Source organism: Aedes albopictus, chromosome 3 (genome assembly GCF_035046485.1).
Source record: "Aedes albopictus strain Foshan chromosome 3, AalbF5, whole genome shotgun sequence".
Taxonomy (NCBI): Eukaryota; Metazoa; Arthropoda; class Insecta; order Diptera; family Culicidae; genus Aedes; species Aedes albopictus.
In genome coordinates, this window is record NC_085138.1 from 74162713 (window position 1) to 74234801 (window position 72089).

Consider the following 72089-nt stretch of genomic DNA (forward strand, 5'->3'; position numbering starts at 1 on the left):
GGGTTTCAGAGATTTGGGAATTAAACAAGAGCTTCAGAAAGATCTTAATGGTTTTCAGGGAATTTCCAAGGAAATTTCTGGGGAATTTCAGAAGGATTTCAAAGGTTTCCAGATTGGTTTCAGAGGGCTTTCAAAGGGCTTCAAAGGAGTTTATAATGTTTCAGGGGGATTTAAAAGTGGTTTAAAAAATGTGTTTTACAGGCTTTAGACTGTATAATCATGAACTTTGTTTATAGTGTTTCAAATGATCACTAATTAATCTTGTAGACTCGGTGGCTTATATTGTGGATTTAACACCAAATTGATGTTGGAAGTACCTTCATTGACTTCCGCTGCCTTTCCCATGCGTTAAACATACCGTCGGAAGTAGTGCGCTGTATAGTAAATCTGATGCTCTATTCAGCGCACTACTTCCGACGTTATGTTTAACGCATAGGAAGAGCAGCGAAAGTCAATGAAGTTACTTCCGACACCAATTTAGTGCTAAATCCACAATACTCAAAATAGTCTTGTGGTGCTCTAAAACATCTCTGCTCTAGATACGCAAATAACTCCCCTCAGCTCCAACCCACAACCCCTTAACTCTTTGGAGCCGGCTTATTTGTCACTTCTGTCGCAACCTCCCTGGTCTCGAACACATTTGTTATGCTCGGTTTCATCGTCGTGTCTACCCGAGTAGAGGAAAAGAGCTCGATAATAGCATATTTTGATATGGAGATCAAAAAGTGATATTGGTTTGATTGATATAAGAGATAAAAGATCTAAAAATAATATCACAAATTTACTCCTGGAACATCATCATCGTATCATATTTAGATTTTGTAAGATCTAACCAATAGCAGCGAGCTATTCGTTTGATCTTGAAATATCAAATTTTGATATTGTTCAGATGTTCCAGGAACATTTTTTAGATATTATTTTCAGATCTTTTATCTCTTATATCAATCAAACCAATATCACGTTTTGATCGTCAGTATTTCACCTCTACCCGGGTATATTGTACCCTCCAGCTCTAAAGGGTTACCCCAGTAAGCCCTCCTTAAATCTTACCTTGAGTCCCCTGGCTGCTAGGAAAACTTCAAAACCTTCATTTAGGTAATGTGTCAAGGCTGCATAAATGGAGTTTGTGGGTTCCAGGGTCTCAAGAAGGATTTTACATGGGTGTCTGCACAGCAAATAATTTTGTAATATCCAGGCGCGTAATTTCTGGTGGTGTATTCATTTTCGAACGTAATTTCACTCGGTTACATCGTTTTCCAACAATTATCACACTCACCATGCACACCCTGGTTGGCACCGGAAAGTACCAACAAACCCATTCCAGCGGATACCTAAAAGCAGTATCATATTTATCATCCAACTTCTATCTTGGTGAAATAGCCGAGAGGTAAGGGATATGCCTCACAATCATCGGATCAGTGTACGAATCCAAACCAATATTTTACTTATATATGATTCATCTATAGACCCGGTTCTAGCGATTGCTAGACCCACTGTCAAGTTGCGGCGGCTAATTAGCTGCGTATAAGGGATGTAATATGTACATCACTTTTACGACGTGACTGATGTGCACCGATAATGATGTGATATCACAAGAATTTTTTTGCTGTGTGGGGAATATTAGGCGGTTTCTGAGGGGTTCACATAGTGTTTGGGTATTTCACGACACTTGCAAGGTTCAGGCGGAATCAAGAGGTTTCTGGGGCGTTCCAGGTGGTATCAAGAGCTTCTCAAGGGTCCCAGGATGCTTCATGGGAGATTCAGGGAGCCTCATGAGGCTTCAAGTGGATCCAGAACATCTTCAGGTGGTTTTAGGGGAGGGTACTAAAGAGAGCTTCAGGTAGTCTAGGGGGCTTCTGGAGGGTATCAGAGACGATTCAGGGCTTCTCTTTAGCATATGATGAAGCCTCGGTAAGATTCATCGAAATTTCAGAGGCGTTTTTGCGGATCTTATAAGGATTCAGGGGATTTTAGGAGGGTACAATCAGGTTTTTTTACGCGGGGGATACGTACCGCGTAAAAAAACCCAGCTCAAATTTCAAAAAAACCAGGTAAATAAAGTCTCACCATTTCTCGACGAATCATGCAAAAATAAGACGATGATTTTTTTTATATATGGAGTTTTCATTTACGCGGCCGCGTAAATCAAAACCACGTTAAAAGAGACCTGACTGTATAAGAATGTTTTAGGGGGTCGCAGGAGAATTTAGAGAGTCCCAAAGGCATTTCAGGGGAGGGATTATATGGGTTTCATGTGTGTTCCAGAGGCTATTTTGGGTTTTAATGGGGTTTTTGGAGTATTAAGGTTCGTCCCTGGAGCTTCCTGAATACCCCTTAAACCTCTAAGAATGTTTATCAAACCCTCTAATAAATCTGAAACTCCTAGGAGGATTGATGAGGTCTCCGCGTCAGCAACATCATGTAGCAGGCAAGAGGGAACAAGGTGTTCTGCAGCGAAGCGAGCATATTCATAGTGCAAAGCATGAGGTTCAGAAAACACAGCAACAGTTGCCGATAAAACCTACTAAAACTTTTTTTAGGGTGAAACTCCAGAAAACCCTATGGCCGTATCACTCTATGGCATAATAGTTATTTATGATTTTTTTCAGCACGAGTCGTACTTTTATCCAACGAGGCTTGCCGAGTTGGATAAATACGAAGAGTGCTGAAAAAATCTAGTTTTGCGACGAGGTCCATACAAAATTTTATGCAATGTTTTTTTCATAATGCAACCCTTTTGAGTTGTATAATGTTCATAATGCAACTCAAAGGAGTTGCATTATGAACATTATACAACTATTTTTTCATTATGCAACTCATTTCAATTGCATAATGAGCCAGTTCGGAAAAATTGGTCATTATGATACCAAAATGAGTTATATAAAATGTAAATTATGATACTGAATTGCATAAAAATATATTCCAGTGTTATATGTATCTGTTTTGATATCGGTTTTGACCGATCAGTTCAGTAGAACCTACGTTCGAGTAAATATAGGTAATTGTGCCGAACGTCATTCGATCAAAAATCATGGATTCCTCCTTTGCGCTCCCGTTATCTCCTTAAATCCTTGATATATATTGGTTCCAATGTTAAGGGTTAACCCTTCTAAAATCCACCTGAAACCCGGAGAAACTTTTCTGTTATTTATAGTTAGTAATTTCATTAAAGTAACATCTTAAACCGGCGGAAGCTTCTAATAAAAGTCCCCGAACCCCTATAAAATACTTTGATACGATTAGAAATCCCTCATCCCCGAAAAATCATCAAATATTGGGGGGGCAAAACCATAACCATTACCCCCCCTAGGTTGGCGCCTATGACAGTCTGTGACAAAAGTTAGAATTGCTAACAATACGGTTGTTTCATACAGAATGCTCGATATTGGAACCTTATATTTCAGTTAACAGTGATCCGATTTAGCTGAATTTTTGTTCACAATCTATAAATAACGTGAATTTTAGTTTGACGGAATTTCAATCCATTCCGATGTTTCAGAGGGTGGTACGAAGACAAAAGTAAGTAACCTAAGGAATTTTCGATTTTGTTAGGTTACTTACTTTTGTCTTTGAACCACTCTCTGAAACTTTTTGACCACAATTCGGAACGCAATGAAATTCCGTCAAACTAAAGTTTACGTAATTTGTAGATCGTGGTAAAAAATCAGCTGAATTGCACAACTCTACGCTGAGATACAAGGTTCCAAACTAGATCATTTTGTATGGAAAAACAGTATTCGATTACTGTCACCGATATGTATATATTATGTCAAATGATGTCATCGTATTATTATATCATTTCTGTTCAACATATTTTAACGAGTGTGGGTCATAACATAAAACATTATGCTCTTGCTGATTATCAAGTAAATCAACAGAACAAGTGATCTTTCACGTCCTTCACAGTTCTTATCGCTTGAGCTCTTCATACGATGCCAACCTGAGGCAAACCGCATACATATTCGGTGGAAATCTTACTCAGTGATTTCCATAGCTTTTACTGTGTCTACAGTACAACCATAATCCTACAGAAATGCTGACCGCGCGACTCTTCACACAGATACACACAGCAAAGAGCGCACACAAGATTAGTCATTGTATGCAGCTGCAACCGATTGAAAAGTATTTATGACTCCCGCTAAGGAGGTTCCCACTCCGTACGCCTACCATGCAGAGACCTATTAGCAGCTGTAATGCTGTGAACTCGTCGTTAACCGAAAGATAGGGAGAAAGAAATTGAGTCACTATACCTACACTCACTCTTTTAGCCTCCTACCCTGCCTATGGCCATTCATAACTCAATCTATACAGCCAGCGCCCGGGCGCATTTTGTGTTACTGACTGTTGTTGTGTATTGTGAAACCTTCCGTAAAAGTGGAAACGGCAATTGCCCAAACATAAACAAACAAAGCGAGTCTCATTAGCTGTTGCTCGGTGCATTTAGTGCGCCATATGAACGCTATGCGATTCCGTACACTTAGAACACTGGAAGTTTCCGCAAAGCGGGGGAAAAACCGGCCGCCGAAGAAGTTCTAAAAAGGAGAAAAACGAGCGAGTGAGGAAAAACAATGAGCAATGCATGCCTGCTCAAATCAATTCTTCGTTTATTTCGATGCGCTTGGAGCAATCGATGATCTTTGTAACAGCTAGAGAGATCGTTCATAGGAGTAAGTTCGCTGAATGACATATCTTACAGTTGGAACTAGGGTCTAGGACAAATTTGATAGTGATTACCAAATGTATGCACAGTGGTTATTCGATTACATTACTAGTCATTTTTATCAGTACATAAAAATATCCCATTTCAATTCTCACGTTTCATGCGAAATCTGCACATCAATCCGCTGCATTGACTGGCATCTATTCTTTCAACGTTCCTAGATGAAAGTTGGTGTGTTTGTCTGAAGACAATTCTTGCGTTTGAAAACCTACCTACAAACGTAACAAACGTACAAATGTTTATAATAACACTTATTTCCATTTGTCACGTGCGGCACTTATTTTTCACGCAGCAAACAACAAGCTGAAAACAAACAACTTATCAAATTAAATCTTCGGTACCTAACTGGACTGTTTGCGCATTTGCAATTTACTGCGAACCTCTATCGTCCTAGTCAGTAAAGGTTAATTGACAACATGTGATTCCCCTAGCACTTGTTGACTGCTTTCCACTCAGGCACCATTGTCCAATAGCATACAATATTGGCATACAAGCGTTGATGATCTGTAAATTGTATGTTAAGCTGGATGAAAAAAAAAACAAACTAAGGTAAAACAGTTATTTATGCAACGAGTTATATGATATGATATTTTTTTTTTTTTTTTTTATCTAGTTCATTTATTTGGGGCTCAATCGCGTATAACGCTTTACGGAGCCGAGGATCTTTCTTTGTACTTAATAGTATACATTATACAGAGTAATAACTTTTTAATGATATCTGTTAGTAATGGGTGGAAGCCAGGGTACTCGTGGCAGCTCGAGGTTAGAAGGTCACATTTTGTGGGATGGACAGGGTAAGGATTAGGCCAAAGGTTTCACTGCTGCTCATCCGGGGGTGAATCGCATCTTGCTAGCGAATTCGGTGCCTTGTGGTGTTGGTACCAACTTGTTGTGGGACTTGGTCTTCCGGATGGCCAGGAGTAGCTTGGTAACACAAAGAGGACAAAACAGAGAAAAAAAAAACTGGAGAAGAAAACACAAGCGAATTAAACTTTTATACCAGCAGAGCGAAGAAAGTCGAAAATACATTCCATATATGTGACATCGCGGGTCCCCAACACATCTCTCACAAGAACAAAGGGTTGTCTACCTCGGGCCTCAAGGGTATCCAATAGTAGCGCTCTGGAGGCGTCATTATCCGGGCATTGCCAAACTACGTGGTCGATGTCATCATAACCGGAACCGCACTTAGTACAAACATTGCTCAACGCGAGGTTAATCCTGTGTAAATGCGCGTCTAGCGAGTAATGGTTGGACATAAGTCTTGACATCACGCGAATGAAATTGCGACTTACATCCAGACCATACCACCACACTCGCAAAGAAACATTAGGAATAATGGAATGTAACCACCGTCCCAGCTGGCCATCTCGCCAATCATTTTGCCAACTTTGAAGAGAACTCTGGCGAACAAAATGGAAAAATTCATCATGTGAAATTCTTCTATCATAGATCTCACCTTCCTGTGCGCCCACCTTTGCGAGAGAGTCCGCCTTCTCATTGCCATAAATTGAGCAATGTGAGGGGACCCATACAAAGGTAATCTTGTATGATCTTTCGACTAGTGCACCCATCTGCTCCCTTATTTTTGTAAGAAAGTAAGATGAATGTTTTATAGGTTTCATCGACCGGAGTGCCTCAATCGAACTAAGGCTATCCGAGAAGATGAAGAAATGGTCTACGGGCATGTTTGAAATCATCCCCAAAGCGAAATTGATTGCTGCCAGCTCAGCAACATAAACCGAACAAGGTTCCTGTAGTTTGCGGAAGGCGGTGAAATTTTCATTGAAGACACCGAAACCAGTGGATCCATTTATGCGAGACCCATCAGTGAAGAATCTCTTACAGGAATTGACATTTTGGTACTTTTCGTTAAAAATGCGAGGAATAGATATACATCGAAGTTGATCTGGTATTCCATGAAGAGCTTGCTTCATGGACAGATCGTATTTAACAGAGGTACTGTCATTAGTGAAGTGTACACGAGGAGGATTATAACTTGGTAGGCTTATGTCAGATGACATGTAGAACAGATAAATTCTCATGAATTTTGATTGAGTGTTCAGACTGAGCATTTCTTCGAAGTTTTCAATGACAAGTGTGTTGCTCACTCCACACTTGATAAGTAACCTTAGCGAGAGCTCCCAGAATCGGTTCTGGAGAGGTTTCACCCCTGCCAGGACCTCAAGGCTCGCATTATGCGTTGAGTGCATACAGCCGAGAGCAATACGCAAACAACGGTATTGAATTCGTTCCAACTTTATTAGGTGGCAGTTTGCTGCTGAGTGGAAGCAGAAAGAGCCATACTCGAGAACAGAGAGAATAGTCGTTTTGTAGAGTTTTATGAGGTCTTCCGGGTGAGCGCCCCACCATGTTCCGGTAATTGTGCGTAGAAAATTGATCCTTTGTTGACATTTTTGCACCAAATACTTGATTTGGGTACCCCAAGTGCCTTTTGAATCAAACCAGACCCCAAGGTATTTCGAAGTCAAAGACTGGTCGATTTCTATTCCCAAAAGATTGAGTTTCAGTTGGGCTGGGTTCCGCTTTCTAGAAAACACAACCAATTGAGTTTTTTGCGGAGCAAACTCGATCCCTAAATCTCTTGCCCAGATTGACAGATTATTTAGAGAATTTTGCAATGGTCTTTGCAACATTTCTGCATGTGGGCCTTTTAGAGAAACCACAGCATCATCTGCAAGTTGTCTTAGCGTGCATTGTCCTTCCAAGCAACTATCAATGTCTTTCACGTAAAAATTATAAAGCAAGGGACTTAAACATGAGCCTTGGGGTAGGCCCATGTAACTAATTCTGGAAGTTGTCAGTTGTCCGAGATTGAAACTCATATGTTTTTCTGACAACAAATTATACAAGAAATTATTTAAAATTCCTGGAAGTCCACTATTGTGCAGTTTTTCTGACAATATTCCTATGGAAACTGAATCAAAGGCGCCCTTAATATCCAAGAAAACTGAAGCCAGTTGCTCCTTTTCCGCAAAGGCCAGTTGAATATCTGTTGAAAGCAACGCTAGACAATCGTTTGTTCCTTTGCCCTTGCGAAACCCGAACTGTGTATTTGAAAGCAAGTTATTCGATTCGACCCAATGATCGAGCCGTGATAGGATCATTTTTTCCAACAATTTCCTTAAACATGATAACATAGCAATTGGGCGGTATGAATTATGATCAGACGCTGGTTTACCAGGCTTTTGAATAGCTATTACTTTGACCTGTCTCCATTCATGCGGAACGATGTTGTTCTCCATGAAAGAGTTGAACAGGTCCAGTAATCGCCTTTTCGCGATATCTGGGAGATTCTTTAGAAGATTGAACTTGATCATATCGCGTCCCGGAGCGGAATTGTTTGATGAAAGAAGAGCCATAGAAAGTTCCAGCATACTGAAGGGTCTGTCCAGAGAACCGTCTCTTGGGGATGTTTCCCAAGAAATCGGTTGTGCTGGGACTGAGTCTGGGCAGACCTTTTTCGCGAAGCTGAATATCCAACGGTTGGAGTATTCGTCACTCTCATTAGAAGAAGAGCGGTTTCGCATGTTGCGAGCCACTCTCCAAAGCGTTGTCATTGAAGTTTCTCTTGAGAGACCCTCAATGAAGTGTCGCCAATAACTACGCTTCTTCGCTTTCAGCAGGTTTCTCAGCTGTCTTTCGAGCTTTGCGTACTCTTGATAAAGATCAGAGGTACCGTGCCTGCGAAAAGTTTTGAAAGCATCAGATTTTTTAAGATACAACTGGGTGCAATCATCATCCCAGCCTAGTGTGGCTGGTCTTCTTTTGAAGGTTGCACTTGGAACACGTCGTTTTTGTGATTCTAATGCACTCTTATATATCAGTTCAGACAGGAATCGATACTCATCCAAAGGGGGGAGGGGATTGAATGATTCGATGCCAAAAGATACCGCTTCTGCATACTTTTGCCAATCGATATTCCTTGTGAGGTCAAAAGGAACCTGAATTGGATGGTCCGACCTTTCACTATTGTGCTTTATGGTGGTTATAATGGGTAAGTGATCACTACCATGAGGATCCTCGATTACCTTCCACAAGCAATCGAATGATAGTGAGCTTGATCCCAGTGATAGGTCGAGACGACTTTCTTTGCCGTCAGATGCAGTACGTGTCACTTCACCTGTATTTAAAATGTTCAAATTGAAATCGTCGCACAAATCATAGAAAACGGCCGCTCTATTATCGTCATATGGTTCGCCCCACCCTGTACCATGCGCGTTCATATCACCCAGAATTAAAACTGGATGTGATAGTGCAGAAACCGCATTCCAAAGATGACGGCGGTTAATTGAAATTCTTGGAGGAATGTAAACGGAAGCTACGCAAAGTTCTTTACCCTTTACGTTTATTTGGCAAGCGACGATTTCTACGCCAGGATGAGTCGCGATTGGAATTCTATAAAATGAGTAAGTCTTTTTGATCCCCAAAAGAACACCCCCATAATGGTCATCTCTATCCTGGCGTATAATGTTAAAATCGTGGAAGTTGAGTTCATCTTCAGAAGAAAGCCATGTTTCACAAAGGGCAAATATATCACAATCAGAGTTGTGAATCAAAAACTTAAACAGGTCTAATTTAGGTTTTAGACTATGACAGTTCCACTGTAGCACAGTGATCATATCTTGTACCTCACTTGATGAATTATCCATCGAAAGATATGATCGCAGCAAGGAGGGGCCATGATTGTGTCAGATTCCGAAGATATTCTTCTACTGTAGGTATAAACATATCAATAATGCCTCTAAATGTTTCTGGAAGGCTGAGGGCATCATATAAGCGATCCACGAGAACCCTAAAAGTAAACAGTCCTCGCTTGGGTCTAGTAGGCTTGTTTGAACTGCGAGGAACTTTGGTAGCTTTTTTCTTGCTACCTTGTCGATTATTTCTCTTTGAAGTGTATTTAACAGGCGGAGACGGGGGTGACAGGTTCTTGCTACAACATGGATCTGAAGCTGAAGGAACCTGATTCTTCGGAGTTTTTAAGTTTACCCCGTCTCCTTTAACATTAGGCAAACTTTTGAGGGAAGACTTTAAAAAGACCTTTCGGCGCAATCCTGGGGAAGATGATGACTTCCTTTTTCCAGGTGCGTGTACCTCCGAAAGAGATCTACCCTCATCAGTTTCGCCATCGTCCTGATCATCGGAAGACAACTCCTGATAGGGATTTTCAACTGGGACAGCTGATTCAGACACGGAATCTGGTGTTTTAAAAGATTTCACCATCTCCGCATATGTCTGTTTGGAGCGCTTTATGATAGAGCGACTCTCATTTCGAATGCGTCTTTTGTAAGCCGGGCAAACTTGCAAGTCGTGTGGATCTCCGCCACAGTAGCTACATTTTTCCGCTTCCTGTGTGCAAGAGTCCTCCAAATGAGCTTGGTTGCATTTGCCACAACGGGGCTTGTTGTCGCAAAAGCTATCACTGTGACCAAACTGCTTGCATTTGGTACAATTAAAAACCTTCGGCCTAAAAAGATGCACTGGGTAAAAACCACCATCAATTACAACAAATTCCGGGAGGACGGAACCTGGAAAAGTCACTCGAAAAAACGCTGAAGGCGAGTACACCTTTTTATTTCCTTCCATGGAAACCTTAGATAAGCGTTTACAGTCTAGGATAGCCACATCAGGAATTGACCTATTTTTGAATCGACCAAAGCCGGTCTTGATGTCCTCACATGTCAGCATTTCGTCGAGGATCTTCCCCTCCACCTCCACTTCTCGTGCTGGCACATAGACCGCGTATTCAACAGTAAACGCTTCGTGTTGAGCAATTTCATTTGCTGCTTTGTAGCTAGGTGCGGTAACACGCAGCTTGGATGCTTTCACTTGGTGAATTACGGTCCCAGGATACTTACGCGTCAGCTCTCGAGAAATCGAAAGCATATTCAATGGTTTGCATTTGCGCCGGAAATAGACAACCCAAGGTCCAGGCGAAGATGGCTGATAAAACCGCGTACGAGCAATGATATCATTGGGAGGCGTTTCGCCTCCAATCGAATCGTCCATGTGGAAACAAATTTATGGAAAATAACTCAGAAGTGCAAAAGAGGAAGAGAAAAACCTTAAAGTATTTACAGTGCACTTTCTTCCTTAGGACGACAACTGTTTGGTTTGTAAACCAAACAATGTTAATAATATATAGAAAAAAAAAAAAATAAAGCAAAAAAAAAAAAAACTTGTACTAATAATATACGAATTCAATTCTTATGTTTATTTTAGCGCACCCTGTAGGATGCAAAAAAATGGTATTGAAAAATAAAGAAAAAATAGCTAATAAAAAAAAATACAAAAAAAAATGTTCTGTTATTTACAGTTTGTACACCCTTACCCGTATACAGTAGTTTGGGAACCACTGTTATGGATGTCAAAAAAAAGCACGTGGTCGAATGTGGACTGGGGATACAATAGACAAAAGCGATCAAAACAAATTGGGCGGACAAAAGAGTGTATCGAAAGAGTGATACTTATCTGACCGAAGCAGGTAGATATTTATCACAGGCAGGTCGATGGTAAAGCTGTCCGTCGCGTCTGCCTTCGCACCCGTCGCCGCCGTCCTCTTCGATGACGGAGGGGCTGATGATGGCGATAAAGATGACTTTCTTGGATGCGATGCTTCTTCTTTGATGTACGATGATGCAAGCACCTCGCTTCCCGGGTTGCGCTGGATACCACCTTGCGACACTACACTTCGCACAAGCAGGAAAACGTACGATATAAAAAACCTTCCGCACTTGCGGGGGAAAAAACTCCACTTATACGAGGTCTATCGCGTGGTGAGATACGGAGCACACGTCCGACTCGTCCAAATGCACAACTGGGAATGATGATATGATATTTTCAGCACCACTTACTTACTTTCAGTACTAAGCACCCACACAGATAAAAATAATGCGATTTACACGTCATGTAAACTTCATTTTAGTCATGTAAATTTAGTGTTATGATGGTTTACATGATATGTCGTGTAAATTTGTGTTACATGTCATGTAAACACTAAGAGTCATGCAGAATTACATGACATATAATGGAAGTTTATATGATATTTTATGATTTTTACATGATCTGTCATGCAAACTTCCGTGATATACCACGCTCCATTTATGTGCATCATATGTCACAGAATTTTACATTCCTTTTTCGATCTGTGCATGGTCGAATTGAAAGAGCAACCTGTGGCCAGGTCAAATTTCGGTTGACTTCCTTCATTTCCTTGTTGAGGTTGGGCCGCCATGAGTCTCTGGGTCTGCCTCTGCTGCGATGTCCTTGGTTCCAATCTAACGCTGGCTTGCAGATTTCGTTTCCGTCCCTGCGTAGAGTGTGGCCGACCCACCTCCACTCTCGCTCCCGAATTTCTGTCGCTATCGGGTTTTGATGACATCGACGATGGAGCTCCACGTTGGAGATACCGCAGGCATCTATTGGCGAAGACCTGCAGCCGTCGAGTGTTCTCCACTGATACACACCAGGTTTTACTGGCGTACAACAGCACAGATTTCATGTTCGAGTTGAAAATTCGGATTTCGGTACCTCGACTAATCTGATTGTTTTTCCATACTCTTGAAATTTCTTCGGGGATTCCTCCTGGACTTCTTTCAAAGGTTCCTCCTGGAATATCTTCGAAGATTCTTCCTAGAATTCTATCGGAAAATTCGTCTGGAATTCTTTCAGGGATTCTTCTTAGAATTCCTTTGGGGATTTTTCCTAGATTTTGTTTTGAAATTTCCTCCTAGACTTCCACCGAGAATTGTTCCTGAAATTCTTTCGGGTATTTCTCCTGATATTCTGTCGTGGATTTCTCCTGAAATTTCTTCGGAGTTTCCGACGGATTATCAGTCGTGGATTAATCCTGGTATTCCTTCGCGGCTTCATCCTGGAATTCCTTTGTTAATTCCTCTTAGAATAATTTTGGGGATTCCTCACGGAATCCCTCCGGGGATTTTTCCTGCACTTCCTTTGGGGATTTTTCCTGAAATACTTTCGGGGATTCTTTCTGGAATTCTTTCGGAGATTCTTCCTAGAACTCATTCTGGAATTTCTCCTGGAATCTTTTATCGAGGTCCACCAGGACTTCCTTCAAGGATTCCTCCTGATTTCTCCTGATATACTGCTGTGGATTTCTCCTGAATCTTCTAGAATTCCTACGTAAATGCCTTCTTGATTTCCTCCAGGGATTCCTCCTGGAATTTCTTCGGAGATTCCTCCTAGAGTTCCTTCGGAGATGTCATCTGAACTACCTATGGGGTTTACTCTTGGAATTCCTTCGGGGTTTCCGTCGATTATTCCACTTGGAAATCCTTTTGAGATTCCTCCCAGAATTTATTCAGGGGTTCCCCCTGGGATTCCTACAGGGGTATCTCCAGTAATTTCCTCGAGGATTTCTCTTGAGATTCCTTCAGGAAATTCACCTGGAATTCCGTCGGGTATTCTTTCTGGACTTCCTTCAGGGATTTCTTCGGAGATTTATCCTTGAATTTATTCGGAGATTTCTTTTGGTATCCCTTCGGGGATTCCTCCTAGAGTTCCTTTGGGGATTTCTCCTGGAATTATTTCGGGGATGGCTCCAGGAGTTTTTTCGGAAATTCCTGCTGAACTTCATTCAAGGATTCCTCCTGATATTCCATCAGGGATTCCGCCTGAAATTTCTACGGGAACTCCTCCTACAACTACTTCGGAGATTCCTCCAGGATTTCCTTAGAAGTTTCCTCTTGGAATTCCTGTTGTGATTCTTCTCTGAATTTCTTCGGAGATTCCTCCAGAAATTTCTAATGGAATTCCTCCGGGGATTCCACCTAGAATTTCTTCGCGGTTTCGCACTGGAATTCCATGAAGAATTTCTTCTGGAATTCCTTCAGTGATTCCTCCAAGAATTCCATCACGAATTTCTCCTGGAACTCTTTCAGAGAAACCCTCTGGGTATTTGTCGTTGATCTCTTCTAGAGATCCTTTGGGGATTCTTTTTCGAATTCCCTTGGATATTTCCACTAAAATTCTTTTGAGGGGTCCTGCTGGAATTTCTTTGTAGATAATTGCTGGAATTCATTTGGGATTTACGCAGGATTTTTTTTTTCGAAATTTGCTCTTGAAGTTCCTGCGGGGATTCCTTCTGAAATGCCTTTGAGGGTTCCCCCTAAAATTCTTTCGAAGATTTCTTTTCCATCCAGGGGTTCCTAATGGAATTTCTTCGAGGATTCCTCTAGGTGTTTTTTATGGTTCCTCCTAGAAATCTTTTGAGGATTCCTTCACGAATAACTTTGAAATTTTTTTCTGGAATTTCTTTGGGGGTTCCTTCTGGATTTCCTTCATGGCTTCTTCCCGAAGTTCTTTCGGGTATTCCTCTTGATATTCCGTTGTGGGTTCCTCCGGGATTTCCTTCGGGGTATCCTCTTAGAGTTCCTTCGGGGATTTGTCTTGGAATTCCTTCGCGGATTCCTGCTGGACTTCCTTCAAAGTTTCCTCCTGAAATTTCTTCTGGTATTCCTCCTGATATTCCGTCGGGGATACCTCCTAAAATTTACACTGTAACTCCGCCTGGATTAACTTTGAAGTTTCGTCTTGGAATTCCTGTGGTGGTTGAAATTCCTCCAGGATTCCTTCTGGAGTTCCTTCAGGGTTTCCTTCTTGAATTTATTCAGTAATATCTCCAAGAGCTACTCCGGAAATTCCTTCTAGTTCCTTCGAGGAATCCTTCTTGAATATCTTCGGAGATTTCTTCTGACTTCCTATGGGGATTCCTCTTGGAATTCCTTCGGAGTTTCCTTTTAAAAAACCTTTGAGGATTCCGCTCGGAATTCCATCGATGATTTCTCCCGGAATTCTTTCGGTGGACCCTCCTGGGTTTTCTGCAGAAATTTCTCCTGTAATTTCTTTGGAGATTCCTTCTAGACTTCCTTCGGTAATTCCTTCTGGAATTCCTGCAGTGATTCTTCCTAGAATTCTCTCAGGGATACCTCCTGGAATTCCTCCAGAAATACCGCTATGGTCTTTTTCGTTGATTCCTCTTAGAAATCCTTTGGGGATTCTTTTTCGAGTTCTCTTGGAAACTCCCACTAGAATTCTTTCGAGGATTCCTGCTGGAAATTCTTTCGGGATTTCTCCTGGATGTTTTTCGTTGATTACTCCTAGAAATCCTTACTTAAAGGATTCCTTCTCGAATTCCTTTAGAAATTCCCGCTGGAATTCCTTCGGGGATTCCTGCTGTAAATCCCTTAGGACTTCTTCTTGAATTAATTAAGGGAATCCTCCTGGATTTCATTTAGAAGTTTCTGCAAGGATCTCTCTAAGACAGATTCTTGAACCACCAGAGATTTCTGCAGAAGTTCCACCAGGGTTTCATACAGCAGTTCCCGCAGAGATAAGTCCAGAATTTTCTTCATGGATTTCTCCAGGAGTTTCTTTTAAGGTTTCTCCTGGAATCCCTTCTGAGATTCCTCCCTGAAATCATTCGGGGATTGCTTAGTGTAAATAGTGCGATCATATTTTTAAATTTGATAGCTTATGAATGCTCAAAGAAAACGAAAAAAAAACTGTAGCAAAATCGATATTGTATTGACATCATTTGCAATGGAATAATGCAACATGAACTACACTAAGGATACAAGTAATGTCAGAATAGGTCTAATCCCTGATCGCAGTGACGTATCTGAACAGGACTGAAAAAAAGGTATTCATTCAATCGTATGTCATCGTTTATGTCATCAATGGTCATGAAATAGCTCAACCTATTAATTGTAGAGCGTAATGATAACTTGTTTGCCATGCCAATGTAAAATTTTGATCAAATTTTGGTCACGCCTATTCTCGCCACCGCCGCCGCCGCCGAAAGCTGCCACTGGCTTGACGCCGATTATACCGCCGCCGCGGGTCAAAAATGGGCCTCACGCCGCCGCCGAGCAAAATATAGTAGGCATACAAGTCTAGGTGGTCAGAATCATGAGATAAACCATGTCAAAGTATATCGTTTTAAATGCACACTGGCGCCACATAGCGGCGAAATTACGCACTGGATTTACCACCATTTGATAGCCATAGATCTTCTGATCAACATTGCTGAAGACACGAACATTCTAGGTGAACAAAATCATGAAATAAACCATCAGATATCAGAAGGGCGGCTCCAGAGGCACGTTATCCTCCGTTTGGGACATTTGTGCCATCGCCAAAATAATAGCCTATTTCATCATCTACCTGAGGGAAGAGGAAGGAAATAAGGATGAGGATGGGGATAGAGACAGGTAGGGAAATAGGAAATGTACCCTGAAAGAGGATACTAACGCATAAGCGGACCACAATGGGTTCAAACAGCGCCCTGAAAAGGGCACTGTAATAACGCATAAAGCCAAAGAGAGCCTATAGCTGTTACCACAGCGGGTTAAGAGCAACAGAATAGCCTGAATTTTCAGGTCTCTGAAGTCAGTTTCACTTAATAAGTGTTTACCGAATACTCGGAAACGCAGTTGCACAAAAACTGGACAATTACATATGAGGGGCCTAGAATCAAAGGGGTGTAAGTGACCATTTTGTCGATTTTGAGCAGAGCATATCATAAAATTCTTCAGATTTCAAGCTTTCAGGAACTTTTTTAAGATTATTTCTACGATGATTGGAAGAATTACAATCATACATTTTGTATGGGATGAAAAATTGGTCAAAAACTTTAAACCTCATTTACTCGAAAGTGGGGTTTTGTCACTTACACCCCTTTGCTTCTAACCCCCTCATATCAAATGATACGAAGTTCCATAATTGGATTCACAGCTATCACATGCAAATGAATCAGCTTGCTGAATATTCGCCATGTGATAGCTGAGTCGGCAGTGGCCTGTCAATGGTTTGACCAGAATGCTGCAATTCTGCTTTGATAGATTTGTAAGATACTTCGCCACCCTTGGAGATGGCTCAGTACAATACAATTTGGTTTGACGACATGACTCCAAACTATTCCAGTATTGTCTGTGTTGAGTGGCAGCCCAGGTGTGAATCTGAAGCTTTACCCAACACTTCGATATCGGAATAGCTGACTCAGGACCAATGAAGTCATGTGATGCTCCAGTGCGAGCTAACTCATCAGCCAATTCATTTCCAGCGATGGAAGAATGGCCAGGTACCCATATAAGGTGAACAGCGTTTACTGCATTCAGCTCCTCGATTTGAGTTCGACAAGTGATAACTCAGGCTTATTCTGCGCAGCGTGTGAGGTGAGACGAATGGTTTCGTCTCACGTGACGTGAGACGACTAATGTAAATCGAATGGGGCGAGTCGACTTTTGTCACCTTATTCGACTCGTCTCACCTTACATGCCGCGCAGAATAAGCCTGACTATCTTCGACCTGGAGTTGGTCGAAGCAAGTGCTTTAATAGCAGCCTGGCTATCTGAACAGAAGTATATTACTTTGCCCATTACGTGCTGCTGAAGTGCTGATTGCACTCCGCACATAAGAGCAAAAATTTCGGCCTGAAAAACGGTGCAGTGTCTACCAAGTGAGCAAGACAGATACAGCCTTAGCTCACGAGAATAAACACTAGCACCTGCTCGACCTTCGAGAAGGGCGCCATCAGAGTAACAAACGATGCCGTCTGAAATACTTATTTCCAGATATCCAGATGTCCACTCTTCCCGAGAAGGGAATTTCGTGGAAAATGTTCTATATGGAAAATTACAAGCAATTGTAATATCACTTGGAGCAAGGACAACTTTGTCCCAATTCACCAAAAGTGGAAAAAACGAGGTGTGTGTTGAACTGCGGTTCACAGGAGTTTCCTCTAGTAAACCGAGTGCCCATAGACGGTAAGTGCAAGAACGTGCTTCTTGTTTTAGGTGAATGTGTAGAGGAGAAAGGTCAAAGAGAACTTCGAGCGCTTCCGTAGGAGTTGAAGAGAACGCTCCAGACATCGCCAATAAGCACATCCTTTGGAGATGACCTAACTTTGATTGGAACGTTCTCATTTCTCCCTTTTGCCACCATACAAGAAATCCATAGGCCAATATTGGCCGAGCAACAGTTGTGTAAATCCATTTGATATACTTGGGTTTTAGACCCCAAGTTGAACCGAATGTTCGCCGGCATATCCCGAAGGCCGTACAAGCTTTCTTGATTCTGAACTCAACATGAGGTGTCCAGGAAAGCTTGGAATCAAGAATGACTCCAACGTAATTTACCTGTTCAGTCAAATTGATTACAGAATGAAAAAGAGACGTAAAGGTCGAATACCATTACGGTTTCGCTGTTCCGTGAAAAGAACAATAGATGTTTTACTCGGATATACCGAAAGGCCATATTGGCGATCCAACCCTAACTATCTGAAAAGCGTTTTGGATCAGGTCGTAAAGGGTGCTGATGCACATACCGACTAACAATGTTAGGTAGTCGTCGGCAAAACCATAAGTAGGAAAACCGCTATTATTGAGTTGCCTCAATAGCGTATCTACTACGAGATCCCACAAAAGTGGGCATAAGACTCCCCCTTGGGGGCATCCACAAACACTGAATTTCCTATTCGCCGCTTGACGCAATGTCAAGAAGAGATGTCGGTTTTGAGCATTTGGTGAACCCAATTGGAAATCACTGGAGATATAACATGACCCCGTGCGGCTTCCAATATGGCATCGAAAGGCACGTTGTCAAAGGCACCCTCTATATCTATAAAAACCCCCAAGCAGGATTGCTTTTGAGCGAATGTCTTCTCGATATCGTAAACAACTTTGTGTAAAAGAGTCACAGTGGACTTTCCAGGTTGGTAAGCATGTTGGTTCACATGAAGAGGCACATTGGCTAGATGAACACCACAGATGTGATGATCGATAATAGTTTCTAAGCATTTCAGAAGAAAAGAGATCAAACTGATAGGTCTGAAACGCTTTTCTTCTTCATACGACGCACGACCCACTTTCGTAATAAACTTAATAAACGTAATAAACACTTCACAGTAATATCAGTAACGATTAAGTCTATGGTAATATCCCGCCAGGATTTGAGAATATACCCTGTAGCAAAACTGCAAACAAGTAGTTGTTTCAAAACATGTTTTAAATGATCAAATCCCTTCTGAAGCAAAATAGGATAAATCCCATCTGCCCCAGGAGATTTGAAAGGAGCAAAGCTATTTAGTGCCCATTCAATCGATTCTAAAGTAATGATACTCCGAGCTGAAGCTAAAGAATCATAACTACAAGAAAAGACATAAGGTTCATCCGAAGATGTAATATCTACACATCCGGGGAAGTGTGTACTGAATAAACATTCCAAAACTTCCTCATCAGAGGAAGTGAAATCACCATTTGGCAAACGAAGATTGTTTACTTAAAAATCCTTAGATTTTGCAAGGATTTTGTTCAACCGATTGGCTTCACTCAGACTGGAAACATGTGTACACAGGTTTTTCCAGCCGGATCGTTCAGCAGACCGAAGAGCTTTCTGGTAGGCCATGCGAGCCGACCTGAAAGCCTTCGATCCAGCAGAACCTCGTCTATTCCAACTCTTTCTACATTGTTTCCTTAGCTTCGGCAGATCAAAGTTCCACCAAGGAATTCCTCTTGTGGTCTTCACGGACCGCAGAGGGCAAGCTTCTTCAAAAGCTTCCATGATGAAGGCCGTTGTAGTATCAACGGCATCATCTGAATCACTTGGAGTGTCAATGGATGGTGAGTATCCATGAAATTTGACTGCAACCAAATCGGTAAAGAGATCCCAGTTGGTTGCTCGGGGTTTCCTGAAACGCAATGTTTGCGAAGTAACATTTACATGTTTAAAAAAGATGTAGCAGACTGGATGCGCACAGTTTCAATCCAGGTTAAAAAAATTAACATGGCTTGTTTAAACCTATGGATGTCCAAAACATGTACATATTCAATGCGATGAGTATGGATTTTGTAATATTCTTAGCTTAAATTACAATCATAACAAATCAGTCACATGACTAGCATATTAGTAACAATGCAACTTGATCGATTGGTTTCTGAGGAAGTAAATCAACGTTTTCTCCAGCGTTGTTGACCTCAACCTGTCCAAAATAAAAGCTTCACCCTACCAATCAAGATCATCCATATCGGCGGGGATCTATTGAAACAAACACCATTTTAATAGCGCCGAGGTCGACGCGAAACGGAATTCCAAATTGATTAATTAAATCAATACACACGGGCGATAAATATTTCAACAAGCCATCCGCCTCCAACACGCCAGCTAACAACCAAAACGGTGGCGGTGGAGAGAAAAGCGCCAACAAACAACAAAACCAGCAACAGAACAGACACACCAGCAGCATATACGGTCAGGGCCAGGCAAAATGCAAAAGTTCGAAAAGAGAACCTACTTTTGGTCGGTTACTCGATTACTCTCAGTATGCTCTCACCGAATCGTGGTAAAAAAGAATCTCTTACAATTGTAGGATATCTCTCACCATACCACTGACTGTGACTGTGAGTGAACGTACCGCGCTCAGTCGAGCCGATTTTCTTCGCGAAGAAAAATTGAAATTAGTTTTTTTTTATCATATCTTAAAACACCGATTGCGCTTTGTTCTTTTTGATTCCCCTTCGAATTCGGATCGGTCGGATTCCCCTTCTGTGTTCGAATAGCTAACGACCAGTTTCCAATGTTTTCTTTCGTTCTTTCTGGCCCCTTTAGGTTTAAATTTGAAACTGTCTTACCCGGCGTCACCACTATTACAGAAATGTCTTGCCCTGTTTTCTGGACAGATGTTTTTGGGCAGAAATGTTGTTTCCTCGTTTGTAAGGAAAACAGCGATGTTGAACATTTATGTTACGTTTTCTCTTTCTGGCAGCATTTTGGCAAGATATTTCTGTATTGTGGAGACGTGGAATTAATAGCACCGGATCCTTTTGGTTTGTCGAGTTTAGGTGGTGTCGAGTTCAGAAAGGAAGCAGACCAACAAAGTGCGAACGTCTTCATCCATAATCATGCATTGGAGTGGAACATTGATGAGTTCAATGTACCAGGCAATGGTAGTTTAGGCTCTATTTGCATGTGTCCTTATTATTAAATAATAATACATACAATGAAAATGGTTTAAGTTGAGTCTTGTTAAGTTAAGCCCGTACATGCTAAAGATGCGAATAATGCAGCTCTTTCATCAATATCTTATTTTTCATGACGAATTCAAATTCAACTACTTATGCATATCATAAACACTAGAGTAATGGGCACAGGTGTTTTTCATAGTTTTGCAAACCATAAACATTGCCGTATCATTTCATAGAAACATTCTCAAAGCAAATGTTGATATGAAAAACCATGCGTCTACTACATGGAGACGCATGGTCTTCAATACACAAGACACCTTAGTCCATATCCGCCCAGCGTCCTACAAATAGTACAGTCCTTCTGATATGAATATCTCCAGAATTGGCCAAAATTTTAGAATTCTTTCTTCAGAGGAGATGATGGAATTTAGTATAGAAAAACGTGCTTTTTTGCATTTTTCTCATAAATTGAAATTTTTCGTCTAAAACGTTGAAGTATAGCCTAGGATGTGCCGAAAAACTGTCGAAGACCGCAAAGTGATCCGACACTTGTGAAAAAAGTTATACCGTACAGATTGCCTGGTGATGCTTAACATTTAACATGTAACGGAATAACATCAATAATAAAATCTCAATTTTTGGCCTGAGTTACCAAGCGAATTACTTTTATCACAAGCGTCGGATTACTTTTCGGTTCTTGGAAAAGTTTTTCGGCATATCCTAGGCTATACTTTAACGTCATTAGTTGCAGGGTATTAGACAAAATAATTCAACTTATGAGTAAAATGCAAAAAAAATACGTTTTCTCTTTCTAAATTCCATACAAATTTCAAACGCAATGAGGAATACGGGGACGCAACCAATCGCTCTAAAATTTTGCACAGTTGTTTTGGACGCTAATATAGATTGAAAAAGCTTTGTTCCGGGCTGATACGATCAAATTTAAGGTTTCTTTATACAGCGTTGATCCACTCTAATATGTCGACACTGATTTTTCATTTGGGCCTAACTGACATTTTCGAGTTCTCTTTATCGATCCTCTCTATGTGTTATCACAGAATGTGTATGGAATTTTCCAAAAAATTTTTGGTTGAAATGCGAAGAAGACGACTACATGTTGCTATAGAAACAAAAAGAATAATGGTTTTGTTTGTTTTGATCAAGTTATTAGCGAAAGAGAGAGTCGACGAAGAGAAATCGATCAAGTCAGTTAGGCCCTTATTAAAAATCATTGTCGATGTATGTATGTTCCGGCATAACTCTGGAATGCGTCTAGAAATTTCAATCAAATTTGGCAAACACATTCCTTAGGATGTGGAGGTGGTTGTAGGGGCATTGGAATTCAAGATGGCGGCCAAAACTCCAGAATGTAAGCTATTTAACGGCAATGCTGCTCCGGATACTATGCAATATGGGTTATCTATCCGACGTCATTTTGAAATCCAAGATCGCGGACGATTTCCAAAATGGCGGCCACGGAATGGTAGTTTGAGCTACAATACCATGCAATATGGATTTGTATCGATCAAATCAAACCGATATTTGACGCCATTTTAAAATCCAAGATGGCGGACCACATCCGAAATGGCGACCACGGAATGATAGTTTGAGCTATAATACCATGCAATATGGGTATCTATCGATCGGGCTTGATTGGAGAAGTCAAAAACTGATATTCGACGCCGTTTTGAATCCAAGATGGCGGCCACAGAATGATAGTTTGAACTATAGGGCACTGCATTGTTATGATTTTATATGAGGTTTTGACGTTTCTTGGCCTTGTTGTTTACAAAACTACTGTAAGAGTGAAAGAGAGTGAGAGAATTTCATACAGTGCCCTATAATATTATGCAATATGGGTAGTATCTATCGAGGGCTTCATGAGTAAAAAGGTAGAGGGGCAGGGTCGATGGTAGGGTAGCAATTGGAGCAGACGGTCGGGTAGAGGGGGTGATGGTGGGTGAAGGATAGGGTAGAGGGGGTGGAGTAGAAGGTTAGCGTAGATGGTAGAGAACATGAGAGGATGGTGAGTAGAGTTAAGAGTAGGGGAAGAGTTAGGGTAGAGAGTAGGGTAGACGGTGCGATTAAGCACAATATACAGAGTATAGTGAAGGGCAAGGATGTCAGATGATTTTTATGAAAATCTGTATTCCATACAAAATTTGGATGAAAAATCTGTATCCCATACAAAAATAAAATACATGGCCCTTCTAGCTCAAAAATCTGTTTGTCATATAAAACAAAATCTTAATGGATACTCAAAGTTCTGTATAATACAGATAAATCCTAGAAAATGAAATCTGTATATATGGCATCCCTGGCGAAGGGTTAGAGTAGAGGGTACGGTTGAAGGTAGGGTAAAGGATAAGCCAGTGGTTATGCTAGAGGGTAGGGCAGATAGCACAGTTGAGGGTATTGATAGACAGAAGGTTGGGATAGAGGGCAGAGTAAAGAGTAAGGTAGACGGTAGAGAGTAGGGTGAAGAAGTTAGAAGATATTAGATGAGATGAGATTTTCTCGAGACACTTTCGGGAATTCTTTCCGGGATTTCTTTAGGCATTCCTCTCGAGAATCTTCCCAGGATTCCTTCAGATATTTGCTTCCGGAGTTGCTGTAGGGATTGCTCCTAGGTTCTCTTGAGGGATTTTTGCAGGAGTTGCTTTGAAAAAAAACCTGAAAGGATTATTTTAGTTATTATTTTCTGGATTCCTTCAGGGATTCGTGGTGGAATTCCTTCAAAGATTCCTTTCGGGATTCCTGCTGTGATTCCTTAAGGGATCCCTTCCGAAAAAAAATGAAAAAATATAAATTTTTGCCGAGGTTTTTTTCCGGCAATCCTAGTTTTTTTTTTCAAAAACACTTCCCGAATTGTTTTCAGGCATTTATATAATAATTCCATCCACGACATCTTCTATGGCTCTTGCAGGAGTTCCCGCTCAGCTTCCAGCTGATATTCCTATCATGATTCCTCTAAGGATTCCATCAGGTATTCTTTACGGGATTCCTTCAGGGATTTTTGCCGGAATTGCTTTAGACAATCCTGAAAGGATTCTTTTAGAAATTCTAGCCAATATTTTTTCATGGGTTTCTTCTGGAATTACTTCACAGATTCATCCTAGCATGCTTTCAAAGAGTTCTGTAGAAATATACAGAGAATCATTTAGCAAATATAATAGTACTTAAAAATCTTTGGCTGTATTGTATCTACTATACGGATCAGAATATAACGATAGCGTAGGATGTTTTGAAGAATGTTTTTGGAACTACATCATAGACTTCCATTTTTTTCGTCAAATCATGATTATTTTATTGGAACTTGACCTTTGATAACAAATTAATTTAAAGATTTAAATTGTGAGACACCTTGGGCGTTAACGGGTTAAACTTGGATATACTAAAAGCTCAAACCTACCATCTTCTTGATGTCACGCCACCCGTGTCGAAAAATATCAACCGCGGGGGAGGCAAACGTACCGCTTCAATGATTTAATAGTGAATAAATGAAAATATTGACCATCCAAATTTAAAGTTGGCTTCTTTGGGACTGTCGTTTCATATATAAGACAATTTAGCAGTCCCTGTTCTCGATCAGCCTAGACAGGTGTGTAGTGTTGGTGGTGGTTGTCTCTCAATCGGCTAAGAATTACACTAGGGACTGGCTGTTCCAGTGTTAAGAGTCCATTAAACACGTATCCCCAGTTCGAAAGTGTCGTTTACAGAGCCTGGAGTGTACCAGGAAAAACTCTCCAGTACGCAGCGCTTCCTGAATTACGACGGGGCAACGCTACAGTTTACATGGATCTGACTGATAAGCAGACTTACTCTGCAGTTGACTTTGCGGCCTTGAAAGCTAACATATATCAGAAAAGACCTCAAGCAGACCTGAGATGAGACTTCGTAGGTCTACGATACGTCCAAGCAGGACCATGATAAAGTCATGGGTACTGCAGAAGCGGCAGAGTCTGTGAAGTTGCAGGTACCGAAGCCTTCCCAGACGGAGGCCTTTGCATTCGCGAGTAGCCCTAAGAGTACGCCGGGTACGATTGTATATGACAAGCAATCGTAGAAGCGTGTGAGGCAGCCGTCAGGCAAGAACCTGACCGGCCCTCTCCAAATTCAATAAATCAGGAGGTTGTGACCACTGATACCTCCTCAGCCACCACAGCTCAGGGCGGGGCAAGGCACCATTTAGACCTAGTGGACAGGAAAAAGAAGACGAAGAAAAATTCTGAGGAATAGGAGCGTAGGAACAGCAGGCATAATAAAAGACGCGAGAAAGGCAACGCGCTCGCCATCAAGACTGAACAGTTCAAGTACTCGAAAGTCTTGAAGGCAATGTCGAGCGACGCCAAGCTCGCGAATCCGAGAGCCGACGTACGCAGTACATATTAGACGTACTTGTACAGGCGAAATGATCCTCGAGCTCAAGCGCGACAAGTAGCGCAAGGACGCCACCTACAAGTGTCTGACAGAAGAAGTCCTAGGGCAAGGATGTCGAGGTGAGCGCTTTCAAAGCGGATGCTACTCTGAAGGTGAAAAATCTAGATGAGATCCAGTGATCTCATCTCTAGTACGTGAAAGAGCTTTTCACGAACCTGCGGCCACAGTGCACTGCACAGGTGGTCACCGCATCCGTTCGGTTACGACAAGGTCGACGTAGGCCCCATGTCGGCTTCTGTGCACTGGCTGATAAGGCCTTACTTGCGGGAAGGTCAAATCGCCGAGCACGCGGTATCAGTTCCTGTACTTGCTGTGCAGTTAGAAGCAGGCATGGTGGCCCTGCCAGCCTTTCGAAAACAAATGGAGTGGTGAGGACCACTCGGGAAACTGGCTAAGCGTCAGCATGTTACCGAGCGAGTCATCGTTGTTCGTTACTGCAGGCTACGCAGTTAACCTTGAGGGTACGATGTACACTAACTCCTCTCTGCCTTCTTGGTTGTTCCGGAGAGACGAAGGGTTTGACGACCACGGCAATGTAGTTTAGTGAGTGGAAGAAAGAGTAGTCCTGGCTTTCACTCCTTTTGTAGCTAACGGTCATTAACACAACCTGGGAGGTCCGAGTATCTGTTGAGCAAATTATCCTCACATATGGTTTAGAAGAAAAAAACTGGGTCTCAAGGGCGTTTCAGGGGGTCTTTGGAGGTTTTAGATGGTATATGGAGGTCTTTTTTTTTTTTTCCTTCTAAACCATAGGGGGATAATCTGCTCAACAGACACCCTAACAGAAGGTTAGGGTAGTGTAGGTCTGACAGGCCGTCTTCTACAACAAAAGTAAAATCCAGGACTACTCTCTCCTCGTACCCACTAAACCATTCCTATGGTCGCCAAACCCTACGTCTCTCCGGAACCACCAAGAAGGTATTGCTTCAGAGAGGGGCTAGTGCACATCGCACCCACAAGGTTAGCTGCGTAGCCTGCAGCAACGAACATCGATATGGAGGTCTCAGGATCAGGAGCGTTCCAGAGAGATTCAGATAATACTGGACGTCTCAATGGGTCCCAGGGGGTTCCTGGGGAGTATCAGAAGGTCGCAGGGGCGTTTTAAGGATTTCAGGGGCATTTCAAATGGGCATGGGGTTTCAGGCTTACCGGGGAGGTTTCAGGGATGTTTAATTGTTTCTCAGGGGGTCTCAGGGGGATCCAGGAGGTCTTGGAGGCGTTACCGGGGGCATTAGTGGGGTTCTAGGAAGCCACAGCAGATTCCAAGGTGCTTCATGGGGTCTCCGGGGGAATCCATATGTCTCAGAGATGTTTCAGGGGGGCCTCAAGGGTGCTTTAATGGTCTCAGGAGGTTTCGGTTAGTATACGGTGGTCTCAGAAACGTTCCAGGGGGGTTCAGAAGGTACTTGGAGAGACGTCTCAATGAGTCTTAGGGTGTTCCTGGGGAGTATCAGAAGGCTTTAGCACATAACATAAGTGGGCCCATATAGCCGAGGCGGTAAACGCACGGGTATTCAGCAAGACCATACTGAGGGTGACGAGTTCGATTCCCGGTCGGTCCAGGATCTTTTCTAAAGGAAATTTCCTTGACTTCCTTGGGCATAGAGTATCTTCGTGCCTGCCACACGATATACGCATGCAAAATGGTCATTGGCAGAGGAAGCTCTCAGTTAATAACTGTGGAAGTGCTCATAGAACACTAAGCTGAGAAGCAGGCTTTGTCCCAATGAGGACGTTACGCCAAGAAGAGAGAGAGAGAGAGATAAGTGGAACTCTGGCTCAAAAAGTTGATGCCTTTCCGATTTCATACGCTGGTATACAGGGCACCGAAATGTCAAATGAGTTAAAACATTATTACCATACCATTTTTCAGCATCCCAAGTAACACACATGTTATATAAAAGTTACAACAGCGCAAGTTTTGGTTGTATAAAAGTTTATTTTACGTTATTTCAACACAATGTTAGAATTACGTAAAACTAGCTGTACCCGGCAAACTTTGTCTTGCCTACTGCGTTTTTTGATGTTTCAAGTCCCTAGTCAAGTCCAAGTCCCCGTTCAAAATGCACGAAACCCCGATTTTCAAAAAAACTCTCATTTTTTCTATGTTTTTTGCTTCATAAACCTTCCTTGGGTGAAAACTAACAGAACAAAACTCAGACAACCCGAATCGGACCATCCGTTTGCAAGTTATGCGCGGTCCCACGTATGCCACTGCATTTTTATATATATAGATAAACTTCTATACAACCAAAACTTGCGCTGTCGTAACTCTATTATAACATGTGTGTTGCTTGGGATGTATACCAAATTTCAATGCTGTGAAGTAAAACAAAGACCTCAAAGATCTAGACTGGAAGCCCGTGGAGATCTTAATTAGGACATAAATTGTAATGAAACTCTGTAAACTCAAGTTGAAAATACGTTTTCTAGCCTTAAATATAAAAGGGAGATCGATATGTGAAACGAGGATGTGTGATTTCGAAGATTTCAATTAAGTTTATGACAAAATGAATAAGTGGATTTCCAGTAGCTAATTTTGCTCATGTCTCAGGTGCCAATCTTCGTTCCTGCACGCAAATAAAACCGTTCCGATATTCTGGAACAAAATATCACAAGGAGCGGAACCTACATCTTATTCAATTTCGTGATGTAGTTCTAGTTAACGTGATGAGAAAATCCAGTTTTCGAGATGAATTGTCATACATCTAGGAACACATTTTGCGGTCGTTCGATTGGTCTGTCCATTTCGTAACGCTTTGCAAAAATGTGAACTGCATTCCCGATATTGCGATCCACAACAATCACATTCGTGATTTTGTTCCGCTATCTGGAACTCCGTTCATGCGTGCTGTCATGATTGGTAACGCATGCAAAAAAAAAACATCCGCCCGGCTGCTACTGTCCATATAAATGTTCCGAAAGATAATGTTATAGTTTAATCAAAGTATCCTCGATTTAAAAAAGTTCAGTGCAATTGCAGTTGTGTGTTAGTTACTGTATGTGAGTTGCCTAATTGTATTTTGGTGGATTGTCTTTTTTTCTGTATTTAACTTATGCAAGTGTCTGCCGCAAGTGCCTGTGTATAAAACCAACAGTGATAATTGTTGTCGAATGGTTCCGCTCATTGAAGAAGTACGATATTTCTTTTAATATGTTATTAAAATGTGTATTCACATATTGTGCGGCTGTTTATTTTGAATGTGATAGGTAAGTATGTTGTAAAAGTCAAAATAAATGTTGACAACATTTAATTACGACACGACGAAAATGCCTTAAAATTCATCGCCGACCAAATGCCGACCGTAAAGTAGATTCTCATGTCCGTGAACAAAATCGCGTTTATGAGACCGTAGCCGTGAACAAAGTGCTAGCCTATGTAAACACTGTTGCCACTCTCATGAACTGCTGAATGATTTCTGGAACGAAAATCACGTTTCTGTGATTTTCCGTAGTGCCAGTGCTCGATTTTGCAGGCGTTACGTTTAGTTTGCAGAACATTGTTCCTTGTTGTTCGTGCATCCATGATTTTTATTCATGGTGTAGAATCGTATGCCATGTTCCAGCTCGTTCCAGATTTCGTGACTGGAAGTTGACGTATTCTGGAACGGTTTTATTTGCGTGTGTATTCTTTGCCAAAACTGGAATACTGGTTGGGACAGATGATTTTTGTTTACTAATAAAAGACAGTTCGACGCCTCTTTTAAAAGATATTACAGTTTTGCATGCTGGAAAAGGATACAACTTTTGCCTTCACTCTGATTATGTAGTTCCACTTATGTGATGTGGTCTCAGGGACGTTTCGAGGATTTTAGGGGCGTTTCAGGGGTTACTAAGATGTCGCAGGAGCAATCCAGGCGTACCGGGGAGGTCTAAGGGGTGTTTAACGATATCTCAGGGAGTCTCAGGGGCTCCAAGAGGTCTTAGAGGCGTTACAGGTGAGGTTCTAGGGAGTCATAAGGGGCTCCATGGGGCCTTATGGGATCTCCAAGGGGATCCAACGGTGTCAAGGGTGTTTTAAGGGGTCTCAAGAGATCTCAGATGGTATATGGAGGTCTCAGAAGCGTTCCAGGGAGGTTCAGAAGGTACTCGGAAGGAGGCCTCAATGTATCCCAGGGGGTCCCTGAAGGGTATCAGAAGGTTTTAGAGGCTTAGAAGCGTTTCAGTTGATTTCAAGGGTTTCCAGTAGATCTTAAGGATACGTTTCATGAGAGCCCTAGGGGTTTTCATGGGTCTCAGGAACGTTTCAGAGGATCTCAGGAGATCCAGGGGGTCTAAGAGGCGCTTTAAGCGGTCTCAGGGGTATTTCAGGGGTCTCATGGACGTTTCAGAAAGTCTCAGGAGCATTTCAGGGGGTCTCAGAGGCGTTCCAGGAATTCTCAGGGAGTTTTGGGCAGCCCAGGGGCTTTGAGTGAGTATCTGAATATCCCAATAGCGAAGGCATTTCAGGGGCATCTCAGGAGTGTCAAAGGTGCTTAAGGAGGTATCAGAGGCGCTTTAGGGACTCAAGGACATTTCAGAGGTTCTTAGGGGCGTTTAAGGGCGGTCTCAGGAGGCTATTGCAATAGGAATCAGAGGGTCTTCGGGAGTTTCTAGGGCGTTTCAGAGATATTTCATGAAGTTTTAGGGAGTATGTGGAATATTTGAGGGATCTCATGAGTTTTCAGAGGCATTTAGCTCTTTGGATCCGGAGGGGTCATAAGTGACCCCAACCTAGAAACGGCTGCATAAATGCACCCATTCGATAAAGCAGAATACTGTCATCGGCAAAGTTGTAACAAATTTAGTTGTGTTATGGAAAAATGATAATATATGTATTTGGTATTTCATTGATAACCTTGAACATCCTGAACACCATGGAATTTGGAAAAACGAAATAATTAACATACCAGTTGTTCTAAAAGCTGAATTTGGATGTGGGTTACGTTCATATGTTTTATATTCTGGGATATTCCAGGTGTTCCAAACTGTCATAATGAAATCCTTCAAATCTTCCAGAATTATTTTTTGTATTTTCGTCACAAATAATGGCATTGCATTACCTACTCGTGAAGCTCTTGACATCTACAATGTCATTTATAAACGCTATAGGGATATTCCAGGTCAGCCAAACTACCTTGGAGTTAAGAACTTCAGGTCTACACTCGTAACAGTAGGCATATATGTTATACTGAGTAACGTTGTATAATCAACCGCAGTTACTATTATAAGCCATTGGGACATTTAGGGTCGTCCAAAATGTTCTATAATGAAATCTTTCAAATCTACAAGAATAACTTTATGTGTTTTCACCATTAATAATAGTATTGCATAATCTGCTGGGATCCACGAAGCTCTTGAAATCTCAAATGTCATTTAGAGACACTGCAGGGATATTCCAGGTCAGCCAAACTACCTTGGAGTTCAGGACTTCAGGTCTACACTCGTAACAACAGCCATATCTGCTATACTGAGTAACGTTGCATATTTATTCGTGGTTACTGGACCAATCTGAAGCCTACTTTTTTTATTTTAAACCTTTCGGACAATTAGGTTCGTCGAAACTGTTCTATGATGAAGTCCTTCATATCTGCAAGAAAAACTTTATGTGTTTTCACCATAAATAATACCATAGCTCTTCTGGAGGATCGACTGAGGATTTTAATCCACGGTTTGAAAGGCTACGCAGTCTTTTAATATGGGAAAACGAGGTTTATTATTTGCCCGACGTAGATAATACCATAGCATAGTCTGCTGAGATACGTTAAGCTCTTGAAATCTCAAATGGAAATATTCCAGGTCAACCAAAATATCTTCGAGTTCAGAACTTCAGGTCTACACTCGTAACATCAGCTATATCTGACATACTGAATCATAATCAATCGCGGTAACTAGACCAACCTAAAGCCTCCTATATATTTGGGACATTGAGGGTCGTCCAAACTATCCTGATGTTCAGCTCTTGATAGTAACAGTAGTTATTCTCACAATAGACTTAAAACTGTAATCTGTAATCCACCTGGCATACCATGAGTCATTTTAAGATAGTTTTGAGATATTCCAGATCAACGACACTACTCCGGAGACCATAGCTTCAGGTCTACACTCGTGATAATAGGTTTTGCCACTACGTTAAGTAGTGTTAGTGTTACATAATCCACTGTATTTACCAAAGTAGTTAGTGGAACAATAAGCGTTGTTATATATTTTGGGATAGTGTGGGCTTTTCTACAGAGCTTTGTTGATGAAAACAACCACTGTAACTTATTATTATTATTATTATTATTATTATTATTATTATTATTATTATTATTATTATTATTATTATTATCATTATTATTATTATTATTATTATTATTATTATTATTATTATTATTATTATTATTATTATTATTATTATTATTATTATTATTATTATTATTATTATTATTATTATTATTATTATTATTATTATTATTATTATTATTATTATTATTATTATTATTATTATTATTATTATTATTATTATTATTATTATTATTATTATTATTATTATTATTATTATTATTATTATTATTATTATTATTATTATTATTATTATTATTATTATTCTTTATTATCGAGATTTTCAGCCCTCGGCTGGTTCATCTCGTTAAACACTGTAACTGTCAGAAAACTTACTCATCCATATCCATAGATTACAAATCGTAGCTTTGTATAATGAAATAAGTTACCTTTACACCCGTAGACTTTAGGATCTAAACTCAAGAACAGTTTCGATGACCTAGGATATCCAGAAACAAAAAATCCATAATAACGCTAGGAGATATTCCGGCTTCAAAGGTGTTAAGGGGTCTCAGAGGCGTTCATGAACGTTTCATGAAGCCTTCAGGAGATTTTAAAACAATGCAAGAGACTTCAGGGGTTTCAGGGTGTATCCAGATAGTTTAAGAGAGCTTATTTCCCCTATAGCGTTACGTAATCTGTGTACGATGCCTAGCGAATACCGAAAAATAGATGACTGACCCACGTCGATGCATATCTATTGGATTCCGAATGGTCTGATAAGGAACAACAGCGACAACATCAAATGTTCTTCATTCTACCGAAGAAGAAGAGAAGCAGAACCGTAGCGATCAGTAAGTAAATAAGATAGTGATTAACAGACTCTGTACAAGTGTAGGTACATATACACAGCACAGCAGTCAAAAAGAAATTGCACTCCGCTGCCATAGTGCCCTAGTAGTTGACAAAATAGAATATATAAATAAAGAATAAAAGATTGGACAGATAAAAAAAATGCTATGTTATTGTAGATAAAAGCAAAATCTGCCTTGGCAATAGACATAATCATCTTTGTAACATTATCCACGATTTGTACCAGTATTCAACTCTGCTTTGCTATACAAGGACCAGCTTCAATGCCCAACCTCTTCCGTTTCGGACAAACTCCCTTCATATTGCTTCTTTTCGCTGAGGTGGCTGGCGCACTTCCTTTCCTCGGTTTCCTGACCTGTCCTAGTTCGGTGCACCAGGCGGATTTCTCGCACAGCTTCTCGTTTCTTGCGCGTTTACCTCTCCTACGGTCCACGGTTTTGGCCTGCTTGAGTCTCACAAGCGTGCATGATTTTCTCCTCTTTCTCCACAAAAAAAAAAAAAAAACATGCAAAGCTTTACCAACTCGAACCGCCCGTCGGTCGACGACGATGGATTACGTTGATGATGCGATAGTGATGGTAGTGCTACAAAACAACCATATAATATCCCAATTTTTAGTTCAGCGCACCGGGAACTTCACCGTACCGAAGAGGGTCGTCGAATCGCTCCTTGTTTTTTTTTTCGTTCTCATTCACAGTCATACTTATACAGACGACGGTGGCAGTGTGGACGGTGAACTACAACGGACGACGACGATCGGAATGGGAACCAATTCTGAGACATTCAAAATGTTCAAGTCAAGTTAAAAACTTGAACTTCTACATCAGCTGTGGCTCGAAAACCGGTGGGGTCCTTGTTTTGCGTTTTGTACATGATTCGGATCGTACCGACACCGACCCTGGTTCGTGCGCGGTGAAACAGGGGACCCTGTTTTCTTGCGTCTGGACTATGGATGGATGGAGAGGGTGCTTCTCTTGAACCAGTCGAAGCCGAAGTGAGTGCCATGCGAATATTCGAACCGAAAGGACTTGCTGCTCTCCCGTGGCATAATATTGTATCGCAGCTATACGCTTCCTACCTACAACTATTTATTTATTTATTCCGATGAACGGCTTCACATGTTTCTGCACCGGCAGTCGATGACAACGGAGAATTCCGGCTAACTTTTCAGCGTCTATAAAGGGTGAGGGAGAAACAACTTAGGCAGGGTATCGCACGAGTATGTATATTTTTCGGATGTATGTATGTTGAATGAGCATGGGTTACTGGAGGCAAAGGAGAGTACTTGTCGATGGTGGTTGATACGGTGTTTAGGGCGTAGAAACGGATGGAACAAGTTAACCCTCCTTATGCAGACAGTGGAAAGCGGGACAACAACGGCAACATGTTGTAAACTAATGAAGTGCCTTATCAGAGCGATAAGTGATTTGTTTGGGAGTTATAAAGGTAATCACACATGCAGAATATATAATAGTTTTATATTGATTACTGCATAACATGTAATCGTGCCTAACTTAAAACTACGACTTATAGTTATGTGTTAAGCTGTAAGCCCACCTTCAGTTAACACCAATCGAGACAACTTTTCAGATTCCGATACTTACTGTGTGGGTTTTGACCGGTCTATGAAAGAAAAAAAAAACACGGAATTGCAGAACCTCTACGTTCCGTATGTATTCTACAAATTGTTATTCGGGTACTATTAGCAGGACAGTTTAAACAAACGTACTTCCTGAATAGAATACGCTAAGTCTTACATGCTTTGCCAAACCGCTCATACACCATCACCATAACTAGGGTCCCTACACATTGCCTGATCTCGTGCAATGAGAAAGCGGACTCTGTGACTGAGGTGGGCGCTTAATAAGGCGTCAAATAACCTTCGATGATTTTTTTGCATCGACCCGTCAGAATACCTTGATCACACCTTCCTTACTAGGCTATCGGAATGCAATATCTGTGGCTGCGACGAGACTTACAAGAATATCAAATATGACGTTTGGGAGTGCGATGAACATCGTGAGGTCAGATCTTAGTTGTATGAAACATTTCGGTTCCTTATTAATACCTAGGTCAAGAACGCCATCCCTGCTAAATAGTCAACGAATCCACTTTGCAAAGCGAAAGTTAGCATAGGGATATCTGTCCAAAAGTAATAGAAGAAACGAAAAAGCTCCTTCCGTCCGCGCCTAACCATCGTATCACTTTGCGTCAACCTAATAACGGATATAATTGTTTGCGATTTCTTCAGCACAGCTCAGTCTAGTTCGCAATGTATAGCCCCACTTCGCCCCTGTATAACTCTGCCTACCCTATCCTCCCTATATTTCACCAATAACCACCACCGACGACGAAGTCGATCTGCTTTTGTGCCACTCGGCGGCGCTCGCTCTCTCTCTCTCTCTCTCTCTGATGATGGTGCTGTGCTTTGCATTGGCACCCCTCTCCCTTATCGATAGATGTGGCGACCGACCGTTCACTAAAGCGGCGGGGGGATCGGTACAAAATGCGTCTTTACAGTACATAATACTCCATAAACAGACGATTTGGGCAAATATTTTGAAGCGTTTTCCTGAAACAGAGATACGACTACGCCGATAAGGCTGATAATTGAGGTTTGGGAAACAAACTGTGCCTTGAGGTGTGCAATGACATCTATCAGCTACAAAAAAAAGTTTAGTTTCAGTATAAGAGCTTTGAGTCAAAATGCGTACTTCCTTACTTTTATTTGTTCAACATCATTAAGACAAGACATAATCAACAATAGTACGCCACAATACTCGGTTTGTGGCTGCCGCTCTCCATCCTCGGTCGCGCCCAATGCTCGCCAAATCACGCTTCACCTGGTCCGCCCATCGTGCTCATCTGCGCTCTACGCCTTCTTGTGCCAACCGGATCAGTTGCAAACACCAGCTTTGCAGGGTTGTTGTCCGGCATTCTTGCAACATGTCCTGCCCACCGTATCCTTCCGGCTTTGGCCACCTTCTGGATGCTGGGTTCGCCGTAAAGTGCAGCGAGCTCGTGGTTCATCCTTCTCCGCCACACACTATTCATTCTCCTGCACACCGCCCAAGATCGTCCTTAGCACGCGTCGCTCGAAAACTTCGAGTGCTTGCAGGTCCTCCTCGAGCATGGTCCATGTCTCGTGCCCGTAGAGGATCAACGGTCTTATTGGCGTTTTGTACATGGCGCATTTGGTTGAATCTTTTTCGCAGTTTCTTCTGGAGCCCGACTTCCGCTGATGATGCGCCTCCGAATTTCACGGCTCACGTTGTTGTCAGCCGTCAGTAAGGATCCGAGGTAGACGAATTGCTCCACCACCTCGAAAGTATCCCCGTCTATCGTAACATTATTACCCAGACGGATCCGGTCGTTTTCGGTTCCACCTACCAGCATGTACTTTGTTTTTGAGGCATTCACCACCAGTCCGACCTTTGCTGCTTCGCGTTTCAGGCGGGTGTACAGCTCTGCCACCGTTCCAAATGTTCTGGCGATAATGTCCATGTCGTCCGCAATGCACTCAAATTGACCGGATGTTGTGAAAATCGTTCCCCGGCTGTTGAGCCCGGCTCGTCGCATCACACCTTCCAGAGCGATGTTGAAGAGTAGGCATGAGAGTCCATCATCTCGTCTCAGTCCCCGACGAGATTTGAATGAACTGGATAGTTCACCCGAAACCCTTACGCAGTTTTGCACACCGTCCATCGTTGCTTTAATCAGTCTAGTCAGCTTCGCAGGAAAGCCGTTTTCGTCCATGATTCTCCATAGCTTCGCGCGGTCGATACTGTCGAATGCCGCTTTGAAGTCGATGAACAGGTGATGCGTTGGGACCCGGTATTCACGGCATTTCTGGAGGATTTGCCGTACGGTAAAGATCTGGTCCGTTGTCGACCGGCCGTCGATGAAGCCAGCCTGATAACTTCCCACGAACTCATTCGTTTTAGGTGACAGACGACGGAAGATGATCTGGGATAGCACTTTGTAGGCAGCATTCAAAATAGTGATCGCTCTGAAGTTCTCACATTCCAAATGGTCGCCTTTCTTGTGAATGGGGCAGATTACCCCTTCCTTCCACTCCTCCGGTAGCTGTTCAGTTTCCCAGATCCTGACTATCAGCCGATGCAAACAGGTGGCCAACTTTTCTGGGCCCATCTTGATTGGTTCAGCTGCGATACCATCCTTACCAGCTGCTTTGTTGGTTTTGAGCTGGTGAATGGCATACTTAACTTCTCTCAGCGTGGGAGTTGGTTCATTTCCGTCCTCCGCTGCACTGGCGTCGTAGTTTCCTCCGTTGCCGTGGGCTCCCGTGCCTACGTTCTCCACGCCGTTCAGGTGCTGATCGAAGTGCTGCTTCCACCTTTCGATCACCTCACGTACGTCCGTCAAGAGGCCTCCGTCTTTATCCCTGCATATTTCGGCTCGCGGCACGAAGCCGTTGCGGGATGCGTTGAGCTTCTGGTAGAACTTTCGTGTTTCTTAGCAGTTCCATTTCTTCACACTCCGCTTCTTCCAGGCGGCGCTTTTTCTCCCGAAAGAGGCGGGTCTGCTGTTTCCACTTCTGTTTGTAACGTTCCACGTTCTGTCGTGTCCCTTGCTGCAGCATTACCGCCTTCGCTGCGTTCTTCTTCTCCAAAACTGTTCTGCACTCTTCGTCGAACCATTCGTTCCGTCGATTCCGTTCCACGTACCCGATGGTGATCTCTGCTGCGTCGTTGATGGCTGCTTTCACTGTACTCCAGCAGTCCTCTAGAGGGGCCTCATCGAGCTCGCCCTCGTCTGGCAACGCGGCTTCGAGATTCTGCGCGTATGCTGAGGCGACATCCGATTGCTTCAGTCGCTCTAGGTTGTACCGTGGCGGTCGCCATTGTTGATAACGGACATTGTTGATGACGGAGAGTTTTGGGCGCAGTTTGACCATCACCAGATAGTGGTCGGAGTCGATGTTGGCGCCACGATAGGTCCTGACGTCGATAATGTCGGAGAAGTGCTGTCCGTCAATCAGAACGTGGTCGATTTGAGATTCCGTCTGCTGTGGTGATCTCCAGGTGTAACGATAAGGGAGGCTGTGTTGGAAAAAGGTGCTACGTATGGCCATATTTTTGGAGGCGGCGAAATCAATGAGTCGTATGCCGTTTTCGTTAGTCTGCTGGTGGGCGCTGAACTTACCAATCGTCGGTCTGAATTCCTTCTCCTGGCCTACCTGAGCGTTCAAATCACCTATGATGATCTTGACGTCGTGGCTTGGCAGCCATCGTACTTGCGTTCGAGCTGCGCGTAAAATGCGTCCTTGTCATCATCAGTACTTCCGGAGTGTGGGCTGTGCACGTTTATTATGCTGAAGTTGAAGAATCGGCCTTTGATCCTCAACTTGCACATTCTTTCGTCGATCGGGCACCAACCGATCACGCTCCTCTGCATATCACCCATCACGATGCAAGCTGTTCCCAGCTCGCGTGTGTTGCCGCAGCTCTGGTAGATGGTATGATTACCTCTAAACGTTCGCACCATGGATCCTGTCCAACACACCTCCTGCAGCGCTACACACCAAATTTTTTGTTCATGATCCAGCAATTTTTTTTGCTGGAAGCATATCAGCAATACATCGATTTACTGAACTTCAGCAAACATCTCTTTATTTTACTGAAATTCAGCTTTATTGATTGCTGAACGCATTTCAGTAGTTCATTTTTTGCTGGAAATCAGCACTTCGCTCGACCGATTTGACATTTCGCCGAAAATCAGCAAAAAACATTGCTGAACGCACTCCAGCAATTCATTTTTCGCTGAACAACCAGCAACCCGGGTCTTTCTGTCACAAGGTCTGTCATTCCGAAAAGTCAAAACATTGTCGTCTCGTCTCACAGTTCGCGTGCAGTTCGATCGAGTGTTTTCGAAAAAAGTGAGTTTTTGTGGGTTAAAATTAAAAATGGATCCAGAACTACAGGCTGTCCTGAAGGATTTAAAACAAAATGAGAGCCTGGACTTGGAGGAGCTATTCCGTGAGTAATTTTATCATAAATATTTGTGATTTTTAGGACCGAGCGGAATTAAACAAAAATGGCGGATTGTCTTAAATGTTTTTACTGTAAGCTACAAGTGGGAGGTTATGTAGACGGACTGCGGCGGCATTTAAAATTTCATGCCGATAACAAAGATTTTGATAAAACTCTGGTACATTACACCTGTATGCAGGGCGGATGTCGGATGAGCTATCGGACATTCAAAAATTTGAAAACACACGTTCTTGCCAAGCATCCATTGCCGGGACATCAGGCTGCCGTAACAGCCATGATCGAAGCACAACATTGTCAAACAGATGCCTCCGACGAGAATTTTGACGAGCTTCCCGATGAAAATTTACCGGAGGAGACTGAGCACTGTTCGGCGCAGTCTATTCGAGAATTTGCAGCGATATCCCTCTGTCGACTGAAGGCAGACGTTTCCTTCACAGATAAGAAAGTGCAAGAAGTCATAACTTTTGGTGAATCCATTATCGGGCAGATTAATAGCTTTGTTCGACACACGGTGTCGACTTTCTTGGATCAGTATGCCTCTCACATCCCAGCAGAGCAAATAGTCGAACTTCAAAACAATTTGAGTTTGGAGGATGTTTTTAAAGAAGTTAAAACTCCTGCTAAGCAACAACAATTTCTTAGTAAGTTGGTTGGTTTAACCCCCCAAACTCGAACTATCATGCTGAGAGAAAAGGAATCAAGCAGATTTGTACAAGGAAAAGCAGCATCCACCAAGGTAATTTTTCCTGAAAATTTAATGAATGGCAGTACGGCCGGAACAAATATGTTTTGAACTTTTATCTAAAACGTCTTTAACCCACAAAAATACACAAACCTTTTAATTATCAACTTTGTAACTTAAATCTTGATAAGGTGTTTGAATCAATATGACCCAGGCAGGTACCTTTCAACTGTTGTGTGAAGAATTAGCCTTAGTTAAAATTCACGAATAAAAAAAACCTTTCAACTATCGAATGAAATTCGTTAACCAAGTGCAGTTGCAGTTGCAGACGTCAAATTCATCTAAAATCCTTTCTAAAATCTAAAAAAAAAACGTTTCAATGCAGCTGAGAGTGCATTCAGATGCAGTTGTCATCTTATTTGTAGAGACGAACCAGCCAAGAGCTGAAAGTCTCTGATGCAAAGACAAATCAATCAATCAATCAATCACCTTGTTTGTTAAAAAAAATAGCAAAATGGTTACAGTTAACGGACTTTCAGTTGAAAGGAATTGTTGTTAAACTGTTTACACCCAACGAACGTCTACTATATTGTTTATTAACAACTCCTTAGCTGGTCAGCAGCTTGCGATAAAACAAATTGTTCCGGCCTCATATAATTAATTAAAATGGTTAATATCATGTTACTACCTGCATTGTAGGTCAAACATACATTTCAGTACATACCTATTGTAGAATCATTGAAAATGATACTACGCAACCCACAGAATCGCTCAGCTTTAATGGGATGTTACCAGAATGATTTGCGAAATGGTCAATTCGGATCGTACTACTCATACGCTGATGGAAGGATTTTCAAAAAAAGCAACTATTTCAAAAAATTTCCCGACGCTCTCAGGATTATTATTTATGAAGACGACGTTGAGCCATGCAATGCGCTGAGCTCCAGAGCTGGAAATAAAAAAATTTCAGCAATTTATTTTAAAATTCAAAATTTGCCCAAAGAGTTTAACGCATCGACCAAATCAGTATTTCCTCTCATTTACGCAAAATCAGCCGATTCTAAAGTCCATGGGTATAACAAAATCCTCGCTCCATTGGTCGAAGATCTGAAGAGGTTAGAAAATGGCGTAACTGTTTTTGTCGGAGATGAAACAATAACCATAAGAGGCACAGTAATCGTAGTGGCAGGAGACACACTAGCTATGCACGAGCTGTTAGGGTTATTAGGGCCATCAGCTAACTTCTTTTGTCGCGAATGTACGATAACCCGAAATAAATTTCTGGAAGATCCTTATGTGAACCAGTATCCCTTGCGCGACCGTCAATGGTACGAGACAAACCTGCAGCGATTACAAACCAAAGAAGTATCATCGAAAGAGTGTGGGTTAAAACCGGGTGGCTGTATCTTAAATGACCTGGAACAATTTCATTTAACTGATAACCATTCATTTGACGTGATGCACGATTTGGCCGAGGGTGTAATTCCGGTAACACTACAACTTGTTCTGGCGCAGTACTACAGAAACAAAAACCTCGGGTTTTCTATCGACTTTATTAACCATCGATTGAAAACGTTCAACTACGGTTATCGTGACAGGAAAAATAAACCCTCAGCAAATATAACTGCTCCTATGCTATTACAACCAACAAAGCACAGGATGCGACAAACTGCATCACAGTACCTACTTCTGTTGCAAGCATTTCCCTTTCTTTTTATGCACAAAGTGTCAAAAGATTGTGAATACATGGCCCTAATCAGCATACTTATCAACATAACCCGAATTGCGTTTTCGCCCACTGTTCCGGATTATCTATTAGCTGAATTAGAAATCTCCATTAAAATGTTCCATAATATGTTCTTCAAATTATTCCAAAGTCGACCAAACAAGCTTCACCATCTATATCATTATCCTGAGTGCATCAAGGAAATCGGACCACTACAGCAATATGACTGTCGCATATTCGAGCAAAAAAATAAATCAATTAAAACACAGATGAATACGGCTCGGAATTACAAGAATGTGTGTCTTAGCTTGGCCAAACGACAGATATTTGCACAAGCAGTTACCATTGCCGAAAAACCGTTCAAGGAAAACACCAGCTACCAATCAGGAAGTACTGTATTGGTTGAAGATACGTTGTCAGCTCCTTTGTTGAATTATGGTACAGGGGATCGTTGTTTTTGTCCAAAAGAGATAATTCACAATGGGATTCGATTTAGAAAGCACTGCGTTGTTGCAATCCATGAAGATGAGGAAAGTGGTCTACCTAGTTTTGGAGAAATTCAGGAGATACTCGTGATTAAAAACGTGGTCCAACTTTTGATCACATCGTGGGAAACTGTTGATTTCGATGAAATTCTTCAGGCATACTTGGTAGATAACAAACAACAGTATTTGTTGATTGATTTAACAAAAGTACATCGCCACACGACGTTTTCATTTTGGAAGAAATATAATGATGATACCCATTACGTTTCACGTAAAATTTACAATGACGACTTTTAAAACGTATGATATCAACAGACGCCGAGGGAATTGAAGACATGGAAACGTTCACGATGCTGGACGAAACAGATTTCAACAGGCTGCATCTCAACACCGGTCAAAGAAAAAAAATTCAAAAATTTCAAAGGATGACTCGTGGCAATCCAAAAGACGCGACAGAAGAGCCGGCAGAACCCGTTGATTACGAAGAGGTCGAATATATTGAGCAAGACGAAACGTCTGTATCACTGGAAAAGGTAAATGTTTAGTTTTGCTGCATAGTTACGTACTAATCAGAAATTGTTCTTTTTTTTAGGAATTTGACATCGATTTGATATTCCAGCAGACAGAAGATGGTCGTGCCATAATCGAATCATTGAAAGAGCAACACTCGGTTACGCATAGCTTGGTCACTTCGATTACCAAAGTACTCGGCGAATACCTCATCTACCGGTTTGGCTAGTAAGTAGTTTTCACGAAAAATTTAAAAAAAAATTTAGTGGATAAGTTTTAAAATTGCACAACGTGTTTAGAGATTTCATAAGTGCCCTCAATTGAAAATTGTTTGTTGAAAAGCAAACTCTACCCTTGTTTGGGTGTAAGGCCAAAAGCTTCTTTGAAATTTGTCTGTCCTTTAATTTTGAACAACCTGCTAATAAGAGCTGCTTGCGAAATTTATTTTTAATTTGTTTTAGGATTATGCTTTTACTATAGGGGTGATACACAAATTATGTAACGCAAAAATCGACCTTTTCAATCCCCCCTCCCCCCTACGTCACACTTTTTGTATGGGACCTCAATATTTTTAAAAAAAAAAGGGGGGTGTTGAAAAAGTTCGATTTTTGCGTGACATAATTTGTGTATCACCCCTAAATCATAATTAGTACATATTGAATTGTACTGGTTTATAAAGTCATTTAATGTATTTATCATAATACACAGAAGCGTTTCATTTTCAACAATGCAAGAGACTGAATGCTCTCACTGGAATTCTTCTTCTTCTTGCTGGTTCTATGTTTCCACTAGAACTTGGCCTGTCTCTTCAACTTTCGTTGAGCACTTCCACAGTTATGAATTGAAGGGCTTTTTGCCTGCCATTGCATAAATTTCTAAATTTTGTGGCTAGCACAATGATACCACAGACTAGTGTCTGTGATGATACACTATGTTCAGAAAGTCGAGAATGTATCCCACCTGAAAACACCCTGACCGGACCCGAAACAGTCACTGATTTAGGAAACCAGCATTATTTTCTACGACGGTTGGTTTTCACTGCCAGATACGTACCTATCTTTGCAAAGTTTAAAGTTGATTTTTCGGCCACCGCTTTAGAAATGGTTGGAATTAGCTGAACTTGTCCTGTTTGTTATTGCGGCCTGTTTTTTTCTGCTAGTCTGCCGACTTAAGTGGAATAATTTCTGTAACCAAAGATAATCAAAACTTATATACTGACTGGGATGCATAACTGCATTAGAGTCATGCCTTTCACATTTTCGATGTCATTAGCTTTTTGCTGCTAAATTTTATGCATATTACGGAATTACGGACTAATAATTATAACTTATTTCAACTTATCTGTATTTCTGTTTACCTAAATCTATCTTTTGACGTTTCTCACCGTAGGATTGATCGACTTTTAGTTAATCGATTTTTTTCGATATACAGTACCCGTCATAAGTATTTATATACTCACAAAGAAGTAACGCAACGATAATGAATCACTCAAGAATATTTAGCATCACCCAGAACATCTCGAAAATCTGAGGGCCTACGTAGATGTAATCTTCAGCAAAGTTGTTGCACTTGAATTTCTGAGTAACTATGCTGGAGACAGCAAGCTCCGTAGGCCATCAGGCTTTCAAGATATTCTGGGTGATGCTAAACTTTCTGGACGATTCATTAAATAATGTTCCAATATTCTTGTGTGAGCACTTATGACTAAAGTCACTCAGGCGACCAGAGCCAATCACACCTCCTCACCGAGGAATGCTGCACCGTGACGTCATAGTACGACCCCAACATAAGAGTTTGCCAGACTGTAACTGGATTGATTGTAATTATGACGGGTAGTGTACATCGACGGCAACATTTCAAAAAGGCTTAATGGCTTACGTAAGCAAACCCAAATTTGCTGGTACATATTGAAAGAGCCGAACTTTAATTCGTTCCTGTGGGAAATGCGCTGACGTTGCGTGCTGCATACGCTGCGGTGCGGTGCGGTAGCGTTGCGTTCTCGTGTGCATCCTCCCATTTGATTGTGTATAACTCAGGACGCACATGCGTGCACGCGCCGCCCGTGTGCATCGGCTCAAATAGTTCGACAATGATTTTTCATAAGGGCCTAACTGAATTGATCGACTTCTCTTCATCGACTCTCTCTTTCGCTAATAACTTGATCAAAACAAACAAAATCATAATTCTTCTATAGCAACATGTAGTCGTCTTCTTCGCATTTCAACCAAAAAATGTTTGGAAAACTCAATACACATTCTGTGACAACACAAAGAGAGGATCGATGAAGAGAACTCGAAAATGTCAGTTAGGCCCAAATGAAAAATCAGTGTCGAGAAAATATGCAAGCTATCTAAAACAATCGATTGTGCACTATCGCAATACAGATCTCGCATTTAGTATCATAAGGGCGTAATGTTCCTTTCCATTTCGCTGCGTTCAAACAGCAGAATGACGTTTGGACCTTTTTTGATGTTTGCATCCATCCATAATAATTCTGATTCTATCTTTTATTAGCCATCCAAGTGTGCATCACAAGGACGTCGTTGCCAAATCATTGGTAAGCAAATACCCAGTTCTAAAATCCGAGAGTGCCGATGTCCCTCAGGTTTGTTGAGAACATAATATTATTTCACATATATCAACATAATACACAAAATATTTTTACAGGCTGTGTGGTTTTACCCAAACGGCAGAGGATACGGTAAACACGGAGGCAAGCTGCATTACCATATCGAATATATGGTGAAGAAAGATAAGAAGCAGGTTCGTCACAGCAAAGCCGTTGCTGATGCGGCCCAAGAACTGAGCAGCAGTTCCGATCCAACAACCAGCAGTGGCGAGAGCGATTCGACGGATTTGGCTGACACAGTATGTATATTTTGTAATAATAACGTAGGGTCTGGGACCATTTGGGCAGGAGCACCTATTTTGGGCACTTGCTGCTATAACTCAGTCAATTTTGAACCGATTTACTTGATTTTTGAAATACGATCAGATACGCACAGTATCTAGTCGTGTTCAAAAATTCAAGTCAATCGGTTTGAAATTGGCTGAGTTATAGCAGCAAGTGCCCAAAATAGGTACTCCTGCCCAAATGATCCCAGACCCTATGCATTTAGCATTTACCGTAGTTAGAGGTGAGATTCATGCCGTTTTTATTTTTGAAACCAAGGCTGAGCCTGGCGGCCGCCAGCATGAACTACAGTAGAAACAATAATTGAATGTTAATTTCCTTTTTGCTTGGGGTTTGATTCTAGATCAATAAACTAAAATTCGTCGTACCATCGAAGGAATCTTACAAAATCATTCGAAATGATTGGATTAAAACTATGACGATGCGCAACGTAATCAGACAGAAGAATCCAGGTTCATATGACGAACTGATCGAAATGTTCCCCCTGTCGACGTCGTTCGACGGACTGCTGGTAATATTAGGTACTATAAACAAACTGTTTTCATATTTCACTAATTTTAAAAATATTTTAACAGATCGATCTGGACTTCGTTGAAATGTTTCCATCTGCAACCAACGGCATTGAAGATTGGAATGCTTTGCAGGATAAAATCGTGCAGAAATTCAATCATTTGCAGACAACAGTTTGTGATCGTAAGTAAATTCAAAGCGGCATGGTAGCCACATAGCAGGGGGGCCGTAGTGATAAACGCGCGGGTACTCAGCACGCCCATGCTGAGTGACGGGTTCCATTCCCGGTCGGTCTAGGATGTTTTCGTAATGAGAAGAGTCTGGACTTCCTTGGGCATAGATCATAGTTCGTGCCTGCCACACGATATACGCATGCAAAATGACCATTGGTAGAGAAAGCTCTCAGTAAAAAAAAAAAATGGCGAAGTGCTTAAAGAACATTAGGCTGAGAAGCAGGCTTAGTCATAGTGAAACGTTACGTCAAGAAAGGAAGGGATGATAGTAGCCACATTTGGTTGTGTTTAAAAAAAATCAGTAGGGGTTTTCAGCGAAAGCAATGTTATTATGATGCAAGATTAATTTGAAGGTTGTGGGAATTATTAACTGAGAGCTTTCTCTGACAATAATCATTTTTCATGCATCGAAATCAATGAAGAAAATTTAATCGCATCAGTTAGACCCAGATGAAAAATCATTGTTCAATAAAGACCTCTATTTTTCACAGATTTTATTCGCTCGCTCCTCATCATCAGAGAGAAAAATCCGTCACGTGGCGTCAAACGTGTGAACAAAGGATCTCAGAAAATCGTCAACCTACTCGAGAGAGTTTTGGAATGGATAAATGTAAGAATTCTTGCAATTTAAACGTAAATGTAAATTGAATGTATTTTTTTTTTTATTTCAGCCGGAAGATGACATTGACCAGTTTGCTGCGGGTTATCGGGCAACGGACAGTCCTGTCCTTATAATTAAAGGGCCAATGTACAGTGCAGGTGAAACGTACATCCGGATCGGGAAACGAGTATTTACAAGCGGATCCGAAATTCAGAACGGCTTTTTCACCATGATCAAAGCACATTATTTTTTCAACCTCAAATTCGAACCATCTCTTTCCAATTTTTACTCTTTTTTCCTGTCAGAAGTGTTTCACGTAGCAAAGCCATCTACCACTGTTAATGGTTTTATGTTGCAGCTTAAATGAGCTTGATTTCAAGCCAAAAGTTGACATGCAGCAATGATAATTTTAAGAAAAAAATCGTAGAGAAAAAAAATCGTTCATTTAAAAAAAGTTCATTTTATTTTTAGAAGGAAACCCCCAAAGGGGCTATTTTTTCTTAGCTGGAAAATTTCAAATACGACTAAGAGGCCGGCATATTCGTCTTTTGTGCTTTTAAACGAAGCTTTTGGCGATTACGTAAGCCTAAAATCAGGATATTTGGAATTTTCCAACTTGAAATCAAAGCCGCTATTCCCAAAAAATAGAATCTCAGCTTTACTGATCATCCAGCAAACTGCAAATTTGCTGGAATACCAGCAAACTTATTTTAGAATCGTTTACTGATTAATCAGCAAATCTGAATGCGTTTTGCTGATTATTCAGCAATGCATCTGTCAAATCTACTTCGCGTCAAATTGCTGATTGACCAGCAAATTTAATTTCGGGTTACTGGTTGTTCAGCAAACGATCTGTCAACCGATGACAATTCGTGTTGCTGAATGATCCAGCAAACATTTTATTGCTGATTGAATTGCTGAATTTACAGCACACCAAAAATCAGCAAAACTTTGCTGGATTCCAGCAATAAAAATTTGGTGTGTACGATGCCGAACCCGCGCACAGTGGCCGCAGGCCGGACAAAACCTCAAAATTAGATCATAAAATTTCATTGCTTTGATATTTTTCTCTTATTACAAATACTTCAACTAAGAAAAATCCAAAATTTCAAGTCAATTGAATCAAAATTGAGTTTAGGGGAATTTTTCAAAGTTGGAAAATAAGGTATCGAATGATTTGTTTTTATCATCATAATTTCAAACCATAACTTCAATGCCGCAATGTATAACATACAGCTGATATTAAAATCTATGAATTTTGTTATTGTTTAGGGATACATTCAACCTTAGGATTACAACATTCAATCTTGATCTAAGCTTATATTTGTTGTCTTCTAAGACCATTCAAAAAAGAACTTTCACTGATTTTTTTATAAGAAATTCAGGCTAAATTGATCAAGTACTTTTTAATGAAACAGTTCGGACCGATCAGGTGTGTTGCATATAACCCCAAATCTTGTCTAGTTTTTGGGGATATACGTCACTGTCTGCGCAAAACTGCGCTAAGAACGAAAAATTTACATTTTTGAAAAAAATGTTGTAATGGAGACGCATGGTTGCGGAACTGACAAAAAAAATATGAATTTTGTTTTCGAACGTAAACATATAAAATATCTTTTAAAATTTTCGTCCTGAATATGAAAATTATTGTAGTATATTGATTTGTTGCGTTATCACTTAGGTAGAATGGACTAAAAAGGGTTTCAACCTGCTCATTGTCGCGCATTCGATATCTTGAGACAGCATTACGTTGGTACTGTGTTCAACAAGAGCATTTATGAGCAGATACAACAAAGCAGTTATTCAATGGTTTATGTGATAGACTGTATTCTTCTCGATAATATTAAAGTGAGTATCTATCAATTCTGTAGTTCACCTTTTGATAAATATAATGAAATAACAGATATCTTGTAAATTCAAAAACGAATGTACCTTGCATATGAATATTTATTATTTTATCAACTAATCATACAAGGTTTCATTTACTAAAATACCTTTTCCGCAATTCGACGATAATGATTGACTCAAAAAGCCACTGAAATGGGAACCACAGACAAACAGACGTATCACTTCGAACAAATTGCGATTCAAATGATGGTCTCGCACGAGAACATAATCGCTCAATGCCAATTAATGCCAATGTTTCGCAATCTCCTAACTAGGTGGCGGTAGTGAACAAACGTCAAACAGGAGCAAAAATTATACGAGCGCCATGAGCGTACGATTTACGAACTACCGATTATTTGAATTAACCGTTAATAAGAGGATCAATGGAAAATGAGTAGAGCGAGATATCTGTTTGTCTGTGTTGTGAGCTTGTATTGTCGATTTTTGTTCTACCAAGATGTGGTATGAGCAGGTATCGTCATTGTTATTTTCGCTGTGTAACAACAAGAATGTAAACCTCACTTAGTAAAAAAATGTAGCATTATTGCCTTGTTAACTTGCATTTTGACACAATTTTACATGCTTCATGGGAAAAACTATGAAGATAAACATATTATTCAACCTTATCGCAGAACATAGAGCACTATAACTATATTTTAAAACAAAAAAAATATTATGCCTACTTATTCATTATAAGCTTTTTATTATTTTAATCAAAAATAAGGTTATTTTTATACATAAAACCTACTTTTAAACACAAATTATGCAAGTTATGTAAATTTTGATGCCAGAAATAGATTCAGCGCACTCAAATTATCTAGACATGTGAATTTCAGCGCTTTTGAAGAATGTTTTAGATTTTGTCCAACATTTGTATGGAGCTCCGCCACTGTGCCGCGGTCCTTCAGTAGATCGGCGAGTATGCGGGTGCTCCCAATGAAGTTGAGAGATCGGCAGTTCCACGTACCGAGTTTCCAATCGCAAGTCGTTTTTGTTCGCTGGGATCGTTGCCGTTGGTCTCGGTTCGTATTATTCTGTTGCTGATTTTCCGTTACAATGGTTTTTTTACGGCTGGCTCGTAGGGCCTGACACCAACCCCCTACTTTCCGGAGGACCATAGTGCACAGTTGAGCTTAGAGTCCTTCCCTGGCACTCGGATGTAGATCAGCCGCCCCTAACATGGGGATCAGACGCTGTTGTGAGCCGCTCCTCCTGGAGAACAGACGCTCAGGTTTGCCGAAGCAAACCCCCCCTTTCCTGTCAGCCTACGACCAAAGTTCCCACCGGGGTTGGTTACCCGATCTTCCCTAAGGTTGCTCATAGTTTCCGGCCGGTACCGCGTGGAGGTAGGGATAGGAGTTGCTGGGCAGAGGCTAGTGGATCACAATGGGATCTGAATTGTGCAGCATACCCAGCCTTTACTGTGCCAGCTCCAAACCCCTGCAATCTTTAAATCAGGCCTGAAAATAGAAGTTCTCATTACAATTTAAAATGGGATCAGTAGGAATTTAACGGGTTTCGGAGGCTATAGAGGAATCTAGGAGGTTTCGGCAGTGTTCCAGGGGGATTCAGAGGCGTTTCAAAGGCTCTCAGCGGGTTTCAAGTAGTTTCAACAGCGTTCAAATGCATTTCTGGCGATTGTGTCAGCTGCGTTCCAGGGGATTTAAGAGAGTTGCAGAGGAATTCCCGGAGTATTCCAGGAGGTGTTGCAGGGGCATTTCGAGGATCTTCTTCTTCTTGGCGTGACGTCCCCACTGGGACAAAACTTGCTTCTCAGCTTAGCGAAACCTACCCTCCAAAGTGTTTGATAATTCTCAGGTCATTTGACAGATCACGCACCAGCAAGGAAAAGACAACAAATCTCTTTTACTTTACCGACCTTGTTGTTGTCCTCTTTTTGCTCCTGTTCACTGAATCAAAATTCAACCATCGCGCAACAATGATGACAATGTCGTAACCTGCATTTGTTGCGACAATCCACCCAATAAGACATATGTAAGATGTAAGTTTGTCCCAACTTGAACAGAATTGGAAAAAGATCGTGCACCACGGGTTTAGCTATTTTAAAACCTTGCATGGCGATTTTCGAGCGGGAACTTCGAGTCGGTAAACACTGAAACGCTGCTGAAGATCTATTATCAAACAATTAGTAATAATTGATTGTTCGCGAGTTGAAAAATATGCAACACACTCGTTTTGTCTGCAACGAAAAAAAATCGAGATTATGTCATTTTCTGTTACCAGCTGGGATAAAGAGTAATCGCCACGCCTTCTTTATTGCTTGTTTAGTGCCTCTTCTGTTTGAAAATTCTCCGTCAAATGGTCAAAGAACTGTGGAGGTTAAGTTTCGTGGTGTAATAAAGAATGCCCAAGGAAAGGAGGAAATTTCTATTTCAAAAAGTTTCTGATCCGACCGGGAAACGAATGCGTCACCTTTAGCATGATCATGCGGAATATCCACGCCGTTACAGCTGTGGCTATATAAGCCCTTCTGGGAGTGTTCCAGGGAATTTCGGGAGTAGAGGGTTCGGAGGCGTTCCAGAGGTTTCACGGGTGCTCCAAGGTATTTCAAAGGGTCTCAGGAGATTTCAGTTGGTTTCACGGAGGTATTCTAGGGAGTCTGAAAGGGGTTAAAGAGCGTCGCCGAAGTATTCCAGGAGGTCTCATGGGTGCTTCGAAGGTGTTTCAAAAGTCTTTCAGAGATCCCAGGGGACTTCATGGTGTTTCTGGAGTGTTCCATGGAATTTCAGGGGCATTCCAAGAGATTTCATGGAAGTTTCAGGATGTCTCTAGAGGGGGTTGAAGGTGGTTTCTGGGGTTTCAGGATTGATTCCAGGGTGTTCCAGATGGTAAAGCTGGGGGTTTGCGGGGGATTCCATGGGGTGTTCCAGTGTGTCTCAGGGAGCTTCAGGGTGCTTAATGAGATTCAGGGGCATTTCAAGGGGTTTCGGGAAGTTTCAGGGGTTCCAAGAGCGCTCAGGGGGTTTCATAGAGCTTCAGGGGCATTCCAGGTGGTTTCAGCGGCATATGAAAGTGTGCAAGGAGATTTCAGGGAGTTTCATTGATGTTCCAGGAGTTTTAAGTGTGTTCCAGGAGTGTGCTAGGGATTTTCAATGGGTTTCAGGGGTGTTATTATTACTTTAAGTAGATTTTCCGAAAAAAAAGGCCACAGACTTCAATGGGACATGATTATTTCCTTCAGATGTGTATTACCAAGACTTTACCAACCATTCGATGGCTGGTGTTCCTTGCAAAGTTTTTCAGCATATCGAGAAATTCCAGCAGACTTTACATTACAGGACATTACATTTACCGGTTGTGATTGGTATAAGCAAATGGAAATGAGCATTCCACTTGTGCATTTTACTTCGCACTCCCCCAACGGGTAACCCCCTAATACACACGGAACAAGCGGCACTACTGCCAACCATCAAGCAGCAGCCAGATGACGACGACGACGACGATGATGATGATGATGAGGCCGCCCGGCATACGTAAAACGGCCGACTACGACGACCACGGAGCTTTGAGCATTGTACCGAGCTCTGTCTACTTCTACTACATCACACCGCACCGTCGCACCGTCGTCGTCGTTGTTTGGAGCGAACGGCGCGCTGGCCTTCCTCGTGTGTTCGCTCTCTGCAGGCTGCTCCGCTGCGTCCATCGCATCTCCGCGCGCTGCCCACGAACGCGCAGTTATTGCTTCCATTGCACACTACCTCTATACTGCTGCCTGCTGGTGCGCTCGCTCGCCTGAACGTTCGCTGTTGGCGGCTGGTATACCTCACTGGGATGGATTCGTTGAACTCACTTAGTGGGCCTGGCGCGCGCGCTGCCTGCAGCAGCGGGACGGGATAGGAAGCGATGAAGAATTCATATGAATGTGCCGTTCCGTCGCGTGGGGATCTTTATGGCCTGGAAAAGAAGATATCCTCCTATGCTGCGCTGCGCCATAGAGCGGCTTTGTTGGCAGGGTGAGATGGGGGCGGATGGAATGGGTGCGAGAGGGGAGAGGATCAAGATGCAGCAAGGAGATGCAACTTGCATTGATGGTGACGAGTGGGATGTCGATGATTTGCCTGCTGGTGACGAAGTGTGGCTGATAGGGTTGATAGGGAAGGCAAGGACGTTTATTGACGTGGTATTGGGAGTTCAACACGTCATGCATACATAACCGAGTCAGAGTCTTCGAAGTACAGGAATATTTGTTTACACAGAGTTGGTTTAAAGGAACTCTCACTTGCTCGAAGACTTATGTCATCTCATCTCTGTGCTTTCAACTATTTGACGCAATTCCAGCTTAATAGGTGCGTCATTGTCGTCAAGGTGATTTGAAGAAGGTTCTCCGTCGAAATACGCTCATTTTGTTCCATTTCATCAAGCCAATTTGAGACACATTTCGTAAACTGGTTTTCTCCAATGGAAGCCGAACTCTACCGATCCGAAGCCGAAAAAGGGGCGATAAATCTCAAGTTTATTAAAATCATAAAATAAATCGCAATCACTTTATCACCCTTTCACCCGCGCCGCCACTTTTCCAGTCATGCGATTGCGGCCGTTTTGGTCTCTCTTTCGCTACGGCTGGCTGCTGGCGGCTGATGCTCAAACTTTGTGGTTGTTCTCCCTCGAGTTCCTATCATACATACCTACATAGCCACCATAACATAAACTTGTATGCCACAGAATGACTAGCAGCAGAAGCTCGGCATTCGGCTTTCGTGTCATCGTCATTAAAATCACACTCGTGAAATCTCCTTTAAACATTTTCTAACCTATACCCACGATATTCATTTTTAATTTTCGTTTATATGGATCAGTTTTTTTTTCAACCCACGTACGAAAACCAAAATCCAACATCATCATATAATAATGCTGCCTTGTCTTTGTTGGTCGCACCGAGCAATCTCCCTCCGATCAAAACATACAAATAGGAACTCAATGCGAGTGCAAAAGTGGCCAAACGAAACGAGTGAAGCGACGAAACCAGACATGGAAAAATCACGATAATCAACAATGAAAATCGCTCCAGAAGGTGTCGAGGACACTATACTTGAGTTCCCAAACGAAACCTCTCCGAGAGAGTGAGCGCTGGGCTTCGTGCGTTCTTTCGGTCACGTTTCCCTATACATCTGGCGAGCGAACAATAGCGAGCCGTTCTCACTGTCATGAAATAACACAGAATTTCCATATTTCTTTTCATTACATAAAAGTTAAAACACAAGAAACAAATTCAAATTTTGAGTTACTAAACATAATGTCCAATCTTCGTTTAAAATTTTAATTAATTTTAATCGCAAAAGCCTCTCACCGCTTCGTGTGAGTGGGCGCACTGTGGGTCACTCACTACTCGTCCCGCTCTCGTACCACGTCCAATGTCGCTCTCTTGTGCGAGATTGTACCAAACCTGGAACCAACCACCAATCATCAACTGCTTAGTGCTTATACCCACTAGACACATGTTACAAAACACACAGGTTCATATTTGTGTGTTTTATTTTATTGTACGCGCTACCGCTCGCCAACCGTGGCCACTCGCTCCACCCTGAACGGGGCTACGAAGAAGACGGTCGGTTGGTTTGGTAGATACCCATATAGGTAAAAGGCAAAGCCAAAGCATGCAGAACAACAAAAAGCGAGCGAACTGAACCACAGTGTGGAATGACGACGATCGGTCCGCGCCGCCGTCACCACCGTACCGGTCCGAGATGTGAGGGAATTACCCAGCTGAGCTCCCTGTCTGCCTGCCTGCCCGCCAGCATACCGGCCAGCCAGAAGAGACATGTTAAAGGGAAAACGTTGAACGCGTTGCTTTCGGTCGTCCGTCGGGGTATTCGGGGCCACTGTCTGCCAACTCAGGGTATAATAGAAGAAAAAGATGAAAATTTTACTCTCCCCTCCTCGAACGAAGCTGGTGGGGGCTCGTGTGGTGTGAGTCTTATTTTCCTTCCAGCCAGAGCAGTGGCTGGTGAACGAGAGTTAACGGTTTTGGGAAGTTAGGGATTTTGCAAGCCCAGATTGGCGTAACTTCTCAGAACCTTCTGGTGGCGGGATTTAAACCCCACTTCAGGAAACGGTTGCAGGTACGTGACGTTCTCGTGAAATAACGTCCACCTGCCTGGCTGAACAACAGAATTCGGAGAGTCGAGTTGTCTTCATTAAGCACAAAACTTTTCTCGCAGCTTTCACATCGCATTCATCTATAATAATCGCTATTCTTCATAATCAGCCGAATTGATTACTTCTTACTTACATTACCGGTCCGACCTGCGTGTCCTGTGATGTACGTATGTATACGTATAGGAGTTGTCTCCATTCGACTCGGTCCATGGCTCTGTGCCTCTTCAGTTCCGCGCTCTGCGATAGGTCCGCGAATCGTCTTCCACTTGGTTAACCCAACTACCACGTCTTCTTGTACCGGCCGCATGACTCTCAAAAACCATTTTAGTAGGGTTGCAATTCGACATCCTGATGACGTGACCCACCCACCGTAGCCTCCCGATTTTCGCGGTGTGGACGATGGTTGGCTCTCTCAGCAGCTGATGCAGCTCGTGGTTCATTCGCCTTCTCCAAGTCCCGTCTTTCATCTGCACTCCGCCGTAGATGGTACGCAACACCTTCCGTTCGAAAAGTCCAAGGGCGCGTTGGTCCTTTGCACGTAGGGTTCGCGCTTTGTGCCCATAGAAGAATAACCGTTCTAATCAGCGTTTTGTAGATAGTTAACTTCGTGTGACGGCGAACTTTGTTCGATCGTAGAGTTCTGCAGAGTGCTAAGTAAGCTCGATTTCCTGCCACAATGCGTCTCTGAATTTCTCTACTGGTGTCGTTGTCAGCGGTCACCAGTGAGCCAGTTCACGAACTCTTCAACCGCCTCGATTTCATCAACGTCGATAGAAATTCGGGGTGACGGACGCGGTGATTCCTCCCTGGAGCCCTTTGCCATCATGTATTTTGTCTTCGACACATTAATGGCTAATACGATTCGCCTGGCTTCATTCTTTAGTCAGATGTACGTTTCCGCCATCGTCTCAAATTTGCGAGCTTCAATATCAATATCATCAGCGAAACCAAGCAGCTGAACGGACTTCGTGAAAATCGTCTTATTCGTGTTTATCCCCGCTCTCCTTATTGCACCCTCTAATGCAATGTTGAACAGCGAACACGAAAGACCATCACCTTACCGTAATCCTCTGCGAGATTCGAAGCGAAGACTACTTTGTCAAGAAGACATGATATTTTCCCATACTAACGGCAAGTGTCACCGGCGGCACCGCCGTATTGTGAGCTAAGGTGGTACCTTTGTGTAAAAGTGTAAGAGTGTATTGGTGCGGCTATGAAAAATTACACATACTATTATGAATAGTGCCACCTTCATCCGGGGTGGCGCTGCTAGCAGTGACGCCCGACTTGCAGCAGTGCTGCAAGTCATCTTGATAATGTGATCTTCGTTCGAAGGGACTCGAAAGTGTCCCTGACACTCGATCGAACTACACACCTCACTCGATCCACGTCGCCTTGATCAATCGTATCAGTTTATCTGGGAATCCGTATTCGTGCATAACCTGCCGTAGCTGTTCTCGATCGATTGTTACATACGCCGATTTGAAATCGATGAACAAGTGATGTGTGGGCACGTTGTATTCGCGGCATTTCTGCAACACATGGCGGATGGCGAACATCTGATCCGTTGTAGCGCGTTCACCCATGAATTTAGCCTCACATTACCCCACGAACTCTTTTGCTATCAATGATAGACTGCAGCATAAAATTTTAGAGAGCACCTTGTAGGCAGCGCTCAGTAGTGTGCTCACGCAGTAGCTCCCGCAATCCAACTTGTTGTCCTTTTTGTAGATGGGACACACGATACCTGCCATCCATTCCTCCTGTTATACTTCCCCCTCCCAAATCTTGGTAATGACCCAGTGTAGTGCTCTCTCCAGTGCTTCTTTACCGTATTTTCGAAATTCGCTTGGAAGTTGATCTGTTCCAGCAGCTTTGTTGTTTTTTAAACCAGCTAACCTCCTCCTGAATCTCTTGGAGGTTACGGACTGGAAATCGTTCGTCCTGCGCACGCACTTCTAGATCTGTTACCACGCCGGTGCTTGCAACGTCACTATTGAGGTGCTCATCGTAATGCTGCTGCCACCTTTCGAGCACCACACGCTCGCTCTTGAAAAGATTTCCGTGATTGTCTCGGCACATGTCGGCAAAGCCGCGTCTAATTCGGAGTCGCGAAGCCTAGTTCTGTGCAGCCGAGGTACCACCCATGACGGATCGGATGTGTTATATCCGAGGTGAATTTACCTTCGATTAGATCGTGGTCGATTTGGTTTTCTGTGGGATGGTCGGGGGATGGATAACTTTGCGGGGGAAGAAAATGCTTCGGACTCATACCACGGGAGGCTGCAACACGTATGCATCGTTAGCCGTTATTATTCGCTGAACCATCCCGAATCACTTACAAAACCCTCCGAAACGCCTCGCAAACCTCTTGGAACCATATATAACCCCTGTGAAACTCGCTTAAATCTACCAAAAAAACCTCCTCAGACCGCGTGTAACGCACCTCTTCTTCTTCTTCTTCTGTATGGCTTTACGTCCCCACTGGGACTTGGCCTGCCTCGCAACTTACTGTTCTTTGAGCACTTCCACAGTTATTAATTGAAGGAGCTTCCTTTGCCTGCCATTGCATGAATTTTTATTATTGTGAGGCAAGAACAACCCAGCCAACCACATATCGTAAATCATTGTGTGGAAAAAATCGTATATTTTCATATATTGAATCAGAATTGTATATTGTATATTTGTTGACAATGATTGCGTAAAATCGCATTTCATGCCAAACTAAATTTCAGTTGCGATTTTGTTTCATATAGTCGTCTCCGATCATAAAAGGTGCGAGATGCAATCGGTAGGATCGCACAGAATCGGATATAATCGTAAAAAAAACATACATTCTTAGTGTCAAGCAGCAAGATCGTTAGCATCGTATATATGATTTCTTTGAATCGTGGAATTCGTCGCTTCATATCGTATATGAATCTTCTAAATCGAGCTTGCTACCTAAAGGTATGATGAAAATCGGTGAAATCGTATACAACTATAACAATGCTGTATATTGAACGTTTGCGTCATACTTGCGTCGTATACGAAGTGAATGAAATCGTAGAAATCGTATATTCATTTTTGGAGTCGCATATGATTGTTACTGCACTTTTTATAGTCGAATTTTAATCTCGGAAATCGTAAATGGTTTTGTTTACATATTTGTATGGTGGAGAAAAAGTAAAAAATGGTATTTATCACAAATTTGTATTTTTGTTGTTGTTGACACATTCCAACCATGGTAGCAATAATTTCAACCAAATATATAGGTTTTCGTACTAGCAGATGACTTACAATAAGTGATGTGTAGATTCCAACAACGATGCGAATTCCGGGCTTCTTGCACGGCACCACTTTTGGTGCCACTCAATGTACAACAACAATGCTCCCACCACAAGTCACGCACCGTATCATGCTAATCTTTATTCGTTTCATGCCATTCACTTTGAACTCTCTATTTTCAACTTGGCAATATGGCCAATAGAGATAACGCGCAGCTCTCAATTAAAGGACCTAAGTTCGATTCCCACTGAACACCAATTGTTTTTTTTAATTTGAAAATCTTGAGTCGTATATCGGTACTCTCAATCGTAATAATATCATGCATAATCGTATATTTAGACGGATAAAATCGGCGAAATCGTAGAAAATTTTCGAGAAATCGTAAATTATGTTGGATGAAATCGCTGTAATCGTATATATGTTTCGATATGGCCTCCACTTTAGTATGTATATACCTGTTTCGTGCATTGAATACGATTTCTTTGTTGCTATATATGTGTGACTGTTTCATTTGCAATTTCGATATAGCAACCAAATTGCTGGCTGGGAATGGTACACTATGTCCTGGGAGTCGATTGGCGATCCATAGCCTTAACCACTAGGCTAACTGGAGAAGTGTAACGCACCTCAGTCCTTCCAAAACATCCCTCCTCCTCAAACCTTCTGAAACCACCTAGAACGGCTCTAAAACCCATAGTAAATCCTCTGAAAAATCCTGAAATTTCTCCGAAAATCCTCTGAAACCCCGTTAAATCCCTTGAAACGCGTAACCTGAGGCCCTTAGAAACCTCCTAAAATACCCCTTAGAACCCTTAGAAACCTGCTAAAACCCTTCGGAACTCTCTGGAATGCCTCCAAATCCCCTATAAAACCTCGTTAGATCCCATCTTTTCCTTCTTCTTCTTCTTCTTCTTTTTATTCTTCTTCTTCTTCTAGTGTTGCCTCCCCATTTGGATTTTCACAGATATTCACTGAGAGCTTCATCTGCCAATGACCATTTTACATGTGTAATCGTGTGGCAGACACAAAGATATGTACTCAATGCCCAAAAAAAATTCCATTACGAAAAATCCCTGGACCAACTTGGAATCGAACCTGACACCCTCAGCATGGTCTAGCTGAACCTATACAACTGTGGCTATATGGGCCCTTGAATGTTGTTTGCATTAAGTGCCACCAAGATTATAACACAAACCAAGGTGATGGGAGCATGAAATGACAGTTTTGTAAAAAAGATCTAGAGTTTCAGCAGTCCCAAAAAACTTCAAAAGGCATGTCCTTGGGTAACTCGAGAATCGGTGTGTAAAAAAGTAGGGACATCGATTTTCAGTGCATGTTCCAGGCACGTTTTCCAGAGTTTCATAGGCTTTCAACAGGGCGTTATAGGGGGCCCTGAGGAAGTTTCAAGGAGTGTCAAAAGGTTTCGAAGGAATTTCAAAGAGTCTCAGATGATTTTCAGTGGTTTTCAGAGGCGTTTTTGCGGTGCGTTTCAGACGGTCAGGTGGGCTTTCGGGGTCTTTCGGAAGCATTTAGGGATGTTTCCGAGGATTTCAGGCGGGTTTCAGGGCCATTAGGGTAAACAGGTATAATATGCCCCCCCTAAGCAGAAATGGCAATATATCTGAAACTGGCGCCGTATTCCATCTATTGTTCACTGCAAATCGTTGTTACTAAAGTTAGTGAAGTGTTGCATGCGAACTTTGCCTTTGGAGAGGTGGCTACGGAAGCTTTGAAACGTTTTTCGAAAACGTTCCAAAATTTGCCTTTTCAAAACAAACGGGGCAATACGCCCCATCAAAAGAAAAACGTCCAGCCCCGTGATAAAACTGTCCCAGGGGATAATTCCACCACATGCTTATCCTAGGAGGGTCTTTTAACAAGTGTTTAACTGCATAAAATTTGCAAAGTAACACAAGCGAACAGGACTAGGTTCGTTTATAATGAAGTCAGCTCACAAGAGGTAAAATATTACGCCAAAAGCCTCGATTTCAGACTTTTTGATATTTTTATTGCTTTTCTGTACCAATCCACTAACGGACCAGCTTGATGGCAATAATTCTTCAATATTTGTGATTTCTAATCGATCACACATGCGAAAAGCGCTTGAATCGCTAGAAAATGGAGAGGGGCGTTTTGCCCCGGTGGGGCGCAGTATACCCCTTTACCCTACAGGTAATTTCAGGGGTGTTTTGTAGGCATTCAGTGGATCTCAAGTACATTACAGGAAGTCTAACGAGGCATACGGTGGTTTTCAAAGTCAATACAGGAAGTTTTAGAACATAAGGTGGTTTCACGAGATTTAATGTGGGGCGATTTAGGAGTTTCGTGGAAACTTAGTTGCGTTACAAAAGGCATTTGAGGGAGTTTTGAGGCGTTAGAGGAGGGGGGGCTTCAGGAATGTCCAGGAGGTTTTGGAGGGTCTAAAGTGCGTTACAGGTGGTCTTACGAGTTTCCATATGATTCTCGGAGGCATTCCAGGATGTTTCAGAGGATTTTCAGCGGATTTCAGAGGGGTTACAGTTGCTTTCAAGAGGATTGAGGGAGGTTGGGTGTTTTGGAAGGTCTCAGGTGGATTAGGAGTTTCAGTAGGATTTTCAGCGAATTTCAAAGGCATTACAGGTGGTTCGAAATGGGGGGGCGTTTCGTAGATAGACTCAGTACCACATACGCAGCTCTGTTGCACAGCATCAAGACGATACATGAACGCGACAAACCGAGCACAACACGACAATCTGACGATGAAGCATAGTTATTAAGATAGGGCATTTCTGCTACCAAAGCTTGTTCAACAATAAGAAGGGGGTTGCTAGAAGTAGATTTGCGCCAACAGCGTACAGTCCGTTGCAAAACTAGACAAACGAAAATTGTGTAAGACAAAAATTTATAACCAGACAAGAAACCCGACAATATTTAAATCTTTTATAACAACTTCGCAGCATGTACCAACAACAAAACAACCAGACAGTTACAGTAAGACGAAACATAAGACCAAAAACGAACAATTAGTGAAAGTTATCAAGACCAAACTTTGTATCCATTCGTCGAACTAGTACATGTATTAAATTTTAGTACCCCTGAAGATGACACAAAACCCCAGTGTCGAAACGTCGGGCAAACAATAAACTTCGTTTTCCGTTTTGAAGACTGCGTAGCCGTTTAATTCCTACTAAATACTAAATTTACATCCGAAATTAGTGCTTATAATTTTCGGAACGCACAATCTTTATATCAATGCTTCATTTCCTCAAACCTACGGTTCTCTAATTTTCCGCATGTCACATTCGCAGCTTTTGGAACCACTGGAATTTCATTTTTTCACTACATTTGCCAATCCGCCAATTTTTTTTTAGATCAAAAAAAATGTAACAGTCACCCATGGCTGTTATCTAAGTAGTTCAAGAATTATTGCTTTTGTAGTAGAGCCTGAGTGCCATTTAGTAATCTCACGCTCCCAAATTCATCCTATCTGAAAACAAGCGTTCAAGACTGGTTTACGCCATCGATTAATTCCGCCCTTTTTTTTTTGGAAACTTGACAAAGCATTTTTCCAGGTCTTCGTGGACTTTTCAAAAAAAAAAAAATGAATCAGAATGGAATGGAAATGGAAAATTTCTTCTTCCAGAAATTTCATTAAACGTTTTTATTTGAATATATTGAAATTCGGCCAGGGTTTACTTCAGACATTCTTCTGGATATTTATTTAGAAGTTTCTGCTGAGAATCTCAAAAGAATTTAAAAAAATGCACTAGGGATTCCATCAAAAATTTCACAAAGAAGCTTTTGAGAACAACTTGCAAGAAGCTCCTTTATCTTTTTCCACAATTTCTCCACTGATTCCTTCATAAGTTCCTTTAGATACAAATTCAAGCATTTTTTCAGAAATTGTTTTAGAAAATCATTTAAAGATTGGTTACTAAATTCTTCAGGAGGTTTTGAAGATTTTTTCCAAAAATACTTTAAAAATTCTTCCACGAATTCTCTCAAAAAATCTTCCCAAGATTTATTCGGAAAATTTGTTTTCAAATGAATCAAGAAATTCCTCCGAAGAGTTCTTTTGAAGATCATCCAAAGATTGCATCAGAAACTTTTCATGGGATTACTTTATGGAAAATTCCTCAGAAAATGGATTGCTTAGCAAATCTTCCATGAATTTATTCACAACTAGCTGTCCCAGCAATTCTTGTCTTGCCGTCTTGTGGTGGTTTGACAACTGTTGAGCTCAAAATAGCACCGCACTCTAGATTGGTTTTATTTCGATCGTGTTGATTTCCTTCCCAGCTCATAAAAAATCAGTACTTTATCAATTTTCTCACATTTTTCAGTTCATTTTTGTAACTTTTTATACATATAAACACAGCTACCATGAATACGAATTGAAACGTGAAAGGGTCATGCTTATCGGTTCGGCCGTTCGTGTTTTGTTACCTCAAAGGGACTACAAACTCATTTTTATATATATAGATTTCTTATAGAAGTTCATTGCACAATTCGTCCAGAAATTCCAATGGATGTCTTTTTTTTAATTTATTTATTCCCAGAAAATTTTCTCTATTTTTAATTCTAAGAAATTATTTCGGGAATTCCTCTACGGATTGATTTGAAGCTGCAGCGAGGACACATTTGAAATGATTTTTATAAAAGTTGCTTTAGAAGTTCCGCAAGTGTTTTCTTAAGAAAATTTACAATTGATTTTTCCAGAATTTTTACTTAGAATTATGATGTTACTAGGAAACTTTAATCTTCACAGTATTCTCTATGGGTTGAGCTTGAGCTTGATTGACCGCCCGTTAAAGTGAATATATAACGAAGCCACACCTCGAATTTTCAAGAGCACAAATCTGAGGAACCAAAAGACGGAATGCGCTGAAAATTTGATCGATTGGTGACCCGCTGGTGGTGACCAATCGATCAACTTTACAGCGCAAACCAACCATCGGTTCTTCAGATTTGTGCTTTTGAAAATTCCAGGTGTGGCTTCGTTATATTTTCTCAGGAATCCAAATAAATGAAACCCTTCTTAAAACTGTTTGACAATTCTCAGGTCATTTTAACAGACCACAGAAATGCAAGAAAAAGACAGAAACATACTTCTACTTTACCGATATTGTTGCCGTTCTCTTCTTACTCATGTTGCGTATGTCAAAGTGACCTGACAATTGTCAAACACTTTGAGGTTAGGTTTTGTGGTGTAATAAAGAGTAGTAGCGCCGGCCATTCTTTATTACACCAACGAACCTAACCTCAAAATGACTGACAGATCTCAGGTCATTTTGACAGATGTAACATGAGCTTGAAAAGGACGGCAACAAGATCGATAAAGTAGAATATATGATCCGTCTTTGTCGTGCATGTGTGTGGTCTGCCAAAATTCTTCATTACACCAACAAAGCTAGCCATGAGAATGTTTGACAATTCACAGGTCATTTTGACAGACCACACACATGCACGAAAAAGACGGATAACATATTCTACTTTATCGATGTTGTTGCCGTCCTTTTCATGTTCATTATACATCTGTCAAAATGACCTGAGATTTGTCAGTCATTTTGAGGTTAGGTTCGTTGGTGTAATAAAGAATGACCTGAGAAGTGTCAAACATTTTCATGGCTAGCTTTGTTGGTGTAATGAAGAATGTCAGATTGCTGGTCAAAGGGAAGGAAATGATGATTCGATTGTAATCGTTTGTATCCACAGCAGACCTAATATACCTCTGCGTCTGCAAAAAATCATGCAAGTGTCGGAATGTTGGTGGGATATGGTTGGCAGAAGGTTCACACAATGGTGCGTGGCTGCCAGGCGAAAGGGGTGTTTATGAATATGAAGCTAATGCGGCAAAGTATGCTTGATTCCATAGCATGTAGGTGTTATCTGATATATATTAGATTGACATTGTGATGTGAAAATTGGAAGGATGGCTATGAACATTTGGACGTACATAGGATTGTATAGGTAGAGAGGAGGAAGTATGTATTCAGAAAGAATCAAAGTAATGACGAAAGGGACGAGCCAGGGATTGAACTCAGTACCTTGTGCATAAGAATCAGATACGAGACGAACCAGCCAAGGGCTGAAAGTCTCGTTAATAAAGACAATAATAATAATAAAATAACAATCAGATACGGTAGACCGCAAAGTCAATCACTTAAAAAAATATTCAAAAAACAAAATCTCCATAGGTTATAGAAAATCTAACATGGATTTCTTCCTAATTTTGGAATTCCTTTTTAGAGGCGTCAAGGAAGATTTTAGATATCTATCTCTTCATGGATTCCCTAAAAACTCTCCCAATGGATTTTTTTCCTCCAGGGATGTTTTTTTTTTTAATTTTCTGAGATTTACTCGGGCATTTTCTTCAACGATTTTTTCAGCAATTTCTCCAGGAGTTTCTTCAAATACTTTTCAAGGAGTGCTTAAAAAGATATTCGAGGAATTGTATGGGAAATTCCTTCATTTATTTATTTAAAAGCTTTCTTCAAAGGTTCCTACAGAAATTAATTCAGTATTTTCTTAGAAATCCTTCCATGGATTTACTCGGTAATTCCTCCAAAGTTTCTTTCTTTATTATCTCCTGAGATTCATTTGGGAAATCTTCCACGAGTTTCTTAAAAGCCCTACCGTGATTATCAAAGAAATTCTTCCAGGGAATCTTTAGGGTTTTACTCTTGGTTTTTCTTCAGAAATTCCTGATATTTTCTAAAAAAAAAAGATTTCCCAAGGTACCTAAAAAACTTCCTCTTGGGGTTCAGTCAATATTTTTTAAGAATTCCTCAAAAGAACTTTTTCCATACACACTCAATCTCCAAATTTGATCAGATTTAACCAAATCAAAACGCTTGAATGAAAAAAAACATTTTCTGAATTTCGGTAACCATGTTGCCGAAGTTTTTGGCAATGTATTACCAAACCAATCGGCAAAGTTTGGCGGTTGATCTTTGTCAAGTTTACAGACTAGTCGGAAATTTGAACTTTTACCGAGATTTTTACCGAGCTCTCAGATGATGGATTCTCGGCTATTTGTTTTGCCGGCCTCAGCAAATTAAATTATTATTATTATTAATAGGAAATCGCGCCACTTGGGCGGTGGCTTCTATATTCGTCTGTTTTCCACTATAACTCAGTCAAATTTGAACCAATTGACACAACTTTTGAAATGTGGTGAGAAAGGTATACTATCTACCCGTGTACAACATTTGAAGTGAATTGGTTCAAAATTGAATGAGTTATAGTGGAAAACAGACGAATATAGAAGCCACCGCCCAAGTGGCGCGATACCCTATGTATTAAAGACACTTTACCACACAAATTTAATGAAGTGTGTAATTCCAAAAGTTTCGTTCAGAAATTTTTGCCAGGATTCCTAAAGGAATTTCATCTGGAGATTCTTTCGGAAATTTCTTCAAAATTGATTCAGAAAACCTTTTGTAAAATTATTTTGTTGATTCCTTAACATATTTCTTCTGGAATTCTTTCAGGGAATTTTTCACGGATTCCTTCAGAAATTTCTTCATAAAAACTTCCAAAATTCAAAAATTTCTCAAGTGCTTTTTTCTAATTCTTATAGAGCTACTTTAAGAAATTCCCCCTAGGATTCCTACAGATTTTCTTTTAAAAAAAGTTCCAGTCAAACATTGCTCTAAGGATTTCTTTGGAAAGTCTTACAAAATGTTTTTTTTTCAGAAATTTTTGCAGGGATTCCTTCAAAGATTCTTGAAAGAGTTCTATAAGAAATTCCTTAATCTTAAGATTATTTTTCGGGGATTCCTTCATAAAAACCTCTAGAGATTCCTAAGGGGATCAAAGAGATTTTTTCGGGCGTTCCGTCGGGTATTCTTATCTGGTTTTCTCTCCAGGAATTTCTCCATGGATTCCTCTATGAATTCCTTCAAAACATCATGCTTGACTTTTGTTAACAAATTTCTCTTCTATAACTATCTCAAAATAGTTTGCCCCCCTTGGGGTTTCTCAAAAAGTTTCTTCGAGTATTCTTCCAGGAATTTGTTTCAAAAATCCTCCTTTGGGTTCATCAGGAATTTTCTATGAATTCCTCCAGATATTCGTCCAGGAATACTTTAGAGATGTTTATCAGTGATTTAAACAGTTATTCATCTATTAAGTACTTCAGAATCTCTTTCATTATTCATTTCTTAATTTCTTCAGATTTCTTTAAAACTTGCTTCATGTATATATTTCTCCAGGATTTTTTAGAAGATCTCTCGGTAAAACTTTAATGAGCGTAATTTTACCAAAGAGTTATCGCCCAAAATAAGGAAAACCTATTTAAACGATGTTGTTAGGAGGGCAAAACTGAAGTCATTTCCATGGAGGCGTGCCATCATAGGGGCGCTGAATTTTTGAAGCTTTGAGTAACCAGCTCTAATTGCCATGATAACACTGCTTGGACCCTGTACGATGAGGTTCCGGTGTTTGGTGACGAAGAATTAACCACGAGCTTCTCGTACTCTACAAGAAAAACAACCTTTTGAATGAGTGTAATCAGTTTCGTACCTTTTATTTCCGCCCTATGTTGCTTATCCTTTGACAGATACGCGTATTTCGACTACCACTTGTAATCTTCCTCAATGTCAGTTATCCAGTGGATAACTTACACTGAGGAAGATTACAAAGTGGTAGTCGAAATACGCGTATCTGTCAAAGGATAAGCAACATAGGGCGGAATTAAAAGGTACGAAACTGATTGTGATTATTTACACTCATTCGAAGAGGGTATTCTCGTATTCTGCTAAGAGGGTTCGAAAAGTCGGTACAAAAACCTTTTGAAGGTATTCAAAGCTGGAAGGATACGGTGGACAAATAATATTGCGTCTGCAAGTGTATCGGACGACAAGTCTGCAAAGTTGGTGCTCGTATCAGTTACGGTTGACATAAGTAGACGTAGAACTCAGAGTAGAGTGTGATCTGAAGAACATTAGGATATTCAAAGTTGAACAATAGCATTGCAAACCAAACGTACCTACCTTAAGCGTGATTTTTTATTCCAAGCTTCCAACATAACTCATGGAAACCTTCCTTTAATTTTTCATAAATTGTTTCTGGGGAGTTTCCAGAACGGTTCTGTTTACAACTTTGCCATCCAACATAGCTCACACAGCCACAAAATCTCAGAATGTTTGTTTACGAATAGAATGGCAATGCGCAAATCTTCGAAAACAACCTGATGTTGATTCCGCTAAATAGCCGTGCCGCCACCGCGCGCCGACTTGTTTGTTTCAACCGAAACAAACAAGCGTCATCACGCTCTTGAGATGGGCCTGGTGTTGTTCAGTTGCCTCCTACCGATAGATGAATCACTTTGGAATTCCAACAACGATCGCACTCTAACAGTTTACCAAGTCATATAGCGGGCGCGCGTTTATAGTTCTTGTCTAGGGCTTAGATCAGAGCGAGCGTGTCGTTCTTGATTTGTTGCGTCACCACAACAACGCCACCTCCGCAGCCGGGTACTCCTCTAAGTTCTATATCGCTATCCAGCGCAGCATCCATACAAGACGATCACCATCACCACCATCGACGATCGTCGGTACTCCATGGTGTGCAGCTATAGGAGTTTCGTAACCCAGCTCACGCGAACGCGCTCACTCTGCTCAACTCACCCAAACCCAACTGCTCCCATGCGTTGGCATTGCTACATATAGCTCAGAGATCGCATCGTAAGCAGCATGAAAACGAACCCAGTCACTCACTCAACCAGCGTCTCAGCTGGGAAATTTGTCTGAAACGTGAAAGCAAATTAGACAAACCGACAACCATCGACGGCGACGGCGAGCGGCGCGATGAGAAGAAGATAGGCAGCGGGCGGAGGAGTTGATGGAAACCCGCTAAGCTCTGCCACTTACTAGTGGCTCGTTCCGACGACTTATCTGCTTCGGTTCGGAGCTTATCGCCGTTAAACATCGCCCCTACATGGGAAACAGCGATAGATTATCTCGTTCAGCCTGCGACGACGACGACGACGACTACGGCTTCCAGCTTTGACCGATATGCTGCTCTGCTGGCTGGTTAAATGTCTCAATTTGCGGTGCAGTAAGCTGGAAAAGTTCGTCTGACTGATGATGATTTAAGCACCCACTTGTTCGGTTTACTTGGGATTTATTCAGATCGGTTTCGAATCGGAAGGCAGATGGGTGGCGTTGGTTGTGTTAATTGGGAGACGATACATCGCCAACCGGCGCGCGGCGCGGCGGTGTGAAGCTCATTCGATTTAAATCAGCACAGCGCGAGCTCAGTTATATCTACATCACAAAACATTGTAATGCAATGGGGGGATACACAACCAATATGGGAAGAAGCTGAGGCGATACGGATTGTCGTGGTCGTACTTGCGCCCTGGTGCCATATCGCACTCCGCTTGCACCTATAAATAGTTGCAATCTAATCTAAATAAAAACCCCGCACGATGAGACGATGCAAGCTGATGATCGGTAGGATCACATCAACTGCTGCAAGTGCTGTGCTGATGATGTCTACGCAGAAGATGTATGCAACGGAGAATTGTATGCTCCGGGGACACTTTCGATCGGAATATGGGATAACAGCGGAATTATCTCTGGAACGAATGCTCACGAATCGGAATGTAATAGATTTATATTTAAATAAGCTCTGTTACTGGGCCGTTAAACGGTTTACTATTACGATGCATGAACCACGGGTGACAACGTCTAATATGTCATACGCAATGAATGGAATTAGCCTAGCTAGGGAGCAGGAGAGGGCCCAAAATTTTCAAATTCAGCTACACTGTATCAGTAATATGACAACAAATCTTTGATAACGCCTGTAGATCTTCAGGTCTACAATCGGACCTCGATCATCTTTGAAAACTATATCTCTACAAAACTATGCTCCCTGGACCTGTAGGACGCTATACTATGTCAGAAATGTGGCAACAAACCATTGATAATGCTTGTAGTTCTTCAGGTCTTTACTCGTGGAAGTTCTTGCAGGACTTAAAACATCTTTGGACATCAGTTCCTTACAGAAAAATGGTTCATGGACCTATAGGACGTTACAACGTATCAGTAATGTAACAACAAACCATTGATTAGGCTTGTAGATCCTGGGGCCTTCACTCGTGGGATTTCTTGGAGGACTTAGAAATCTTTGGAAAGCAGTTATCTACAGAACCATGCTTCATGTATCTGTAGAATGTTGCATCGTATCATTCATGTAAGGAAAATCCATTGAGTACACTAGTATATCTTAAGGCATTGACTCGAGAATCTTTGGAAGAATACATTGTACTAAAGAATACGCTTCAGAACAATGCTTAATGGACCTCTGGGATGTTACAACGCATCGGTAATGTAGCAAGAAACCATTGGCTATGTTTTAGATCTTCAGGCCTTTACTCGCGGAAGTTCTTGGAGATCAAAATTGGAGGTCATATTTCAAAATCATTTATTTACAGAACAATGCTCCATAGACCTGTAGAATGTTGCACTGTATCTGTAATGTAACTACAATCAATCGATTACGCAAGTAGATATTAAAGCCTTTACTCTTGAAAATTCCCAATCTACAAGAAAGGGCACAGGCTGGAGTGTGCCAATTACAGAGGGATTACCCTTTTAAATTCGGCGTATAAGATACTGTCGCGTGTCCTGTTCAACAGACTGCGACCTCTTGAGGAGTCCTTCGTCGGCGAATATCAGGCTGGGTTTCGTGGGGGCCGATCAAAGTCGGATCAAATGCTTATCCTGCGGATGATCCTAGTAAATTTCGGGAATATAACTTGCAGACTCACCATCTGTTCATTGATTTTAAAGCAGCGTACGATTCAGTGAAAAGAAATGAGCTTTGGCAGATAATGTCAGAACATGGTTTTCCGGCGAAACTAATTTGGCTGATACGCGCAACGCTGGATGGGTTAAAATCAAGTATTCGGATCACGGACGAAGTGTCTACATCGTGTGTGACCTTGAATGGATTGAAGCAGGGGGATGCTCTTTCAAATTTATTGTTCAACATTGCACTCGAAGGAGCGATTAGGAGGTCAGGCATGCAGAGGAATGGCTCTAGCATCACACGGTCGCACATGTTCCTCGGTTTTGCGGACGATATTGATCTCATCGGCATCGATCGTAGGGCAGTGCAGGAAGCTTATGCTCCTCGGAAGAGAAAGACTGCGAGGATAGGCTAGACGAATAACTGTACCAAGACGAAGTACATGATAGCGGGAAGAGACAGAAGCAGGCCTAGTGGTGTTAGAGCTGAGGTAGTGATTGATGGGGATGTGTTTGAAGTTGTTGAAGAGTTTGTTTATCTTGGAACACTTGTGACGTGTGACAATGACGTTTCCGGTGAAGTGAAAAGGCGTATTGCAGCTGTGAATAGGGCCTTTTACGGATTGCGTAGCCAGCTTAGGTCCCGTAGCTTGCAAACACAAACGAAATTCGCTCTGTATGAGACGCCTCTCTACGATGACGAAGCGTCAACGTTGAAGGAGGTTGACCGAAAAGCTTTTGGAGTTTTTGAGCGCAAAGTGCTGCGGACAATTCTCGGTGGGAAACAAGAATATAGAGTGTGGCGCAGACGCATGAATCACGAGTTGCACCAAGTGTACGAAGAGGCGAATATTGTGAAACGTATAAAATACGGCAGACTTCAGTGGGCTGGACACGTAGTGCGAATGTCGGATGAAAGAATAGCGCAAACAATATTCAGCAGAGAACGTATTTGTAGGCGATTTTGTGGGCGGTCGTGAACTCGCTGGCTGCACGCGGTTGAAGAAGATCTGCGATCCCTACATGTTCAGAGAAACTGAAGGAACATCGCCCAAGACCGACGAAGATCGTGCTATACTATACGCTCGGCGATGGAGTAAAGTTACTTTGTAGACAACAAGGTATCCAGGTAGGTACTCGTGAAAGTTCTTGGGTGTCCTGGAACATCTTTCTCTACACCACTTTGCTTCATGGACCTGTGGCGGTCTCCTTGATCCTTCGCTTCGTCCGTCTAAACAGTTCTTAACACCCTAAAATATCATCTGCTATCTTGCTTGGAAACACTCTGCTCCCCATGACTCATCCCTTGTCCCCTTCCCCACTAACCTCTAGATCAGTGAAAAGAATTGTCAGACAAAAGAGGCACAAAACAAGCAACAAAGAAGGAGCGACGATTACTCTTTATCCCTGCCGGTAACAGATAATGACATGATCTCGAAATTTTTTGTTGCAGACAAAACGGAAGCTGAGTTTGTTGCGTACTTTTCAACTCGTGAATAAGGGAGCATCCATTAAGTACGTCACGCTAAAATTGGGAATTTTAGACACCACTCCCCTCTTCGTACGGGTTTTTCCTATACCTAATACATTGCTTGTCACACTTTCACAAACCCCACCCCCACCCTCCCCCCTAGGACCGTGACGTACTTAATGGATGGCCCCTAATCAATTTTTACTAACCCAAAGTCGAAACTGTTTGATGAGACATCCTCGGCAGAGTTTCAGTGTTTACCGACACGAAGTAACCATTCGAAAATCGCAATGGAAGGCTTAAAAATCTCAGAACTCGTGGCGTACGATGTTTATCCTATTATTTTCAAGTTGGGACAAACTTATGTCGCATTGGGTGGTTTGTCGCAACAAATACAGGTTGCGACATTGTCATTATTGTTAAGCCATGGTTGAATTTTGATTCACTGCTCTAGATACAACCCTTACTACTATCCTCTCCCTTTCCTTATCAACTCTCTAAAACAATCCTCGGATATCTGAAGGTGAGGACATTTCAAATATTTTCAGATTTCCCTCAGCTTTTTTTTTGTACGGGTTAGCACGGTATTTTTTACACGGTTTCTCAAATTAACATGTTTTTTTTTTACACGGTACGTATTCCCCGTGAAAAAAAGACCTTAGTGTACTATGATTTATACACTAACCGCCATTCATACGTAATAGGATATTGCAACACTTATACTGAAAATGGCAGCACTCTAAAATGTCGTCCACAGAGCACACAAGTTCAACGGATTTCATGGAAATCGTAATCCGGCTTTTAAGCCCGGCTCGTCACAGTATACCGTCAAGAGCGATGTTGAAGAGTAGGCATTAAAGACCGTTACCTTGTCGCAGTCCCTGACGACATCCAAAAGAACTTGATAGCTTATCCGAAATTCTTACGCAGTTGTGTATATCGCTCGTCGTTGTTCGATCAATCTGGTCAGCTTTCCAGGAAAGCCGTTGTCGTGCATGATTTTCCATAACTGTCGTGTGCCGCCTTGAAGGCGATGAACAGGATGTGCGCTGGGATCTGGTTTCATGGCATTTTCTGCAGGATTTGTCGTACGGGGAAGTTCTGGTCCGTTGTCGGCCGATTTTTCATGAAGCCGGCTTGATAACTTCCTACGAACGCATTCGTTTCAGGTTACAAATGATACACATTTTAAATGATCGCCTATCTTATGAATTGGGCAGATAACCTCTTCCTTCCATTTCCTCTGGAAGATGTTCGGTTTACCCGATCCTGACTATCATCTGGCGCTGACAAATGGTCAACTTTTCTGGGCTCATATTGATGGGTTTATCTGCTATACCAGCGTTTCTCAAACTATGGGTCGCGACCCACTGGTGGGTCGCGGGCTAATTTTTTATGGGTCGCGAAAGTTTGAACAATTAGGTAATAAATGTTACGATGTGTCTTATTCAAACTATTTTGCTTTTCAAATTCTGCAATGGAAAAATTAGGGCATAAGGAATTAGATGCTTTAATGCTTCAATTGAAACATTAAAATCATCAGTCAATAACTGTTTTACCGAAGACGGCTAATAACAAGACAGCCAGCTCCCACCCTGTCGCAGGCGACATGGTTATAACGCCCTCAACGATTCACAGGAACATTAAA

The 72089-nt window shown here is 41.7% G+C and overlaps 1 protein-coding gene across 1 annotated transcript; it reads left to right on the top strand.

Moving 5' to 3' along the window:
• Positions 1–38150: 38150 nt before the first annotated feature.
• LOC134291381 (uncharacterized) lies at positions 38151–48286 on the top strand. The gene is made up of 8 exons (XM_062859059.1): positions 38151–38282; positions 41506–41723; positions 41783–41928; positions 44215–44305; positions 44368–44568; positions 44958–45125; positions 45190–45967; positions 46029–48286. Exons 1-7 carry the CDS (start codon positions 38210–38212, stop codon positions 45313–45315), a joined length of 1023 nt encoding a protein of 340 aa, XP_062715043.1. The 5' UTR covers positions 38151–38209; the 3' UTR covers positions 45316–45967; positions 46029–48286.
• The last annotated feature ends 23803 nt before the right edge of the window (positions 48287–72089 follow it).

Bases quoted from the DNA above. Each gene is read 5' to 3' on its own strand.
- LOC134291381 (XM_062859059.1), top strand. From the start codon at position 38,210: ATGGATCCAGAACTACAGGCTGTCCTGAAGGATTTAAAACAAAATGAG. The intron at 41,724-41,782 runs GTAAATGTTTAG...TCTTTTTTTTAG, and splicing joins CGTCTGTATCACTGGAAAAG to GAATTTGACATCGATTTGAT. The intron at 41,929-44,214 runs GTAAGTAGTTTT...ATCTTTTATTAG, and splicing joins CTCATCTACCGGTTTGGCTA to CCATCCAAGTGTGCATCACA.